The following is a 72089-nucleotide window of genomic DNA, read 5'->3' as shown; positions in this document are numbered from 1 at the left end:
CATCTAAAAACTTTCTTCCTCCGTCCAATCGTGTGGAACTATTCACCTATAGATATTAAAGAAACATCATCAGTGCCTTCCTTTCATTACATGTGTGCAGTCCAGATAATGTCTAAAACCATTTATGACCAACTTTGTGGTATATTTGTTTATAATATCTAAAACATAACTTGATGCTCGTGTGTGTGTGTGTGTGTGTGTGTGTGTGTGTTTCAATGAAAGGTTTTCAATCCTGCATGTCTGAGTGCACAATGCACCGTATAATAAATCCATACTTAGCTGTTCTTGTGATCATTATCTCACTAATTAACACCATGTCGGCTAATTCTGCGCGTCGGGTAATTCTGCGCAACGATACGTCATTTCTGTGAACATTGGATCACGTATTATTTTTGTAAAAAAAAATCCATTTTGTATCAAGAAAGAACGATCGTACTTTAACTAAGGAAAGTGATATTCATAACGTGTACAAAAATATCCCGCATTTCGACTCGAAATGATATGAAAATGTGATTTCTAAATGTCAACATGAAGAGCCACTCCATGACCTTCTTGAACCAGTAACCCAGAAAATCCTATTTACTATGTATCTTTTAGAATCATACAGATAAATACATTATATAAAAGATGGAAATGTATACCTTAAAAAATTCTGTATCTTAATCCAAGTTTCCAATTTCTCAAGAAGTTGTCCAACACGCACAATATCGTCTGCTACCCATCGTGTGAACTTGATGCTAGAACGGTTTGTGTTCAAAATTGATATTATTTTGAACAAAATGTTCTGGTGACAATTGCCTCTTTTCAAATGGCAAGCATTGACGTATTTTATTTTCGTCAATCTGTCAAATTCGATAAGCGTTTTGCTTCATTATTGGAGATGGAAACCTTAAGTGCGCAGAAATGCCCGACCGCATTGTATATATTGTTGTTTTGAAGTTGTATTTTATATATTTCCAAGTATATACGTTAGATAATCGAAGGTCATAAGGGAGATTAGATTCTGTTTTAATTGTGTCACCCTCATAAAATAAGGACTTAATTATTATTATTATTTTTATTATTATTATTATTATTGAAACTGAAATCTTATCAAGTGTATTGAAAACATCAACACCGAATTTGGTGTAGTAAGTATATGAATGTGTTAACAAATTTCATGTTTATATCTGACGGCGTTTCTCCAAGTTAATTTAGTTATCGACGAAGAAGATGGCTTCCCGACAATTTTAATTAACGTGTGGATTTATATATACTGGAACGTTTAAATAGTCAGCATGCAAATTGATCCTATCACAGTGATCAAAGATCACAAAGCGCAATTAAATGTTTTGTGCTACCACAAGATGATTTAATAATGTATTGATCTATAAAAGTAGAATGTCCAATCATTCATTTTCTTTGTTATAGGCCTACGGCGTGTGCATACAGGAATCATCGTGTCCTTCCGTGCGTCCGTCCCACAATCTTGTGCATGCAACTTGTCCCGCAGTTTCCAGTAAATGCCATTATTGTCATATTTCACATGCAACTGAGTGCAGTGTATAAACTATCCTGTGCACGCAACTTTTCATACAGGTTTGATCACTGTAAAACTTAATAATTGATCCTCTGAAAATGCGCTTATTGCAAATCAACGTGTTTCTGCTGCTTTGAGTTATTGCCTGTCATTGGCATACAAATAAATGCATTTATGACAATATTATGAACGCACTTGATCTCCCTCATTGCAATGGATCGCCATGAAATTTGGAAATATTATGGTCATCATCTGAGGATATGTATATCGATCAATCACTCTACTACCATGGGCACCCGCATATAGGGGCAAAGGGGGGGGGAGGGGAGGGATATTGCCCAATGGTGCAGATTTCATAAAACTTAATATCTGACCATGTTTGCCCTCCCCTGAAAATAATAATGCTGACGCCCCTGTCAACTGACATTTTTGTTACTGCCCGAATTCATGTTGCTACTGAATGCAACGCAATACAGTTTGCACTACATTATTTTGTGATTTGTTGTAAAAGTTACATATACTTAGACCGCCCCGGTGGCCTAATATATATATATATATATATATATATATATATATATATATATATATATATATACAGGACCGTAGAGAGCGATTATGGGCCCGGGTGTTTCTTACTAGTTCTCCTAGTTATTGTTCAAACAAAATATGTATTTTATAAAATTGAAATGTGTTGTTCGGCCGCCTTAAGGTATATATCCCCGGTTGCCCCCCCCCCCCCCGTATTTATATCTAAAAATATATATATTGTGGTCATCCTCTGACAATGCGGGTATTGAGAAATATTAGTTCTCTGGGACCTTGGCAAGAGTTATTGCCCTTTCTGACCTACATTATATGCCGGAATGAATGCGCTTTATTTCCTTGGCTTTTAATTGTTTTCTTTTGCGGGTTTATATAGGGAACTTGCTAATATACTAACAGGATTTGTCAGAATCAACAAGGAGGAGGTCTAGAATCTACTGACATTTTTGTACATTTCGATAAACGTCAACTATGGGATTCTGTTTATTTTTTTATACATTCCTTACCTGATTCAATTTTAATATGAATCAGGTATAGAATGTTAAAAATGAACAGTATGTGACTTATAATCTTCAAGCATCAGACGATACACTGAATATATTTTGTAATGAAAGCCAATGCAGGTATAGCAATTTTGACCTTTAGTTTGTATATGACGATTAATGAAATCGCATGTTATTTACACAAAGCAGTGATGTTCATTCTTTTTCAGTTTAAACTTATAAAAAATGTTGACATTTTAGAGTAAGTTGTGCTATAAGATATTTGCATCTTTACTGGCTACATCTTTACATCTATAAAAAAACATCTAGACATCGCATGTCCAAAATTAAATGGAAAATCCCGTTTGCCACGATAGTATCGACCTTGCGATATTACAGCGTTAAAGTATACGAATAGTAAAACAAAGTAGCTAAATAAAAACAATGAGTCTCAAGAATAAAAGCTAAACATGTCTGAACTATTTAAGCATGAATATAAGATAATAATTGCCATTTTAGTAAATAAATAATTAAAGTAAATGTGTCGACAATAGCCTATGTCTGTTTATATTAGGCACACAATATTATCAGCAGAAGCAAATTAATATCGCCTTTGAAACAGGGGAGGCGACTCTGGTAATATAATAGAACTACCCAGTCACTATAGATGTTACAAAGATCTTATTGAAAAGATTCTTTGTTTTTGTTAGTTTCAACAACACTTTTAACACGTTATTCGTTATATAGTGCTGAGAGCCTATTCAAAGTGATGTGTGCATTCAGTTCGTCGTATGTAATCAATAATGATCAGAATAGTTATATCAGTCTCTTAATTCCAGACTGTTGAGTAATTTGCATCTTTGTTGTCATCAAAATCATCCAGAGAAAAATATAAGTCCCTTTGAACTTTTCAACGGCAGACGAGCACTAAGTGGAATCAAGAAAAGTAGACATCTAGTGGAACCAATATCAATGCAGGGAAAATTACAATCACATTTTCAATACGTGAAGCTTTCATTGCAACAGCATAGCGAGACATTCATGTCACTTTGCACTTTTATAAACTGCACAGGAAATAATTTATCATGTATCAGACAAATGTTTATAATCGTTGTTTGCTAAGAGTGGTTATCTGTCTATCATGTAATTTTCCGTAACTGGTCATTGCGATTTGCGAGTTCATCTAGGTAGTACAAAAGACTCATGAATTATCATTCCTTTTCTGACAACATTGATTCCATGCTTTGTTATGTATGGGTCATATAGTGACAGTAGATCAGTGCTAACCTTTGGTAAAGTTTATAATCTGGCTTTGACGAGTAGAAACCGGTAAATAAGTTATCCGTTGAAAAGGTAAAGACTATTAATTACGGCGGTTAAATGCCACGACTGTAGCTGATGTGCTAAACAACCATTATTAGGAACACGCAACCATCCCCTTCGGATGAGTGATGCAAATAATATAGACTGAATAATAATAGCGGCTGTTTTTCGATCATGACTTTCACACCACTTAATCAAGTTTCCTTTTCAAAGATTTGACGGAAGCAAGCATTAATACTATCAAGGAACTGATAATTCTTAGCTGTCGAGTTGCTGTTAAATGATACTATTAACTTTTTCATGCACTCCGCACTGATTAATGGAAAATCCATCAAATGTTAATTTACCTTCGTGGGTGACTTTTTGTAGCTGTTTTGTTTGTCAATACATGCATCGAATTCATCAGTTAATTGCATTGTCGAAAAGAGTCAGGCTGTATATCGGCTAGTCTAAAAATGCCTACATATTCAACAATGATGTTGTTAGGTATATTTCCTAAGGAGGTAACATAAAGATCTCGGAAACATACTGACGGACAAGCAACGAAATAATACCCATTAAAAGTTGTTTGGAATCACGTTATAAGATAATGACACCTATAGCTAAAATAGTCGGCACCCCCGCCTCCTACTTGGCCTGTTTGACTCGTATGGTAGTTCCTATGCTTTTTGTACGATTGCCATGAAACTGTGTCAATATTAAAGTCATCAGCTGTATATTTGTATATCAACAAATCACTTTTCTCTTCTGATCTTGCATAAACTTTATTACCATTTTTTCACTTGCAGTTAAATGCAGTGTATGGCAAACTCCTCTGAATGCAGCTACTTTAATTTTTAGTTTCTTATGGATCGCCATGTAAATCTATTTTATGGCCATCATCTGAAGATTACTTACTTTGCTCCCTAACTGTTGTTGGATTTATTGTCCATTTTGTAAAATTTATTGAAATGCTTCTTCTATTTTAAAATTTTCCTTTTTTGCAGATGAAAAAGCAGAGAAGAGTCTGAAGGAGAGTATGATCTTGACATTTGTTCGCATCTAGTTCAAGCAATTCCATCAATGAATAGGAATGATAGCATTTGCGAAGACAAAGTGGGAAATTATTTCTCGAGTTTGATTCAGGTGCACATTTAATTTAAGGGTCTTCGTAGCGAAATACTAAAAGGAAATTCGTGTTGAAAAATCTGGATATTGTATTATATCTTCAGAAAACAAAAATAGACAGGACAACGGAGAAGTATGGAAGCAGAATCTCTGCATTGGTTTAGATTTGCAAGATGCTTAGTTACCGTAGGCAGTGAAGTCTTCCGTAATGTGATTAAGTTCAATATTCAGACATGCTTAAATAAATATCGTACATTATGGCTTGATAAAGCATTTGATCAGCAATATAGGGAACTAGATGCTTCAAGCCAGCAAATTCTTCAATTGCTTCTTGCCAAATGGAAAAGCAGTTGCAGGCCAGAACGTATGGAAATAATGATGCAGACTTGCGATCGAAAAGACTGGGAAGATGAAATACGAAAGTTTATGAATAACCATCCAACCCATCAGTATACATCAAAGAAATGGTCTAATGAAATACAAATCCCTCAACGATTAAATACTTCCTTTTTGACGTTAATAAAAAACTGGACTCAGGAGTTTATCACTCTTTGTCAAGCGGATCAGCTGGATCTTGTGCGTCTCACAGAACAGCATCATGAGAATACAAATAATTCGTCGGCAGTTTTCCTGAATAAACTTGAATTTTGCATCAGGACATGTCCTGGGGCACTTCACACAATATTAAAATTATTTCAAGAAGAGTTGATAAATACTGATCTTGAATTGCAAATAGAATTACAAATCTCTTCTATTCATGGGCGACCAAAGATAGAAAAACTTCTGGATCATTGGATTATACTCATTTTGAGTAGTCTATATTATGATATCTTACAAAATTTGTTGACAAATGTTAGGAACATTCTACAAAGGAAACACCAAACGTGCCAAATAGGGCTAACAAACACATGTAATACACGGCAAACAAATCTACAAAAGATGTGTGAATGGGGCAATGAGTTGCAGCAAATTGGTGCATCCAGCAGTAATACACATAATCTAGCGAAGACGAGGCAAACCGCTCTTCAGGCCTTTCTTCTTGAACCTAACCTACATATAAGAAATTGTTTTTACTCAGAGAGACATGATGTGCTAAAAATGAAGTCAGGACGAATTATTATTGACTTGCAATGGTCATCGATTTATCAAATTCATGGTTACATCGATCTAGGAATGTTTGATAAAACTCGTCTGTCTACTATGCACAAAAATGTTTTTCCAGTTGGTCCATTTGAGTTGGGTTGGAGTGGCCAAATATTGGAAACAGATCATTCAACAGGGGCATATTTGATGGAACCAAAAATACTTTGGATTAATTACTTCGGTCATATTCCAGCTCCAACTCTGACAGTCAATCAATGTGAAAAGCGTTGGACGTTTTTCGACACCAGACTACACGAACGTTCAAAAGCTCTTTGTGGAGAATACAAATTAGACGTCAACCAGAAAAGAGCTAAGTTGAACACCTGTCCGTCTGATTTTCGTGAGGATGTAAAACTTGAAAAAGTGAAAATATGTCTCAGTCATGTCCTGTCCATAGATGAGAAAATTCAAAAACTGCATCAACATGAGGTTTTCAAGAAACAGATTTATCAAATGAAAGGTATTATCACTGTTCATTTTTCAAATAATTTCGAGTGCAAAATTTTGATTAAAAAATCTGTTAATATTTTTGATAAAAAATTTATTTCGTAAAGGAAACATCAGAACAATTATCAAACATTTATGTTGAGTTCGGCAGTTTATTTGTTTTAAAAAAAAATCTGTTCGCTTTAGGTATTTACACTATTACTTGATGTACATTCGTTGTTTCAATTTATCAAAATAGATATGTATATAATAAAAAAGAAGCGGTACCAACTCACAAATACATTGATGCTATTTGGAATTTAATTTTGACTGAAACACCGTAAACCAGCTATTATAGCAAAACATATTGGAATGGTTTTTCATCCCTATTTTGGAATGGAACGAAAGAAATAAATGAAAATGAGGTATATTCAAGAACTAATATCATGCAATATATGGAAGCATACAGCCCATTGGAGGTCGTGTCCACTAAGGGGACAAGTTGTTTTGCCACAAAAAGGAGCATAAAATACATATTATGTTGCGTAATAAAACTACTTTTCTGTTATCTATTTGCATAGTTCATTATAATTACCAATCTTTGGGACAGATTTGCATTTTTTCTATATCATGATTGACTCAAACTAAATTTATATTTTCCAGGCATTGGGTTAAAAACATGGTATTCCAGTTTAAACTGTTATATGTGCCAAACGTTTGCGTATCGTTATTGATATTCTTTGATCCTGGTGCAAATACTTTGAAAAACTCTATGAATTTATTTAAGAAATTAGCAATTATGGAAAGGGTGAGCAGTTTCATGTTGGATCAGTTTTCCTTAAAAGTGTACAATACCATCATTTCCCCAACATTTTATATAATGCTGTACAGTGTTTGAACAACTAACCGGCTGTATATATTGCGACGTTTGCTAGGAAACCTTGGAGAAATGTTCCTAGGAAAAACCAAGGATGACCTCGGACATCCAAGGTTTTTTGTAACCAATACTCAGAGGTTTCCTACCTCAAAGAAGATGCTGTTGTGTTTCTGATACTATTAATAAGGGTAGATCCATTATTGACTTAATGCATTCTTAAAGATCGACTGCAGCAAATAATTACTTTATTTACAAACTCAACATGTTCCAGAAAAGCAAACATTATCTGATGCTTTGTCTTGTTTACAGATTTCCAGTATTCTGGGAGTCGCTCCACTGGCAGACGAAGTACCCAAAATATTCCCATGGACCTCAGAAGTAATGGAGTCATCTGTACTAGACCATGTCGCCAGTGGAACTGGACTTTATGCAGTACTTCACAGCTAGTGAATGAAACAGGTCTGGTAACCTTCTAACAATTCCTTACTCTCATTGAAATACCTTCCAATACTGTGCTGGCGCCATTATTACATATGATATTCGGATGTACTTTAATGTCGATTGTTGTCATCATATGCTGTTTAAGTATACCAGATAAACATAATTCTAGAATGTTCAGTTATTGTTTGACTTTAATCCTTCCACAGGGCTCAGTATCTCAGACCTGTATATCGACCAAACCTGGATTGAGTGAGTTGTACCAATCTGCTTTGAAAGAGGATCCATTCCGGCATGGTGTCATGCTCAATTGTCCCCATTCAAGCCATTGTGCAGCACTCAGCGTTTCATAGGTCACTCGGTTAGTTTAGTGTTCTGTCTGCTGCTTTGTTCTTAACAGAGCATTCTGTACTGAAGTCAAGACCATATTTCAATTCACCTGTGTTCCAAATTCATTTTGCTGTAGAGTGTGGTAGCAAAGAATTCAATTATCACTCCCTCAGAATTGATGCTGCAGCATTAGTGCGTGCACAGAGACTCACATATGTAATTTAGGTTTTGGGAAGATGGTCATCAGAGTGCTACCAATGTTACATTCACACATCTCAGACTACAAGAAATGCTCCATTTCGCTTTGGGTCAGTGACTTAGGTGTAATTTACCTTCACTGCTTAGCTGAATATTGTTCTGATTGTGTAAGTATAATTGACTTTTTCAAGATTTTGAGTCAGTAGCATAAGATGATAAGAGCACACTTCAATGACAAATCTATCTTAGAAAGTTCAGAGATATTATTGTTTTACTTGTCATTCTACTTTAGGCATACTTTGCTGTTGGGTGAGTTTCCAGTCTAGAGCTAGGTGTGAGGCTTGGCTTGGTGTCATATTGTGTTTTCGCATTGTCTGTGTTATTCCATGTATCCATCTTTTTCTTGGTCTTTGTTTTGTTTTAAAGCCTGATGGTTTATAATTTAAGCTTGAGTTGGAGATTGTTGGGGGTTACATTCTGATGATGTGTCTGAACCATTTAATTATTTGTGTCTCAGTGTAGTCTATGACGTGTGGTTCCAGCCATTTCTCTGATCATCTCGTTCCTTATCAGGTCGTTTGTGGTCCTGTGTTCTGCTTTTCTCAAACATTTTTATTTCACATGTGGTGATATTGTGGACGTGCTTCATGTCTAGTGCCCATGTCTGGCATTATTAGCAAAGAGTTGGAATGATTATAGTATTTATTGTTTGTGTTTTTGTTTCCATGGGGATGTTTGTGTGTTTTAAGATAGGGGATAATTGATAATTGACATTATTGGCTAAGTGAGATCTCGCTTTGATTTCAGTCTAACCTTTTGTCCTCTTTGAATACATTTGCGAGGTATTTGAATTCTTTTACTTGCTTTAACCTTGTGTTATGAATTAAAATGTTTATTTCCTTGTGTGATCTGCTTTTTCACTGTTTCTTTGATTTTCATGTCATACTTTGGACAGGTGTGGTTAAGGTGAGAAACATGAGTTTGAAGGTCTTGTCTAAATAAAATAAAGGGAGAATTATTTTATTTGGGCCATTAAAATTAATAACTGTCATCATCATACTTGTTGACTTTAACATGCACTATACAGTGTCTGTTAAGTTTACACAGGTTTTCAGTTTGCATTGATTTTGTTTTTGTTGGGACACTTTGGATATGGTTTCCATAAATGAGTATATACGGATGCAAGTTATGTATGTATTGGAAATAGATGTATGTTGAATTTTGTATATGTTGCATAGCTACATACTTTGTCCTTTTTTCTGTAGGAAATCATCATGTTGCACTTCAGTGCACTATGCAGCACAATAAATGACATGAATGCATAAAGTGTTAGGTTCAAGTTCCTTTGGAGTCTTTCATCTTTTACACATCTGGGCTCTTGGGCATGTTTATAATTTTGTAAACTCAATGCAGTTTAGTATGCTTAGATGTACGTTTAGTCATTAATTATTGTGTTTTCAGTATTTAAAATCTTACTCTACTAATATTCTTTGCAGATAAATGGTGGTATACAGAGTACTTTCAGAATTGTACAGCTGCAGCTTTGTTATTGGCATCTCCTTCACGTGGTAAACCTTTTCATATGTTTTATTTTCAACTGACTTCTTAATTATTAGGATTGTACACGTATTTAAGTGCTCATACTCTCCCGGATGTACATCTTCCAAGGTTTGCTAGGAAACCTTGGAGAAATGTTCCTAAGAAAAACCTCGGAGTATTGGTTGCTGACTTTCCAAGGTCATAGTCGAAGGAACCAATTCTTTATACCAATTTCCAAGGTTTTTATTCTTAAACGAAGTTGACCTCGGACTTCGAGGTTTTTTGTAACCAATACTAAGAGGTTGCCTAGGAATCCTCAGACATGTCCTTGGTTTGCAAACATTGTGAGGATTTCTCAAACATATCATCCTAGGATTCCTCGGACATATCTTGGACATATTGTAGGATTCCTCGAACACCTCCCTGGCATAAAACATCAGATCAAACATTGAAGCAAATATTACAGATTATAAGAATACATTTTAGTTTTTATTTTGTTCAACATATACAAATTTTATTATATAAGAGGACCAGATATCAATAATACATATAATTTTCCTTTAGTGCCAAATTGTCCATTAATTTTAAACAAATCTTTCCATTTATATCCTGGTTTCTTGATGGTAATAGCACTTAATTGATTTTCTTGTTTATCATCATGTCTTTGATATTCTGCCATTTCTTTTGGATTAGGTCTGTAAAAAAAACAATATTGGTTGAAAGTATAAAATGTGATGAATTAATAAAACAAATAGTACGCATATAACATCACTGTTATTGGCAGACCTCAATTTATAAATCATGTTTGGAATCCTTTAGTTGCGACAACAAAGTATTAACCCTTGAAATGCTATATTTCTACAATGGACTGCTCTTTGAATTTGGGATTATCATTTAAATTGTTGATAACAAATACAGTCAAGATTATATTCTATTCCTGGCTCAATGTCTTACAAGTTCAAACTAACGTATTCAATCAATTATAAGATTTTGATGCACCCCTTTAAAGATATTATTACAATTATTCATAAATACTATGTTAATATTTCATTGTACTGTAATCAGCCCTTAAATATATGAACAATGCATGTTGCTTATAAGTTTTTTGAAATTTTGAAATTGCTGCATCTTTATCTTACCTTGGACTTTTTTGGTGCTACCATCTTAGTCTGTTTTGGTGTTGCCATCTTGGTGGTCTATTTTTATTTTCTTAGCCATTTTTGGTGGTTTTGGTGATTGAGGATTCGCATCATTACTTGCTTCAACCCGAAATTTAAAAAAGAGCAAACTTTTTAAATAATATACAATACATTGCATGTCATTTACTAGTGATGGGAATTGATTACTTGAGGAAAAGATACATATACCCATGTTTATTGCCGAAAATATGTGGTTTGGCATGTTAGCCTTTAAAGAAAATTCATTTTAATTATGTAACCTGACATTCTTTAAAAAGTTAAGAGTCACTAATGCTTGCATTTTTGCAAATTTGTATGATGCAACAGGTAAAATAGAGCATGAGACCAGTGTCAAGGACGCCATATTTTCTTTTCCACTAGACAAACAAAGCAATCCAATTTAAGTACTATTTAATATCACCACCATATGACACGCATGAACATGAATTATTTTAATATGGTGCACAAATTTACACCCAAAATGAAGGACATATACTATCAGGGTTTGCAAGGTCTATAAAGTTGTTTAACAGTGGTCATCATGTGATGTCATGAACCACTACCTTATATCTAAAAGTAGAATGTAGCTGCAAGTTCGGACAAACACATAATAATATGGCAGGCCATTGCAGTTATTTAAATTATAACATAATGTACTTGAAGAAAGTGGGCAAAGTAATTAAGCTTTACATCAATATACTGAAGCAGTATTCAGTCTGACTGATTGCTTTGTAGATTTTCTTGCCGCCTAACAACCAATATGCATGGATGATATGTTCTGTACTTACTTGTTGTTAACACTTTTCATAAATCTATTCTTCTAATTTAATGCCGTATAATAATTATGTACACACACTGGTATTCTATGATCCATTTTTGAGTCATTAAATATTTTTTCTGATTCTTTTGTTCTTTCAACAACTTTAAAACATGATTTCATTTTCATGATTAATAATAATAATACATAACTTAAACCATTATTAATTCTTTTCTGCTAAATTCAACTAATGTTAATGGGTTAGTTTGATTTACTCTATTCAAAGTGGGCATACTTTTTATCATTAAAGTGTTCTATATTCTCGTAATTGTTTCCCAAAGATTTACAACTGAATCATACAAAGATACACATTTAAAAAAACAAGAACAATAATAAGTTCTTATTATTATTTATCATATGTCTTTGCAGGGTTAAACAATGCATAGAAGCAGGAACACTCAGTCCAATTTCCATATCATTGTTTCATGACAATTATTTAAAAAAAAATTCTCTTGGACAACAAGCTGTCAGTGAGATAAAGAGGAAAACAACAATAAGGTTTACTGAATGCTGTATATTTTTGTCCAAAAACAATACGGCTGACAGTGCAATACGGCTGACAGTGCAATACGGCTGACAGTGCAATCCCTAGTTGTTAAATGACATCATACAGTATTTATAACTTGCTAAACAACCCAAATTCCCACCGAAAAACAGACGCAATCGACTGAAAGATTGATGCAGTGCACAGCCGGCCTGTAAAATGAAAGCCAATAAATATTCTTATCTTTTTCAAATTTACTGTAATATAATAAAAGAAAATCGAACTTACCCACAATACTTCCAATAATTCCTTCTTTAATTCCAAAACTCGGAAACCTTCCTGACACCAAATCCCCAACTTTGTAGTCTTCGATTGCCTTTCTCAGCAGAACAATATTTAGGAGGCTTTTCCGGTAATATGATTATCATATAAATAATGCAAACAAGCTCATGGCGATTGATGAATCCACTCCTTATAATGCAAGTTTTCACAGACCAGTTTGTTTTCAATGGATCACTTTCGAATTTATTATTGATTGATGAATCGGCTGCTGTGATTGGATAATTCCATGCTATGCAACCAATGGAAGAATGGGAAAGAAATATTTCCTAAAACGTTCCACAACTTCTCAATATTTTCTTAATTTAAAAGCAGTTAGTAGAATAGCGCCTGCAATGAATATTACATGGGGTCCTTCACTTATCTCAAATTTTGTTTTAATACAATAAAATTATCTCTCAGATTCCGATCACCGCAGACCGGAAAGGCCATATAAGGCCAAAAAAAAAGAAAGATTCCGGTCGGACAACCTTCGTCGTTTAAGTTGCCTACTCTAGTACTTTTTCCTTGGATTAAAAATAAAAAAAAATTGTAAAAATTCCCAAAAGAACTTGAAGTGCTTAGTACATTATATATATATATATATATATATATATATATATATATATATATATATATATATATATATATATATATATATATATATATATATATATATATATATATATATATATTAATCATAGTGATATATTCATTTTACCCCACCACCAACCGAAAAAATACACCTATCTACCTACCATTATTTTAAAACCAGTACAACAGAAATACACATGGGGTGGGGTGGGAGTGTCTCATAAACAAAGGAGGCTTTAAAAAAGCACAGAAATTATCAGTGTTTTAAGGTAAGCAAGGTCAAGAAGCAGAATTTGTTTACAATTGCATATCAAGAAAAGAAATCCATTGGTGAAGTAGCTTCAGAGATACCTCCTCTACAGATAAACTTGCCATGTGTTTGCAGTTGGGAAACTATTTATGTCCTAAGGAAATATAGAGGGAATAGATCATCTTCAGGTGTTAGAATTTAGGTGTTTAAATTAAAATCTTGATCAACTACAAGTAAAATAACACAAGCTTGTATTTTTGACTTGATCCATTACCACTCACGATTTAGCTCTTGACAAACAATTTAACTATTGACATACATATTTATGTGATCACTGAATTGATAGATGTGGCTTTGCAAAGCTTAAATGAGGATTACAAATGTTGCCATTTTACTTGGAAAGTATATTTTACAGTACCTTGTTTGTCTATATTTCATGAATACTTTAATTGTATATGAAGTAATTGCAAATAAAAAATCTTACACCGGTTTAACTCAACATGAAAACATTGATCAAATTTATGTCATTGAGAACTTTGGGTGTCATTTTGCAATTTATTTAAACATCAAACGCCTACTTTCTTTGTAAAGTTTGATATTTTTTTTATATCCCCACCAAATGAATTATATGTTTTTCAGAGATAGAATCAATGTTGTACAAGCAGAGTACAACTACATTTTGTTGTAAGAAAACATAATCAAGTGTTTGGTGAATTCTTCCCAAATCATTTTAAAAGGATTAAACGTCAATGTAACTGTGCTTGTTATCAGCTGTCGTATGAAAAATGATAATTAAAATAGGGCCATGTCAATCATCCATGTAATTTTTTTCAGATTCATTTGTATATTTATAAATATTATTATTGTAACTAATGTGACAAATAAACAGAGTTCTGCAATGTTTCAGAACACAATTTTTACAATAAGACTGAAATTGTTTATTTTCCTTCTAAAATGTTACTTTAAATCATTATACCTGTAACTAACACGCAAGCACAAATTTTAAGAAAAATGTCATATGACCCTTTAAGCATTGAAGACTTTACTTTAGATTCAGTTGTTAGAAAATATATTTGTACACTTGTCCTGTGCGGTTACAGGGCATGAGAATTGGGACCACCGTGTTACACTAACATGATTGTATAAGGTATCACGGTACCAATTGTTTTTCCATATACCTCAATGCTAATGTTCTGTGAAATAAATATACTTTCTGTCCTACTTGGGCATGCATGTCACACACTGCCATATAGAACAATGCTAGATTGTCAATTTGACAATGACATAACCAGGTACTCCATTGCATTTAAGAGAGATAACTCTACTGGAACTAGACAGGGGTAAGAGTTATCTAGTCACAACAAGCACATTTTCAGCCATGTGTACCATATTTTAAAAAAATCATAAAAAATACAAAATATGATCTAGATAGAAATTAACACAAACTCACATGTTGCCAAGAGGCTCAACATTTTTTTAAGCCAAACAGAAAGTACAACTCTTACATAATGCACCAATCACAGCTAGTGTTGTTCTTTAATTCTGAATACAATGTTCCATACACCTTAAGCTCCGCCCACCTGGACTTGCGCAATTGGTACCGTTATACCATAAAGTGATTAAAAGTATATGAATACTATGAATTTTTCTAACTGGGAGATTCCATCATGTATATAGGTTTTGATTCATTATCTCATAGTTTTATCTCCATGTAAATAAGATGTGAAACCAAACTATGCGATCCTGTTTGACACCTGTATATCACATAGTAGTTTAGCAAGCGAGATAACTGTTTGTTTTCCATTAATAATAATATTAATCGAAATATTTGTTGTATTCTACTCTTTAAAATGCTACATCAAAATGTTATTGAAACTTCTTGGAACGTATTTTCAAAACCATGCTAAAAGGGATTGACCATTTTAAATAAATTATTTCAGCCAAATTTAATCTTAAATGAATTACTGCAGCAAGCTAGGGATGACTCATTCAGCAGTTTTTAAAGTTTTTCACAACTCTTGTTTAGTTCATATGTTACCAAAATGTAGAAGAAGTAAAACAACGGAGGAATAAATTTACTATATTTACACATTTTCGTTATTTATATGTTTGCTGTAAGAACATTTACTAGTATTATAAATTACATTCCCTTAGAGAGATAAGTATAACACTGATGCCCTTAATAGTGAATTATAAGGATCAACTTTGTATTTCTGCAACCATGTCTAGCATGCCTAATTAAGAAATGTTATTTTCAAAACCCAGGTCACGAAGGATAAATATATTTTCTTTTTACGTAGGAAATTGTCAATTATTCAAGAATTACATATAGACTACCGCACCTTATCAGAGCGAAATATGTGCTTTACGTTAAGTTTTGCGAAAACTGCTTACTTTAAAAAACTGTCTAATACATTCCAAACACTGAAAAAAGTAAGAACTCATAGAATTCTGTTTATCTCCGTTTACAAGAAATTCTTAAAATCTGCTTTACTAGTAACAAATACAAATACTCTGCACACAGTCGTGGCTCTAAATGATAATACTGATGAATTTGGCAGATAATATAGGAAACAATATAAGTCCATATTGCAGAAAGTCACTATAGGAACTAAGTTTACGTGCTAGAAATTAGAACTTTAATCTGTGATATATTATTGGTCTTGCAATTTTGTATATGAAGAACAGTAATTCTAATAGCTGCAACTCATATTTTAATAAAATGGCAGTAAATTGATAAAATGTGTAGTAGATGCTGGGAGTAATAGGTGGTTGATTAGGACTGATATGTGTATTGGAATGTATATGCATAAATGATGGTGTGGATTGAAAAATAGGATTTGATCTACCCTTTTTAAATAAAGGTCATTGCATACGATGGAAATTAGAAATTGTGATCCTTTAGAGTTTCTAGTTTCATGTGGATAGAACAGTCCTACTTATACTTAGAGCTGTACGGTTGCTGTCCACCACTGCTAGCCATGTCAGAAAATAAGAACGACAACAGAATTATACCACTTGCTGAAAAATTGAAATTCATTAAACAGCATTTGAGCCTCCATGGGCGAACTTTGTTGATATAATTGTTCCCGAATAGTTGCCATGGCCAAACATTGGCTATCCATTAATATTGTTAAAATATTTTGTTTGGTATTAGTGGGACAGTGTATTTTTTGTCTACCTGTTTTTTAGAATATAGATAATCAATAGATGGTATTTTAGCAGAATAAAAGGGGTATCCCAATCTGTTTGGTGTCATTATCATACTTTCCTTTCGATTAAAAAATGTTGTTGAAGAGATTGTCAGTACCCGGTTATCATGCTTAAATACAATGCAGTTAATACTATCTTTTAATACAGTCTTTTGCATTTTACTATACTTACATTGCAGCGTTATTAATGCGGTCGTTAATGTCTAATATCCTGGCCTATATTTTTTTCAGAAAGGATGGACCATATGGAGAAATTGATGAATAGAATTGCAAAATGTATATCAAGTAAGTGTACAACTTTAAATAAAGGCTTATAACTATATGTGTGCACGAGCTATTTTCCATGGAGCACTAATGTAAGGGAGTATTCTACATGCAAAGTCCATGATACATAAAACTTTGATTGGACTTAATATCACCCCTTTAGTCTCTAGGAAATAGAAAGGAGAAGGCATAATAAATTGAGTTCCTTGTGATGTTTTACCCGTGTTTGCTAGTAATAAATAGAAGAAAAGAATATGGATCTCAATACACTTATCCCTCCTGTTTATTGGCCATGTTTGTACTATATATTAGATATGGATAGTGGGTATCGTTGAATAACCAGCTTAAGGTTGTTTTTTTTTTTTTTTTTTTTTTTTTTTTTTTTTTTTTTTTTTGTCATTGTGTTAGATTATATGTAGCGCAATGCAGGTTTTTTTTAAGAATAACAACCAAATACGTTCTACCTATGTAAAAGTGAAACTGGAATCAATTAGTATTTGAAACGTTACCGGTCGTCCATTCAATGAAAGTACAATTATTACAATACATAATTAGACGATTTGCAGTTAATTCTGCCACTTTTTAAGAAATTACCTTCAAATATGCAACTTCCATAGCAAAATTCTATAGATATGGAGGTTTAAAAGAGCATACATAGTTTTTCCCTTTTAATGCGTTTTGCTGCTTACTTATGTATGTATGTATTTATGTATGCTTAAAACTATAGAAAATCAAAGATATGAACATCCTGGCTAATTTTTAGTGAAATATCACTGTCTTCAAAGTTGTCTAATGAAGATTTGCACTAAGGTAATTTTGTTTATACGTACAATTTCAAGCTAAAAGGGATTTGTTATTGCCATTACCAATGATTTTGGATTAAGAATGATTTATTTTACTTTCTTGTATCATTTCTCTTTGGCATCTTTAAAGTAATACAAAATTTAAGTAGCTTTCTTTCATTGATAATATGCCAAGTTTAAAAACCTACATAATTATTTTATCCTTTATTTATAATTAATAAACATTAGGAAAGCACATTCATATATTGCAATCCCATGCCAACATTTATTTATGATTGTCTGGAAACATCAAATCACACAGAATGCATTTCCCGGCACACTGTCTACAATATTCCACCGAATCGATTCGTGGGCATTGTTTACAAAGTACCTCATTTCGTTATACGTTATGTACTGTTTTTAGTGTAGTTGTTACTGCATTAAGTATATGCAGGTCATATAATGTTTAGTTACTACAGTTTCCTCAGAAAACTCTTCCCTGGTTTATAGTGTTTTATTATCTGTAATTGCTATTAGCATTTCAATTAAAGTCGCAATGTAACCTGGGTACCTTGAAGCTTTATAAGAAATTACTCGTCTCGGATAGAAAGAGTTCAAACTCTACTTTGTAGTGAGATTTTTTAATGTACGTAGTTTACACTTCTCCACGTGCATAGGAATATTGTCAAATCCGTCTAAAGGATTTGTAAGTAAATACGTGTAAGTTGATCAAAACACATGTGTTTGGCACTGAACTGCTGACTGAACGAAGTTGCACTATACAGCTGCATCATATTAATGTGAGATTGTAAAGATAAAGAACTGTCATAGAACACGGGTGTCTTCCAAGTTAAGATGACGTCCTCCATCTGTAATGACATGAACTATTCTCTGATAACTAATTATTCTTTAGGAATACTCAAAACAAAAAGTTTAAAGATACTGAACCATTCGTTTGGGATACATATCGTTAAGGGCCTAACTGACACTTCTCATCTTCTTACAGCTGATTTCCAAATCTATTGACTGGGAATTGTAGCAAACCGCGATTATTTTAGTAATGATTTAGTATTTGGAGCCGATACTGGCTTGGCTGTTTGAATTATATTGTATACTTTTTATATTGCATTTCTTGGGAATGCTTAATCCAGATGATGCCCAAATACCTGTCCCTTATTTGGCGATGGAATTACTAACAACAGCAACGGAAACTGCTTTTGTGTCTGAAGAAAAGAAATTCAAGTTTGATTCAAGATCAAAAAAAACATTTTTGAGAAACTGGCACTTTCTTCAAAGTCAAAACAAAAACAAAGTTATTTATTGTAGGTATCACTAATTAAATCTAAATGTAGCTGAATTAGTTTTGAAGGAACTGGAAGCTTGAAAACACAATTAGATCCGCAGCTTCCTTATTGAAACCCAAGCAGAGACACATCACAAGGATTAATGTGAATCTACCTATAGGCTCGTTTTATAATTGTTTTTAGAAAGCAAGTAACTTGTACCTTTTACTTTCGTCACTTCATTTCCCAGATAATGATATTTATCACCATCATTATTTATATAAATATTTCAAGGCAGATTTAAAATAACTCTTTCTATCATTTAATTATTTCTTGGTAACTGAGTTTAACAGTAAAAATTTGAATTGGGCGGCATATTGGGTTGTCCTTAAAAGACTGGCTATTGCCTTATAGCCAGATTCCTTATTGCGATAGCTGTCAATATTAATCAGATATTATCTTGTTCCTTTAGGGTTGTGAACAGAGTCGTTACTTTCCATAAACACCATCCATAACGTTATGGAAATCAGTAATTGAGAATTGACAAAATTCTTTATCGAAATAATCTGAGTGCAGGTACTTGAGAAAAATAATATTGATGCGGATCATAACTTGTGTTATTATATGCTCATTTTTCCCTCTTAACTTTACTTTGTCAAAATCGTTCAGTATTACCCGATACTGAGATCGCGCGACAATACACATATAGCATTCATGTGCATAAAGGAACTACTTTCTATTGTAAACAAACAATGGACGCAGACGCCAACACTTTTGATTTGTACATAAATCATGTACACTCGCGTAAGAAGCTCTTTACGTTGTGGTTGTTTAAATTTGTTTCTGAATGAACTAAAACAGACGTTTCGTGGACTGCCACATACCATCTGCTTTGGCACATTTCGCGTTGATACAATGTTTCGGATTTAGGCTAGCTACATTATATAACAGACGCAAGATAAGGTCCTTACAAATAACATACAAGAGACGAGTCATATGCTGTCTTCTTTAGCTGGTGATAAGAATGGCAAAATAAATAATGCTAAAAGTTTTAATTCCTGAATTTCCGCAAAATGCATTTTCTTAATTCTGCAAATTCGAATTACATGAGCCATGTCATAGGTTTTCAATCTGGATTACACATTTCGAAATTGTGCTGTAATTTCGATGATAAGTGCAATTGCATCCTCCTTACTGCACTCAAAATGAAATAATCATTAAATTCCATAGCGTCTTTTTGATAATTGCAGTTGAAAGACTTCATATTTTTCCCACATTATAATTTCAAACATTCAATGACAGAAACAGAAACACATTTGCAGATGTCAACACTCTTCTCCCTAGCTTATTAAATCTCCTGCATTTCATGTGGAATCGTCACATGCAAATCCAGTCAATAATCACGAAATTTCCTAGAATCGAGAAAAATACCAAAATCTATTCATTCCAGATCAAATGGAAAAGTTGTTGCAATTCACATCCATTCACAATATGACTCCAAATTTCAATTTTAACTAGACACGCCATTCTCTTTCGAAAATTATGTCGAGCGCGCGACTAAGTTCAAATTTATTTCGGCAGAGTTATGTGCGCAGTAATAATGTTGATTTGTGTAATGATGAATATGCGTTTGTGCATTTAGTTTGGAATGTGACATGCATTCATTTACGTTGTTTCTTGTAGCGTATTGTGTTTAAATAATTAAACCTATGGCAGAGTTAAAAAATGAGCATATAATAAAAAGGTTACTGCATTTGTATGGGAAAATATGAACTCATTTTGTCGGAAGGACAAACTGCACTGCCAAGGTTGTGCAGTATTCCATCCCAAAACTCATTCATATTTTCCCATACAAATGCAGTAACCTATAATTTTGCAACATGATGAATTGTATAAACCGTCTTTCGTGCAATATAATAGAATCAATGTCTTTTGAACTTGAACAGTAATTATCAACAGCGTTCAATTAGTATTAGCTAAGTGATCGCCTGAAGCTTGACATAATTTTCATCAAAATTATTTTGCAAATTTTTAATGCATTTCGTACATAGGATACTTTTGATGTGATTTCGCTGTTCAACGTTCAATAAAAAATCATTAGACCAAAATGTTTCTGGCATGTGAATGATATTTTGGGAAGAAATGTTTAGCAGTTTTGACGAGGGCAGATGAAATAATATTATTTAGTTTGTTCCTTCTCCAGCAAGTCGGGTAAATATTTGATGATTCTTATGTGATCTTTGTTTTGAGATGATCAGATGCTTAAAATCTAATTCTTTTTATTCCCTTTAAACTTTGCCTGTTTTTAATGATCGGATGTTTTAAAACAAAATTACAATTTGCCTGTAATCAGCACGCATATCTTGGATGTTCTCGACTCAGCAATGATGAGGAACGGGATGCAGAGAAGACAGAAACTAACTGACTGTCTAATTAGTAAATCAATTAAGGACTTACAATGAAGGGTCAAAAACCAGTTTGTATGGGTTTTTCAAATTGTTAGAATGTTATTTCCTGTTTACATAGTTACCAGTTCTCTTTCTGTAAATAAGCGGGTTTGAATGACAAAACGTGTCAATGTATCATATTTTTTAGCTGATGTAATATTTATTTTACATTTCTTGTACTCATACAATACTCTCTTTCTGCCTTTCAGTTTACTGTCCAACAGAACCGATTTCTTGCCTTACCTTAAAAGCAGACCCTATCATACCTTGAGAATTCTACTCTTTTCCCATCCTCGTGATTTGTTGCATGATGTTTGTCTTAATATTCCCATCTTGATTCTGGTTTATTTCTTCTTCGATGCGTATTTGTTCTAATATTCTCCCTTTCTACTCTATTTGCAATATAAACACGAACTTTGTGATACGAGCCATGGTAATTATATATTATATCTGTTCTATCTTCTCTTTCTTATGTGTTACCCATGACTGCTTACTTTTCTGCTTGAATATAAAGTTAGTTTCTTTTCTCACTGATGTTTCCTCTCTTCCATAAATCTCTCGATGAAAGGAGATGTTTTTTCTGATCCGTTGTTATCCGTTGTTATATTCTATTACTCTATTACTCATATTTTCTTATGTTTCCACACATACAGGAAGCATCTTGTTTTACTCATGCAACTATATCGGTCCTTGTTAAACTTGCAATTTGGAGGTGAAATCAGCTTTCCGATCATAACGGCTTATGTCCTCGTTCCTGTAATTTAATATGTGTAATGTGCATTTAGAATCATGTTGAGGATCTACAACTAGTTGTTATAAGCCCGGTAATATCACGATGTCGTATCATCTTTAGATTTCGCAACATTAATGGTTATCATTTCGATGTTTGTCTGCGGTTTCAGGTCTACGTCCACTAACATACTACATGCCTCAAAATATTAGCAATTACTACTTTGTTCTCATCTATCTAGACCGACCTTTTCAACATCCTTATGTGGTTGGTGTTTGTGTATCCATTCCATACTGAAAAATATTTCCGCAAAATACCCGAACTTTTGTGCAGTTTAGTTGCCGTCTGCCAGGACACATTTCTACTGCCGAGCCACCAATGTTTCAGTGTTTCAATATTGACATGTCACTCATGACCTAGACGATAAAACAGAGCTTTTAGCAGGGAGTAATGTTTTCTTTACTGTTGTTGACTTCACAGTCTCAATATAGATTGTTCCTATATACCTCTCTCCTTGGTCCAGCATTTTTGAAGACTTTTATAATTCATTGTTCATCACGTTAAAGGTAAAACTGTGGTGAAATAATCTTGAACAAAATATGTGTGAAACTCTGAAATAAAAATGATCACAATAAATATATTTCATAAATTAAAACACTTTGCAAAGCATATGGATAGGAATATATGTCAATATTATTTGTCATTATCAGTTGTTTTTTTATTAAGCTTACCCAAGTTCAATGGTACGACTCATTGCAGCTTTTCATGTATCATGAATTCACCACTATGAGGTGCCAGGCATAATTATTGCTCTTCTGTTCTAGATCAGAAGAGCAATAATTATCAACTAGTCGTAGTCCTTGTTCTGATTTGTCCTTGTACTTGGCAAGTCATGATGTTATATGGTGGTTTTACCATAACTTTATTATATTAATGGTGGTTATTATATTTTTTAACCGATACATTAGGAAGGGGAACAGTTTGATCTCTCCTAGGTAGTCTTCACGAAAGACATCATTACATCATGTCCTGTATTAATGATTGTGATTTAGCTCACTGATATAGTCACTGACGGTCTGTTCCAACACTTCCTGCCTATGCGACACTTAAGATCAGCTGGATCATTGATTTCTCATCCCATGATCAATTTATTGGAATATACGGTGTGCCGGTTTACAGATTATTGGTATACTCCTGCTAACTGAACCAATAGACTGCATTAGAAACATTTTCTTCATCTGTGAGGATTTGGAAAAGGTACCTGAACCAAGAAATAAAAGTTGATTTACTGCAGCGAGAGCGTAACTTCTTCCATTTGCGATTTAGATGTGGAAACTCAATCCACTTTGTGAATTGGCCTGTCATTTTTAGTCTCAGTTTAAAGTAAAGGGCCAAGCAAATCTAGATGAATCAACTCCATTGATGCACCTCCGTCCTCACTTCAACAACCTCTTTGACAAAGCTGATTCGATTCTAGTCTGCTCTGTAGTAATACTTACATCTGCAACAAGGAAGATGCTTCAGACGCTATGCTCATTCGTTAATTTCGGTACATATTATTGCATATAATGTTTTAAAGATTATCGGCAATGGCTTCCGTTTACCATGCTAGTATTGAACAACCATTTTGCATTGGCCTATCTCCTTAAACCACTGGGTTATTTGCTAATATGCATCCTAAATATATGGAGCCACGTTAAACTGTTATGGCCTGCGGTTACTGTAAACTGCTTCCGTAAACTGTCTGTTAAATTCAACCTTCTGGATGTGTTGTACCGCTGGTACTTTGGACCTAAAGTGAAACTTCCAAAGGCGATCAATCTTTTCCCACTCCTTGGACTTGAAGAAATCTGCTCCGGTGGCATAATCCGTGGCATGTGTGTCCAGTATAACGATATTTTTGTGGTTCTGCATATCTAAAACTGGAGCTTATTTTTGTTATACCTCCCAAGGTTTTCTTCCTAGTCACTATGAATAACGAAGCCTAGTGTTTGATGAAATGTCTATGCCAATCGAACATTCATTACAGACTTAATAAATTTTAGATGTAGACATATCTGCATTGTGGATTTATCAAAGTTCACAGGCGTCTGATAATGTAGAGCTTTTACATTTATCAAACATATGCAAATATTTTAAGATTAAAATATTGTTTTTCTGCTTTTAATTCTGCATCTACACATAACTGTTGAGGTTTTGAAACTTTCCAGCAAGCCACAGGTACTAAAGTAAATTCAAAATATGTAATAAAGGTAGCCAAAATTAACATTTCGGTATATATCCATGTGTTATATTAGACTGAAGGCCAAAGGTCATGACACTAACTATTGTGCTGGATTTATCTTATGAAAATGGTAATTCAGACATGCAAGGAGATATGTTTGTTACCAAATGGTTGTATGATGTGGCTTTCCTAGAACAGAAGAGATAGTTTCAATGCTTGGCAGCTATAAAAAATAAAATGACAGAAAAGGTCTTTAAGTGGGTTAATACATACTTTCCGGTCAATACTATGGTTGTTTCTTATAGGAAGTCTAGTTTAAAAGATTTCCCGCAATGTTTCAATTTTTGATTAAAGTTTCTGTTGTAAACTTTAAATCGGGAATTATAGCTGATTCCTGGGAGCATATAGTCCCAAACATGGACCAAAAATCAGTGAAAAAACACAAACATTGCTGGTAAGTTTTATACTCGAATAATAATTTAGAACAATACATTTGGGCAAAATGAATGTGAAAATGAAGCAGCTTGTGCTGTTTTCCAAACCAAACGAGACATAAGTTCAAAGTATTTATAATGATTTCATGATAAAAAATTAACTACGACTAAAATGTTTATGTTCAATAAAGTGGTGCCATACACCTGTAAAACATTTCTAAAGCTCGATGGGATATAATTCTACTTGCATATTAAAGTATACTAGGATAAAACATTTACTAAGAAAAGGAAAGCGTAAAAAATAAATAATATTCCCACCCTTATGACAAAGTGAAAATTTTATATTAAATTTTACGAACAGTATGCTAGACTTCAAATAGTCGTAAAGTCCTAGAACAAAGACGTTTAAATAATGGCTTATTTGCATGCTATCTATTTAACAAACTTCATAGAAATGCATTCATGTATTATCAATTTTACCAATCATTTTAAACTTGCAGCGGCTTACAGTGCTCGTGTGATAAAATTCACATATGGCATTGCTATACATATCATATATACATTACATAACGTAGACTAATGTTATATATATATATATATATATATATATATATATATATATATATATATATATATATATATATATTCTGCACAAAGACATAAATGCTCGGATGCAAGTCATAACTTACGTACGAGCGTGCAATAAACAACACTTCTTACTGAAGGTCCCATTGTTTGAAAACATGTCTCATTGAACCTAATGGTTTTACGTCTACTAAGTTGCGCAGTAGCTATTGGTATTTTTCATAAGAGTATATTTACATAAGCATAAGTATAATTTATCTTTGTAGACACCCAAGGTCCATTATGCAAATGTTTAGTGTTCATTTGTAATGCTTAAATATTTCTACTGAAAATACAGTATGTAACAAGGATAATTATTCTTGTCGTATGTTAAAAATAACCACGGAAAATGTTTTGCCAGAAATATTTTAATTTGCATTTGTTATAAGAATGTGTTATTTAGAACGTTTTATGCATGTGATTGGTAAATTACATTCATAAATAGAATTATTTATGGCCGCGTCATTTTCAGTAGCAAAAGAGAAGACCGAGGACTGTATGTCATCGTTTGCATGTTCTTACTTGTAAATATTTGTGTGAATTTCGAATATATACAAATCCTTATGCGTCTTTATAGAAAAGATGACACCTTCAGTAGTTACCCCGGACAGTCTCTTAATTACTTCGAGAATTTCAGAGTCCTCGTATCATTTAAATCTTTAAACTATAGTTTTATTGAAACTATAGCTTTATTGATTGATTTTCCGATGGACTTTGCTTCCAAGTTCCTCAAAGGTCATCTCAAGGCTCGACTCTACCCTTCATGAATGTTCATGATTTGCTAGAGCTTGGTATACAATATAAAATCGATAAAGTTTTATGACTAATATGCCAGAGTTTACTATGATTATAACCTTTGTAAGTATGTGTTGTAATCAACGTTTACTACACATCAATCATGCAACAATGAATCAGTCAGATATTTAAATGATTACTAGCTATAATTCAGCCAAACAAAGAATCGATGAACAAACCACGTATTGAAAAAAAGAATGTAAAAGCAAGATCACAACTGCATATATCATAATTTTATATTTCAAGACACCATTAACTATTTAAAAGTTTGTTTTATGCAAAAATAAAATTCAGATAAGTGAACGGGTAAAATATTTAGTTTGACATCATTAAATATATTTTGTTTATTTATTCTGCAACAAATGTAATAACAAAAATCTACTAAGATCAATTTATTCTGGTGGACAAAGAAATATTGTACAATGAGCTGTAACCAGTCTCAGCTTGCATCAAATAAATTAAGAAGTTACATGAGCTATGTGGAGAAGCTTACATGAAAAGAACTACAACAAAATAATTAGTCATACAAACGTTTAATCGGTGGTTTAATTCAAATATTATTTTTATACTGTGATATGATTTTCAGTTTCTTAATTGTATAGTTTGCATTAAAAAAAGTTAATTTACTCACTTCATGATGTTGTTATGTGTCAACATATATGATGCTGGCTAAGGTTTTGATCAATTCAAAGTTTGGTTACCGTGGTGAAATACGATGCTTGCACGTCAGTTGAGAACGTGAAATTTAAATGTTCCGTAATGTCAAGCTATCAAGAAAAGGTCCATATCAACACGTTTCAACTGATAGATAATGAACACTTTGCATCTTGTTTAACCAAACAAATTTTAACTTGCTTTTCCAGATATATATTCTCAGTCAAAATTGAAGGTTAATTTTACGACCACGATCTGCAAAGAAGCTGCTGAGATGCCAATATTCAGGCTGACACAGAAGCGACATGTAAGGGAGCGGCCAGTACTGGATTATGTTAAGCCGTATTTATGTAATACGAACCTTTCATGCGTTTTATGCCCATCTCAACTTTGCCTATATAATGGCCAGCCCATAATCTCTGTGCTCTACAAGAGCATTTCACAACCCTTACGGTTTCAAGAACTTAATCGGGATTTTGATGATTACAAACTGGACATATTAAGGGTTTCTTGTTTGTTAAAACTCTATGTTTATATTGAGACTATTTGTTCTGAGGGTGCAGTACCAAAAGGTGAGAGTTGGTCGCAGTTTACAAAGCATCAGGCATTCAAACAACCACATTATGACCTCGGTGATGGTAAGCAGTATCTATCAAGGGCTTCACATCCATGTGAGTGGTATCTGATTTATATGACCTTGGCCTGCATGAGTACATGTTCCAGTCTGTCACTTTGTACAGAGCTAAATACGCTACAATGGAGTCATGCATACATAGGTGATGGCCACCAAGACCTGTCAGGGCTTTTCTGTTGGATTGAATTGTGCAGTGAGAGTCTTGTACCACAAAGTAACTGCCGGTCATACACCCTGAATAAATATTCAAAAGAATGTTGGATCCAGTACTGTAAGAAGTTACAAAAGATAACACGATCTTGTTTTAACAAGGTTGATGGTAACCTAGAATTACCACGCACTTATGTTCTGCAAAACTTGGACTTGAATGATATGACAAAGTATGATGTGCATAAATGTCTCATACAACGTCCAAATTTAAAGGAGCCAACACCGATCTGTATCAATATATGTGATGGGAAATTGGAAATGTTTGTGACTTCCCGTCAATCAGTGGGTCAAAGTTACTCGACAAGACTTTTGGAGAGAATTCGTGGTGCTGAATGTCAATGTAACAGTTGCAATGGGTGTGCACCAGTGAAGTGGTGGAGTGATTTTTATTTTAGTTATGCAGAAGGTAAGTTCAGCATATCTTTTAACTTCCTTTTATCTGCTTTAAATCTGAAGAATGTTATAATGTTATAACCTTGCTCAACACCTATGGATATTTAGAAGTTTTTCTCATCAGATGAATGTGCAAAACATGCAGTGTATCAGCAGTAAAAACAGTCAGGAGTTATTTTAAAATGGTTGGCGCTTTTTGTACTTTTTTAAAAGAGATATACATTTATCTCCAAGGATTTGTATAATTAATATTTCAGGTTACATAATGATTATTTTTAAGAATGGTGGCCCCAGTATTATTGTATCACGTGTATAAAAAGGAAAACTCGTGAACACAAGAAATGTTAGCATGAATTGTGATCTTGATCGAGCTTACTATGCTTTCACATATTAAACTACATTATAGTCAAAGTCGATAATAAGTGCAGATTTATAGCAAACATCATATGACCCTGCGTTTAAGGTCAGTGATTGCAACGTCGACTCATTAAATTATAGCGGCTTTAAACATGATTGCATAAACAAATACATATTAATTTTAATCAAATTAAATATATGAATATGTATCAACAATATATTCTAGGACTGTTATCATCAGTCCCATGCCAAAGATCACAACTTGAGCTTTTTCTACACTACAAGGTTGGGAACACAATGATCTGAAGAAATATAAATGGACCCTCACCAAAGTTTATATGCATATGCATCTGAACCAAGTATTGTACAAGTTCGATAATAGCCTTTTTTACCTTTGTTTACAGCGTCAATGATCATAATTAGGGATTATGAACTGGAATTGGATTTGAATAAAGTGATCAGTATACGGAAACATCAGACGTCAGGTGGATTCTTACAAATTCTTAGTATTCCTAGAATACGAATGACATAGATGGACTCTAGAACACACACACACACACACACACACACATACACACACACCCTTTAATCTGCACTGTGCATCACAACTATGTATTTCGTATTTCATGTCAAATGAATAATTTTCTTTTTCGGCATGGGAAGCCATACATGGTTCTATACACCAATTTGACAAACCTTTTTTGCTACAAGCATGTGTGAATTGACAGTGGTATTTGCGTATATATCAATAAACATATTTCCATTTTAGGACCGATCAATCTCACAAAAGGGATGGCAAGTATATCATCGAAATCAGATTTGTTTTGAACATGTTTTTCTTTAGGTCTGTAAATTACTTTGAGAAGATAATCGACTTCACAAACCTTAAATGACACAGATTGTAAAAGCACAAGAATGTTGTACATGACGTTTTGGTCATAGCAGTCTTATATCTTTTACCCGTTGATACTGAAGCAGCCCTTTAAATCTATCTGTAGATCATTGAAACGTTAAACTGGACGTGCAACCCGCGCTATTTCATGGCACTTGAAAATAATCGTGGGAGTATCACACACTTATGCACATATATATTTACTTAAGTTTGATGCTGAAACTTCTCTTACACCGCTGTGTACACATGAAATTTGTGTCAAAGATAATCCTATGTATATAGACTGTACCAACACATTTGGAATTTTGATTTTGCTCCTGGAGTTGGGTTGAATGGAAGATGTAATTTTATATCATATTCAAACAACTCCTTATATGTATGTCCCATATGAGCGATCGGTGCTTGGTCGTCACAGCATTTCATATTTGGACAACATGGAATTGCTCGTAGGTTTTTCCCAACCCCGAGAATTTAGCGTCTGGATCATACCATATAGACCAATATGATCCGCATCATATCATCATCTAAACACATACTTAGCATGAAAATACACATATCTTCATGCAACTGTAATGGCACAGTGGTCCATCATGACTCTGAAGGGACTACACTAGTGGACCATGATACATACCCAACTGACATTTGCTACTTTGGAAGTCCGTACCATGGGACATTTACTCTGGAGTTCACACTTCGGGGAGGATGTCCCAACATGTAAGCATGTGAATACATGATTTGCAAACACCGAATTCTAGTGCAAAGATGACACATTATCAGCACTCCTAGACAAGAGTTCATTACATGCTGGTTTTGTGTTGTTTAACGAGATGTATAATGGATCAAACAGCAACTCCAATTTGCTCATATTTGTTGTCCAGAGGAAGCTTAGTTGACCTGAATATGATTTCTAGAATACAAAATTTCCACAATCACCTTTGATGATGGGTCTGAAAAATTTAAAGAAATACTTTGTCACTTGTGTTATGTTGTCATATTCCTCTAACAAAAATTGTATTGTAATAGAAAAGATATGAAATATAAGTTTTGGTTTCTTATAGTATGTTTTATTCTCACCATTTGGCTGACTGTTCATACGTCCATTAACAGGAACAAACCTGTTGATTTTAAGGTCATAAGATCAAAGTTAATGTCACATCCCTAAAGCAAAAATATTTTTCAGACATATCCAAGTTAAGGGATGACATGTATGCTGGAAAATAAAGGAACCAATTAATTTTGGCGCCAAAATGTGATATGTCAGGTCACTTTGGTTACAAGAATAAAATGTGTTTGTGTAGTAGCTTTAAATCTAGCAATGTACTTCGACCAAAGTATATGGAGTACTGTACGTAATAAATGGACGAGGCCTTTTAACTTTAATGTCAAAGTCAAATATCAGTTTCATTTTTTGTAAAAATGAAATGATTTTAATAAATTGATTTTGCTGTAGACTCTGTCTTGTAACCGGGAAATCAGCAACCAATAGATTCTTGGGCCAAAAGGTAAGAAGTGAAGGACATGGTAAATCAATGACAACAATAAAGTTTCTATTCAGTAATTTTAGTTCGAAACCGCATGACCTGAGGAAGAGTGATTATTAATCTCCATAGTCAATGATCACACAGTAATGTCTGCAGTAGAGGACTATTTAACACGGGATAATCGTATAATGTGCCATTCATGGTGTTCATGTTCTCAATTGTAGAAGAGGAACAGTTTGACTACGTCGGATTTGCTGATAATGGAAGGAACATACATGCTGCAAATACATACGTTCCGAACTCTAAACCTGCTAGTGTTGAGAACGAAATGGTACAGATAATAGATCATCATGTTTCAATGCACGGGGAAGGTTCAGAGTCGAATCCTTCACCGATTGATGTAAAACCACAGCTCTGGAGAGAAAAAGCTTGCTATCATGAACCAATTAGAATCATGGATGACCCCTCAGATTATATTTCTCTGACATGTGGAAAGAAACCAGGAAATATTTCCTTTAGAGTTAAAGATGACTTGTTGGAACTTTTGTCTTCTATTTCTAAGACGATAAAGGAACAATATTTAGTGAAATTAATAGAGAAAGTGAAGTTACACACTTCACTGAGAGAATCAGATATTTGTTCATTGGTCAAAGGCTTCTTCACGATTTTGGGTGAAATTCTTCATGCAAGGAGCAATGGAAGTAAAACTTCGCTCTATATCTCATCAGAACCAGATATGGAAATCATTTCTGAGAAAGAGATGTTTAAAGCTGGAAGAAATGAAAGGAATGTTAATGATATTGATTTGCAAGACAAGAAAAAGCATTATCTTCAACGACTGACCAGGATTCCATTTGAACGTCTTCCGCAACCAATACTTAATAGAGATGCAATTGTTTGTTTTGTTGAGGGACAAACTCATGATACGTTTGGTGGATCTTCTGCTTCTCCTTTTGAACATGGGGAACTTAGGGAAATGCTGAATCAGCTTGCTTCAGACAATGTACCTGAACCACAAATGACTATGAAATATGAGATGCTTCGACTTTGTACCATGAAAAGCTTTCCTGCAGGCGATCATCCATTTGCCATTAGAATAATAGCAGCTGGATTTTATTATGCTGGAAATCGTGACCAGGTCGTTTGCTACTGTTGTGGTAGTCGTAAAGACAGTTGGGTTCTTGGAGACAATCCACTATTTATTCACCAAACTATGTTTCCAAGCTGTAGTTTCCTTACGCGTAATGCTTCAGTCAATGTGCCAATTATAAAAACCATCTCTGCAAGATCACCAGCAGATGTTCATCTTACTGGAGCACAAAGATCTAATGTGTCCAATCAGTTAGATACAGCACAAGGTGAGTCATCTTTAATGCTTATACCAAGCGAAGTACAGCAGGAAAACATTTCAAGTAGGAATCACCAAATGTTGGTCACAAATAAAGGTTCACCAACAAACCAGCTGATGTCATCGGGTGGAAAGAATGTATCTGACTGCGGGCAAACTGCAGCAGCAGGCATGCACTTTATGGAAGATCCGCCACCCATGCATCCACAGTATTCCTCGAAGAATATGAGGATAAATTCATTCCAGGGATGGCCAGTACAACTGAGACATAGACCTGAGGAAATGGCTGAATGTGGTTTCTACTATGCAGGTAGGCTATGATATGCTATGTGACTAGTATTAACACGTATCGAACCATTGCGAACCAGCTGTACTGAAATTAAGCTTCCTTCTCATCTTATATTTCTGCACTGGGTTTTATCTGCTTCAAATTAAATGTAATTTACCAGCTCATACTAAATAGGCCATTGTATTGTCAAGGTTTGTAATGATATTTTTCCTGAATGTTTTTGTATTCAGAGAGAAAGGTATTGTTATACCTTCTCAGGCTAAAATGGACCTTAAAGCCTTGCAACTTAGGACATAAAATATTGTTTGTTACAAAATACAAACGTACAATAATTTTGTAATGCTGAAACAATAGCCAGTCTTCATTGTGATGTATTCACTCTGTTTGATAATATGACAACATCCAAATCAATAAAGTAATAAATAACTCATAGAAAGTCATTATGGGGCAGGTTATACAAAGATGGGCTTGTTTGTGTGTGATGTTTTATGTGTGCATGTATATGTCTTTATTCATATGTATGTGTGTGTCACAAATATATTATAATGTTACATGGCCGTTGAGTTGGTTTAGAAGTGAAGAAAACAAATAAAATCGGTATGATAATATTGGCTGTACAATTGTTGCAGGATTCGGTGACTGTGTGAGGTGTTTTTGTTGTGGAGTAGGATTACGCCAATGGATAAATGAAGATGATCCATGGATTGAACATGCACGATGGTCAACATCATGCATGTATGTTCGCAAGATGAAGGGTGAGGAGTTTGTCTCCCTGGTGAAGATGGCAGTAGAAATAGCGGAAAGGGTAAGGTAGTGGCAGGAAAGTTAGTGCAGATAATATAGAAGTATTAGTGTCTGAGTCAGAAACAAAAGGTTGGAAAAGAGCAGCAAGTGGGCAGGGTTTTAGTAGATGAGGCAACTGTCGTATACAGATCATATGTGTTTTAGTGGTTATGGCAACCTACACATAACATGAAATAGTTCTATTCATTCATAACATAATTGAAATGTCTTTTGCGGAACCTTTTCTACAAATATTTGCTGTATTTGTTTTACAGTCTATATAAATGGAACGGTTTACTTCGACTTTTATTGCAAAACTGCAAAGGTATATATAAAGACAATAAAGCATTTTCTTCAAATATTCTGCAACTTCATGATGTAAATATTTTGCATTTATCTACCTGCAGCAAAATTTGATCTCATATTTGGTTCAAGAACATTAACTGATATTATTTTTAAGAGCTTTGTTATATGTATGTATAAACACAAAACATATCTGGGTTACATAAATATTGTCTTTCGCATCATTCTTGCATCTCACTTCCAATGTACCTGACCTGAAATTATATTCGCCAATACATGCCATCATCTTGATAAATGATAGACACTCAAAAGGCTATGAATTACTTTCTACTTTAGAAAAATCTCTCATACTTCCATTTAAACAAATACAAATTACATTATTTTAATAATTGAACTTTTTTTATAATAACATCTGCTTTGATTCGCCACGTTAAAAACATTCTGCTCGTATTATATTTGTAGAAATATAAAAGAATGTTTAAAACCATAAACAAAACTTACACCCCGAGTATTAAAATACCAAGATTCTTTCAGATATTCGCCTGCGCTGACCAAATCCACAATCATGGCTGGTACACTGAGTACTGAATTTGAAAGCAGGTTTTATTTCGTCCTTCATTGTAATTGTCTTTTTGAATATGATGGCGGTTCTACCTCAACTTATAAATTAATATTGGCTTGTCATTCTCTCATCAGTGTTTGAGTCCTAGGACACTTGCATTTGTCATACGATCTCGGAAAACGAAACGTCAAGTAGTTTAAATGAACCTATATTCCTTCCTAGATAGGAAAAACCAGGGGGAAAAAAATAAAACCATTTCATTTACGCCAATACATATATTAGTGTAGTTTATGATTTTAAATCCTCAAGTATAGGACAGAGCCCTGCAATCATAGGTTCTGACACCAAGTTTCTTTAGATGCACTAAACGTTAACGTCCAATTGTAAATAAAGAAAATATCTGAAAGACTAAAAGATTCATATAATGCAATCTGAATATCAAACAGCCATGCCGTTCATCCCCATATAATGTTGCCGATCTAATGTTGATCGAATGCATATCATTCACAACCTTAAATATATAATAATAACAACTGCTTGTTTCTCTGCTTGTGGGCATTCCAGAGGTGGGGGAGAAACAGAGACAGATACAGCAAATTAAACAATGCCGACAAACTCGATGAATAAGCATGATAGGACTTGCCATGAAAGACATAACTTATATCAACAGACTTGCATCTCAGACTATATCTTTCCTCCAATTAAAAGCGAGTTGCAAACAATATATTACTTTGAAAGAATATATGTTGACAGTCAATGCTATTTCACGTTCTAATTCTAATATGACAACTAGTGGTTGTACGGTTTAACACTGAAATAGATCATATGCGTTTGAGCTTAAAACAAATTAATATTGGTCATTAATCCGAACTCATTTCTCTCTCGTACTCGTCATCTACAGAAATACTAGCTGAAGTTTTAAGTGATTTGATTATTCCGTTATAATATATATGAAAATAAAAACGATTAATAAATTCGTGTGTTCTTGGATTGTGTTGCTTAATACACCTGCCCTTCCCAGTCAGTGTAAGGTAACTTCGCGGTATCCATCATCCGGTACAAATTACATACTTAAACAAAACTGATTCATGCAAAACATTCTTTGGCGGGTTCAACCTTCAATATGATTATATATATGAAATGTCTTCACTAGTCATTTCTTTAAAAGGGTTACTTTGTGCAGAGTAAAGAACTTTGGAGTGGAACGAAATTTCATTCACCTCAAACAGGAGAGCATAAATGTCTAAGCCTAAATGATTGCACCAGAATTATATCAGGGTTTGTAAATTTGCCATTGAAACGTGTTTTATGTTTCAATTCAGTCTTCACCATCAATTTTCAAGTCATTCGTCTCTAAGATTTAAATTTTGTATAATCTAGAACACGAAACGAGAAAGATACACTGTAACAGTAGCTTTAGAAAGTAATTACACCGTCAATAGGCAAACATAATGATATCATAGTAGGCATATACTTGACATAACTCATTACAAATAATAAGACCATAGTATGACATATGTGTTATCTAACTGATCACAAATACTTATACCATAGTATGGCATATGCGTGGCAAAACTCATCACAGATAATTATACCATAGTATGGCATATACTTGACATAACTCATCCGATTTATGCAGGATCATAGGAGACCTTTAAGACAGAAACACTACATCTGTGTCTTATTCCATCAATACTTCCACAGACTTTGTCAATGATCTTTAGCAGGCATACAATGTAAGTGTGATGCATATATTATAGGAGGAGATGTCCCAGAATAATGGTGGAGTTAACCAGCCACACCAAGACAACACTGAGATGGCACTTGCGGATACAATAAAAAGAGGTATGGTGATTTAATCTGCACAGATTGTAAGATGCTTTAAATGTCAGTTTAAACATTAATTGCATATACTGATGCAGTAGTGCTTTTCGAAATACTGCGAAATCAGAATCAGATGAGAAATATTCCCTTTTAATGACATGTCACGTTTCCTTGTTCAATGAACAATTTATTGGAGACGCAGCTCTATTTGCTTTATCATCCATATGATAATAATATTAGCGAGAATTTTAGTTCGTGGTTACCTACATTACGTCTTTTCATAATACTCCAGACTTTACGGTAAACCATCAGCTTTATAGTGATCAAGCACCTTTAAGGTAGAATGTTTGTATCTTATACGAATTTTACATTATTGTTGTGTTTTAAATTCAGTTCTTTTCAAACCAGTTGCGACAGCCTTTGTTAAAAGCATGCCGAATATTTCAGAATGTTTAGATTTGTTTTAAGTTTCGGTCGATGGAAACAATTGCTCTAATTGAGAAGAAACTCTTGTGAAATAAATATTTCTTACTTAATATGTACCAGTTCAATGTCTTTGGTTCTCGACAGAGTATTCAGGAAATTGATAAACAAAATCATTGCTTCTAATGAGATGCAGTCGTCCTGAAAAACCTGTTTGATTCAAAGTAAGTCTGCGCCTCTAGTATCATTATATGCGTTAGTTTATAGAAAAGATGCCGTGCACTACAAACACTATGGAAGCAACTTATTGATGTAAGTTGATTCAAACTTCTGAGCAACCGTGATATATTGTCTCCCTAGTGTCGTCATTGTTGTTTTAACTTTAGAGATGCAATCAATTTTCGAGATCCATTTAACTCAGATACCGTTGTACATACCTTCATGAAAATTGCTGTGTAAATTGGAGGGTACTACTGACCACGACAAGTACAGGCTACTGTGACCTACTTTTAAGGCTCCAGCGATTATATTACTTTTTAAAATTTAGATCGGTTTCTCTGAAGTTATACTGCAGTGAAACTTTATGGTGTATTAATCTTCTAGGGTAATACTAAATACGTGTAAAACGAATAATATTGACATTTTTTCACTCCAGCTATTACGTTAAGGTTTTTCGTTTAGCTTATTTTCTCTGACACTGCTGTATGCATGATCATGAAAAGTTAATAAATATCTGAAGATTGGATGGTGCTGATTATCACGGGCAAAATAAGGTAACAGCCGCACATTTTTTATTTTCCATTCATTACGGTAAGTTTTGGCATTTAAATCAGATTATCTGATATTGATGTATCTAAAGTCATAAACATAATATCATCATCTTTGGGGGTACTGCACACAATGCGCAAAACAATTAATACTGACCTATTTTTGACTCGGGAATAACGTAAAACTTTTGCAGTGGGTTAATTGTATCAATTACAGCTATAAACGTAATGGATATATTCATTTTAAAAGGTTCAAATAATAATGGACAAACATATCTCACAGTGACATACTTTTCATGCTTCAGTGATTAACTACGTTAAGAAATTGTTTCTAACCCAGCTACTTGGACACTGAGTTTTGTACAATCATTGGTGTTTGACAGGCATACTTATATCTAAAAATAATGAACACAGCAGTGACCTGCTGCTACGATCACAGTGATGTTTGATTATACAACTGGATTCTCCTTCAAATTCTTGAAGCGATTACTTGCATCGGACACAATTTAAAGCGAGTGCAGAAAGAACATCCCAATCCCATCATATGGTTAAATGGTATGTGTTACATTTAGTGCAAAACTGAGATCTGTGTCGCTATGCTGGTCAGGGAGATGAGGTTGACCTTCTTGTTAATACTACAAATCTTTATCTTTAATGGTTTTGAATTTCGACATTTTGTTAAATTTATAAATAATCATAGCTGATCTTTCACGACCTGCTTATTGACTATCCTCATTTAGTAATAACGTGTTGACTAGAAGATAGTGAATTATGTAGCTACATAATAATCAAGAGGCGGTTATTTACATGAAAATTGTAATATTTTCAGTACGAATGCTTCCTTGTTTTACTGTTACGCTTTTGAAATGAAAGTCTATACATTTAACGATGAAGACTTTAAACTTTTGTTATGAGGAGTATGTAGGTGCAGATAAGTATAAACATTAATTTTGTTTATGTCATTTAAGGTATGACTGTCAGAAAGTGCTGACAGAGATATGAACAAGTATGCATAAATCTGTTTATAGCATATAAATAGCTCTCATGAGCATTGATCTGTATCTGTTTCATGTAATGGACATGATTATGATCACTTACATTTGTCAGTAGAGTAGATATTATAGACATTGTTCTAATTACACATTATAGTTACATAATGCAGATTTTATAGAAATGAAGGGTCAATTATGTTTGCATTGGAACGCCCTTTACACACTGGTACAAGGATAAGAAGCTCCATAACTTAACATCTTTCCTGCATAATTGTAGTTAAATTTCATTACCTTTTTGCATGTATGGCTATTTAGACTCTTGGACCAAGCAAACTGTGTTTCTTTTGATTTAGCATTTACTTAGGTGGGAAGTGGTCAGTTTCATATTAAATTTTCATGTTGCTTATCTGAACATCTGTAATAAATTGTATTAAACTATAAGTATTGTTGATGTAACTGTTATAATAATATGATTCCCATAGAACCTGCTTACGTATAAGGGACTATAATATAATATAATGCTTCCTGCCTTCTTTGTCCACCCTTCTCGTTTTCTGCATTATCATAGAGACGCTTCGCCTAATATGAAATTTGAATGATTTCTGCTCTAACATGTACACGAAATGTTAACAAATATCAAACAGTGAATGGGAAATTAGTTTACAAAATGTTTGACAATGTAACAAAATTATGTTTTTGTAACATGTGGTGCATGGCCAACATAACTAAGTTAATTTTATTTCAGTCTTGGACACGTGCTATTATGTCAGAGCTTTTCTTCAGTTAAAGTCTGATTTGTAAGTAGTTTAAAAGAATCAGCTGAACTGCATCTAATGAGATCAATATTAAATATGAAAGTGGATACACCTATGATAGACATGTATTCGCATACTATCAAACAAAGTAAAGCCCCATTGCATGACATATATATATATATATATATATATATATATATATATATATATGCTTTTCGAATTACAACGTCAGCTTTCGTCACATTGGAGAAGGTTGTATGTTATGTGGATAAGTTCAGCTCTCATAAGACTAGCTTTTTATTAACTTTCCTTAATTAACAGATTGCCACAACAGCAATTTAGCTAACTCTACAGCTCCTAAAGATTTTACTAGCAGCACTGGAAGCACACATGGTGGTGCAGTTGGTGGAGTAGAAACACCCATTTCATCTCCTGGCAATGCAGAGATCCAGAAATACTTGCTTACGGATGCTGCTCGGAGTGTACTGGACATGGGCTACGAACCCAAACTGGTTCTGCGAGCCATTGAGATGGTGTTGATGAAAAAAGGTCAGTCCAAAATGATTACAATACTTATCCTGTACAATATGTACCCAAATGTAGCTCAAATATGCCATTTTAAATAATGTTACAGACTGTCAGGAGTTCTAGATTGTTCACTTGAATCATTAGCAGAACAAAGTGCATAGATCCTGATCTACTAGCGCATTACATAATGTCATAAATGTGTATAACCTTTCCCCATTTACATACGTAGTATACACCAGCATATACGGAATTAGTTGTTGTTAATTTAAAAATCAGAGCACAATTCTGATCGGGTTTCTAAATTATGCCGGAAGGAAATTAATGAGAAAGGTTCATATAACCAAAACCTTACACTTTACACTTGTTTTATTTATACCAGCCATCTGCATTATTACGTCCTAGCCGATTATAAAATAAGGTATGTGTATATTCACTGCATCGCAGTTTCAGCTGTCGATGATTATAGTATAGTTTGTCTTGTTTTAATTCCAGAAATGTTTAAAGGTCATCTGCTTGCCAGGGTTGAAGTTAACCTAGAGTGATAACCCCTTTATCAGATGGGGGATAAAACCCAGAAATCCTAAGTTACAAATCCTGCTCGTGCTTTGATGCACGCTCCTTTGTGAGGCCTCGGAAATAAAAAATACCCTTACTCCTTTTCATCATTTTTGTGAATCTCTGAAAATATATCCCTTCTGGGAAGTATACTTCAGCTATGTACATATATATTTGTCATTTTGTTTTCACGGTAGATTATTAGTATGCACTTAGTTTGTTTAACTAGTATTTTCTATTTAACTCAGTATATGACTTGTTTATCAGATCTGTTAAGGTATTGATCATGTTATTACGTGTTTTATTCCGGTAATTTCCTAGCCAATTTTCTGTGATCCTTGTACCCCCTACACAGTAAATTCGATGCAACGCTTCACAGAATTCATCTGTGTTTCCCATTGTTCTTCTCTCTATGTATGTACAACTATAAATACGCTGGGAATGTTATGTGCTTTGGGAGTAAGCTGTTCAAGATGGCTAAAGACAATCAATCCACCTGTATAAATTGTATGTAGTGCAAAGCAGCCTATACATTCGAAACATGTCAATGCTAGTCTGGGTATATATGGTCAAAGAAGTTCGTGATCACAATCTTCGAACATAGAACCAATATTTCCGCCATCACCCTTGTTGCCGTAAACAGAACAGATTTAAGTACTGCCTACTAGGCCGTGCCAATATGGTAATGAGGCTCATCTGAACCTATAGTAAACATGCCATTAACAAGACAAACCCTAGTACTGGCTAAAGCGATCTTTACCTGTTTAGACAATGTTGCATTTTGGTATTAGATCCCATCCGGTTGCAGACCGCCTAAGATCTCGCGCAGAATTGACCTGTGTCTCCGACGTCTGGACCTGCACACTTCAATTATGTTCCTAGAATACCCAGTCCAAACTTCAGTACAGATATCATATCATCTGGTGAGTGCAGACATTGTACGGCGACATCTCTAAACCATTCTTGGACATTCCATCACCGAATATAGACCCTGGCAATATATTAGACATTGACATATGTTGATCATTCCCTTGAAAGCTGATACGTGACTTCGATACAATAAGTAAACAGGACCCACTCAACGCCCACTGCTTCTACACCGCCTTGACCTTCCCCATCTACCGTCTCGATTATGTACGGTGATCTATTATTATTACAGGATACAAAATCGGTAGTATCCCAAACAGAGGATTCCAATGCGCCAGGGATAAATAAACCTGTACCGAAAGGGCAGGGCGGCCCACCTGATCCAATCCGGCACATTACATGGTCACCTAATCATAAATAATCTGGTACTGGAGTTTGGTATCAGAAGTCAGTCATCATAGGGCCTCATCCCCACTACAGCCCAAACCAGCGCTAACTACCACCAGAACATAGTACGGTGAGCTGTTTCTCTGTTATAAGAGCCATAGTCCTAAAACCCGCATTGTTCGACAGCCTGCTACGCTTTCTCAAGCCCACCACAATTATGCCTCATATATTATCTACTAGTATATGCCCACCTGTTGCCCTCTTTACAAGTGAACGAGATGTGTGCCTTTTAGGAGAATTCAAGCACACCAGCACCCTTTATCGGAAGGCAATGTCCAATGCTTTTTGATCGTGGCAGTAGAAGTTTTCTGAAAAGGCTCATTCTTCCCGTAATTTAAAATGTTGCTTATTACTTCAAAAGGTAAAAGAAAACCCAATCCACAGACCTCTGCTTTCCTGCCTGGAACGTTCTCATGTGGTGTCAAGAAATTTCAAAGCAATCACATCACAGGAATGCTTAAGTACAGATTCACACTGCATGAATATTCACCCATTGTTCTTGAATCAGACATCTACTAATTGGTGTCACCATTAGCTGCCCTCATTGCTTCAAGATGGAACGCTAAACTCCGAATCCTCTTTCTCCAGCTGTTCATCCGAAAGCCTACATATCCGACAGCCTTTTACCGAATTGGAGCAGATGCGATAAACATGTCTTTGTCCTTTGATTCCTAATACCATGCAGAACTATCACAAAGCTGAATGCCGAATGATCCCCATGATTCACCCTATACAAGAATCACCATAAATCAACCACACCTCAATTTTTTCAACGGATATTCACAGGACAGTCCTGCATTATCCGTGCCTGCTAAATCAACCGAGAGTGCATTGCAAAACCTAAGACATTGAATCAAAGTTCTCTTCGAAGAGATGGTGTTAGCTCCTATAATAATCAAAGGTTATCGTTTTATAATCTCAGATACGTTATTTACTCAGAATTTAATCCAGAACAAAGATCTGAACAAGGCAACGGTCTGGTAGGGCTATATTTAAGCGGTAGTATATGTTCTCCTAACGTGTTATGATTAGACAAGTGTTATGGGAGAAATTCAGTTAGCTCGAACAATTGTTAGTTATAATTGATGAAGAAAAGTACAGAAAATCATAACACTATGCTTGGAATATTACTTACAGTGACATTCTAATAGTACATCGTCATTTAATTAGCAATAAGGATATTCATACGATAGAGGTTATCTACTATCAGGTTTAAAATAAGAGTATAGAGAATATACATAATAAACTTCTGCCTTTCTAGCAATAAATTAGACATTGTAATCGGAAAGAAATGAAATTTATTTAATACTTCTACATTTTTTATATTTTTTTCATCGCATTAAACATATCTTCTGTGTATTGTCAGCATAGAAATTTTTAATTGGTAAATTGGTTACATGAATCGAGTGTTATGAATCATGAAATTATAAGTCACACATATTTATTTAAATGGGGATATATATATATATATATATATATATATATATATATATATATATATATATATATATATATATATATATATTATGACCAGGATCAGTTGAATTGACTGGACAAATTATAATGGAAGCTGTGTTTGAAATCGAAGAGGACAAAGGAAATAGTCAACTCCCACAAACCTCTCAGTCTGAACAAGAAAATAAAAGGAATGCAAAAGGTAGTATAAAAATATACCAATGACATTCCCTTACCTTTATATGAATATTTGCACAATTACAAATGATATATACACAGCTTTACAGTCATCTCTGCCCCAACAGATGAGGTACTACACACATACGGACTAATTCTCCTAGATCTGTTCGATGCCCTCTTTCATAATTGCTTTCAACTATCTTTACAATTTAATGAAATTTGACATAATTGTTTCAGATCTGATTGATATTCCAGAATTTGTCGTGCAGGTGACTTTTATATCATATAAAGTTACAATCCAAAAACTAAAAATGGAACTTCTTCCGTCTTTTTTCTGTGCCACTGATATAAAGCCAGAACGAGATGCATGTTCATTTTCACCTTATGAGTAACAAAACCAAATAAAATGGTCAAAAGAAATCCTAGATATACATTTAGTAGCAAGTTCGTTTAGAACTGATTTTTTAAAACTCCATTCCTTCATATTGTGTTTCCAAATATTGTGACACTTCGAGAACGAATACTGGATGATTCTTTTAAATCAGGTCTGTCGTTGATAAATTGCCCTGAAACTTGTTTGGAATTATTAACATGACTAAAACCTAAGCATATTATTTTTTCTTCACTTTGAATTGAGTTCTTTTGTGTCTTTTTCACTTTTATGGCTCTTCAACAATATACGAGGAATTAGTTTGAAAGAAGCTAGACATTACTGACTTCATGCGCTTATTATGTTCTCTAATTAGTACGTTTAGAACTATATTTATTTCTTTTTTGATTTTTGTTGTTGTTTTAATGTTTTCTCGCCATGCAAATATTATTTCAGACATATTTCACATTGTTACTTGCACTACCCGGTCTAATCGGGAAGCGGATAACGGTACAGTTCAAACTGAATGATTTCCAGACAGAAGGAGAGCGCCCTAGACGCTTAGTGTTCAATTCATTCCTAAGATATATAAGCCCCCGTGTCTGTACGAACATTCTGCATGATTCAACTAAGTCCCACCTGTTTAATTATGTATGTGACATCAGTAATTAGTTATTTATTTAGAAACACTTCTACTGTATAGTCTTTTTTAAAAATATGTTTAATTGTATGTGAACTTCCTGCTATTGCTTCTCGCTCTAGTAAAGTTTAAATCAATTGAAAAGATTTGATGCAACTGGCAGGGGCTTCTGTTTGATAATCTTCTTCTCCTCCTTATTCTTTTATTTGACACATACCTGTTTTATGAACAAGGCATGGATAAAATTTCGGAATATATTTTTTAAATGTTGATTCGGCAGCAAATGGCAAATGACAATGCTACGAAAATGAGAAAGATGAAAGAAAAACAAGATATACGTGTTATCACTTTCCTAAACTGTTTATGAGAGAGAGAGAGAGAGAGAGAGAGCTTTTGAAAAATCATATCATACAGAGAATCGGATTCTTCTAAATGTTTTTCACTTTGTTCACATGCTCTTTACATATGAATACTTAATGATGCACGCAACTATTGTGCATAATCTCTATTTGTTGCTGGTTAGCATGTAAGTTATATTCTGCTTAAGCAGATACAGATATGATAAAACTTGAATTTGAGTATTTTAAAAATGCACTGTACCCTTTCGGCAAGATAGTTACATAAACATAGGCATTCAGACCAATGTTTATCAGAGGGGCATTTAGCAGTCTGAACTGAATCTGAACAAGATGTGTGCCAGGAATGTGGGCGTGGGTTCAAATCCCACTTCTGACACCATTGTCACAGAATTGTAACCGAGTGGGTTTTTGGATTAAATGAACAAGACAAACACAATGTGGGAAAGATGGAAAATTATGAATGAATTAATAATGATAAATATATGATGTAAAAATACAATCGAAAATAAACAAAACAAATATTAAATAAAATGAAGTGCAGATCCAAGAACCCTCATGGACTGCACAAACCCCTCTAACAGTATTTTGTTCAACAAGATATTCACAAAATCTATTAAGATTAAAAAATAATCTTAACACAAGATTCAAAATACTCTTTGACACCACTAAGGTTCAAAATAATCTTGATACAACTTAAGATTCAAAATAATCTTGACACACCTAAAGATTCAAAATAATCTTTGAAACAACTTAAGATTCACAATAATCTCATCACGACTAAGATTCACAATCTTATCACGACTAAGATTCACAATAATCTTATCACGACTAAGATTCACAATAATCTTATCACGACTAAGATTCACAATAATCTTATCACGACTAAGATTCACAATAATCTTACAACAGACAGCGTTGTACTGAAAGCTCCAGATGACTCCAAGAAACTTTAGACGGCTTCGTACAGCTTCGGACCGCTCTAGTCATATTCACAATAACATTTCATAGACATTCACGGCTACAAACACGGTCAGCTACCATAACAGTCAGCTACGAACACAGTCAGAATCATCTTCAAACACAGTCAGAAACAGCTACAATAAAACCAAATTGGACATAATAGTTTCTGTATAATCTCTAGATATATAATAATACTTTAAATCTGCGTTGTAATAAACACATTATTACACGATAACACAGTACAAACCGAATAAGCTTCGCCTATCAAATAAAAAGAATATAAATTTAACACTTACCCCTATGGCTGGAGAATAAAGGAGAGTGTATACTCCTTGACGTGATCCAAAAACGACCAGTCTGGTTTTTCGAGATTCGTCTTACTTAAATCCATAGGAGAGTGAGTACAAGTCGGGGTAGAATACCCGTGCATATCATGTTAGTCATGATACCTGACACAAGTAATCTGTGGCTAGGTACATGTTAATACAGTCGCTTACCTGGAAAAACACAGTCACCCTATATAACGCTGTACGCATGTACAACGAAAAATAGTCTAATTGTTTTTAAGACAAAACCAAGTTATTTCTTTGCCTAATTCTGTGACAATGTGATGTTGATGTGTGAACCGATGGGTGACATACCAGTTCACTCACTGGTTTATGGTTTTGTTACCAGTGATCTATTTTTAGAGCAACAATTTGTCTCGTATATAACTCAGACTATATCGAGTAGTGGCGTAATGTCTCTTCTGCTTTGTCCATTTTGTCACACGTTTTGTCAAACCATATTTTCATATTTTTAAAAGGGTTTTTGAGCTAGATAATATAACGTAAATTTAGAAAAATGCTTATGAATTGTTGCATTTTTTTAAAAAAAACTTCGTTTCTATTACCTTTCCATTTTATATTTCATATTTTTATTTCATGAACACATGTCTGTTTAAGTTGCAATGTTAGCTCAGCAGTTTAAAACTGTTGAAAGTTAATCGAGTGTTGTCTTTATAATATGAATGTTGAAAGTTAATTGAGTGTTGTCTTTACAATATGAAATCAAAAGATGTAAGTTACAGTACTGACCTGTGATTTCAGTGAAGACCAATGCAAATTGAAATACAGCTCAGTATGCAGCCTTGGTTAATTCCTTCTTTCTAAAATTTTCATTATTGTATCTATGCAATGGAAGTCAGTAAGTAATTATAAAAAATTTTAGCCTCGTACTTTACATTAGAATTGTTTTAGAAACAGCTCTAAAACTGTTTTAGCATCAAAGAGTTTAAATTATTTAAAATGTTATCCACATTCTCCAAGCTTATGTATTTTGTTTTATTTTGCATTATTGTTAAGCTGGAAAAGGTATTATCTTCTACACTTAGAACTCTGAGCAATAGTTAGACTTTTTGGAAAATTGTGAGTATGAAAGTACGTCAGTATTACATCAGTGTTAATCAGACCATGTCAGACGATATGCTAATGATTTGATCACATTAATGTTGTATATTTTATAGAATATATGGTTTGTGTAAGCAGATTATTCATATAATCTGGGCTTGGTTTAAACTCTTGTGCTCAGTGTCCTTATGTTGTAATGAGAAATTATAGAATGTTCTCACGTGGAGATGTAACATTGGAGAAAGGTATTTACTAACATTATTTTCTTGGGACGACTATATGTCTGTTCATCCTTACTATCCAGAAGTGTTTCTGTTAGTTCACTTTATCTATGGAGACCAAACACACACATATTTTAAACACAGGCATAATCCTCATGGTCTATATAACCGTGCCGCAAAATAGTTTATAGGTTCAAATTCAAGGACCTATTCAGCTATCAATCAATGTGTATATATATATATATATATATATATATATATATATATATATATATATATATATATATATATATATATATATATATATATATATATATGTGTGTGTGTGTGTGTGTGTGTGTGTGTGTGTGTGTGTGTATGTGTGTATCTTGCCTCTCTGTATGACATACATGCATTCATAATGTTCAAGCTTTCACCTAACAGTTTCTTTTTGTCCGTAGATAGTGTAGCAGCAGAGAAGGCCGTCACTGGAGAACTTATAACTCCAGAAAAGATTGTGAGAGAACATACAGAATTGCGAGACGCCACCCTGTGCAAGATATGCTTGGACAAAACCAGAAGTATAGTTTTTCTACCGTGCGGCCATCTAGTGACTTGCCCTGACTGCGCACCTGCAATGAGAAAATGCCCGGTCTGTAGATCGCTGATTAAAGGGACTGTGAAGACACTGTTTGGCTGAGGTTGAACTTTTCTGGATGTGGTCGGTCCAGTTTGAAAACTCCTACTTAAATTCCTGGGTGTTCAATAATAGCTTAATAATAATAATAATAATAATAATAATAATAATAATAATAATAATAATATTATTATTATTATTATTATTATTAGTAGTAGTAGTAGTAGTAGTAGTAGTAGTAGTTGTAGTAGCAGTTGTTGTAGTAGTATAATTAGGAGTAGTGGTAGTAGTAGCAGTAGTTGCAGAGTTTGTAATAGGTGAATATTTTATTCAGGTTTTTTTATGACAATATAAATAATAAATTAATTTATTTCATTTCGTTTCTACCTCTTCACTAGTGTATCCAATAGCAACATCGGACAGATTTTATTGGAGGAGGAAATATGGAGATTTTAAGCTTTGTCAGCTGTACATAGAAGCAAGGAATACATATTAACATTTTCAGCGACGCTGCAATCGAATCTACGGAGAGACCACACAATAATGCTGGTTTTCATGAAGATTTTAAACCTTTGCAGATGTCCATGGGAACCAGGAATAAACAGTAGTATTTTCAGCGGCTTTGCAATTGACCCTTTAGAAAAAAAACAGAATCAATACTGGGTTATGAGTAGGACTTTTATTTGATTTGCAGTAAACGTTACAGAAAACTTATAAAATATAAATATTATGTAATGTAAATTAGGAAGTAAACACAAAATACATTTTTTCAAGCATAAATGCGATGAAAATCAGCTTAGTAGGAGCAACCACGCGTGATAGTTTTTGTATGAACTAATTCATTTTCTTGGAGGAGTAGAGCATTGCTGACACTTTTTATGGACAACTGAATGTTTGCTGACTTAGCAATAACGCAAAAACAGTTCAGCCTAATCATAATGGAACTGCTTTTAGTTTGGGCTGGTGCAATTTGACCCGATAATCAGCCAGTCCACAAACTGGATTCATCAAATTGTGATTTGTTGAAGGAACTACTTGTACATAGACATTGCCTTGCCATGTCGTATCGCAAAGGAAAACCATAATTTAAAATGGCTTTGAAGTTTTTAATTCATATGGGCTCAATTCTGATATTTGCCACCCAAGTAAATGTTCACCTTGTTGCACCGTCAAGCAGGTATGTTCATTATATTGCTTTATGAATCATATTTATATTATAGTAGCTTGTATCTGTCAGGTAATTTTAAACTAGTCGCTTAGTCCAATTTACTTTTTTTTTACAAAAGAACTATAGTTATAGTGTGGTCCTAGACATAACCTGAGTAGATATTCTGCCTTGAAAACATCATGAATACTTAGTCTACTTGTCATAAAACCAACGTTTTAAGTACTTAAGAACCAGAAGATAATCGCAAACTCTCTAAATTGTTTAATTGCACGCCTTGTCCTTCACACTGGATACCTAAATATACATGACGCAGAGCCACCAGTAGTTAGTTCCGAGCTATCTAGTAATTATGACATCATGGTGGGAAAATGTCATAACAATTTATACATTAATAGTAACAAAACATAACATACTTTTGCATATTTCCAGACACGTTTTACATCCTGGCTCCTTAAGAATTGTTATCCAAGTGTTTACCAGACATTCTTTGGGGCACTGTTTTTGTGCGCCATTATATTGTTTGCAACAGACATAATGCCTCTTCCAATCGCAATGGACGTCAAGTCAAAGTTGTTGTAATTTGCAAACCTTTAGAGTCTAAATCGGGAAATGTGTCTGATAATCAGTGTATGCCACCTATGTATACGCAATCCCAGACTTTCATTCAGGCTTCCTGGGAAGATGAATACAGCCCAAACAATCCCATGATTGTCAACAGCTGTTGATATTTTTTCAGCATACGTCTGCTGTTAGGCTGGGACTGTTGGTACATAGGCAATATAACTTTTTGACAGAAGTCTTGGGATTGAAATGTCTTTAGGTGGGATGTCTTTGTGATTTTAGCTTGACAGGCTTATACATTTGGTTGATACATTGGCCGACAAAAATTATTTAGATTGGTGAGATAATTTCAGACTGGTCTCACTTGCATTTTAACATTTTGTCAGGACAGCTGTCTAAGCCAATAAAGAAAGAGACTAATCTCAGTTCGGCGTAATGTATATACTGGAAACGGTTTACATATCGACTGAGCTTTCCCAGATTCTTTCAGATTAAAATATTGACTTATATCTGTTCACTTTAACACCATTCACGAGTCGTATGATCTTGTTATGACTTTTAAAGAGTTTAGTTTATTCCATTTTTTGTTTGTATTACTGTAGATCCACCAGAATCCTTTAAATATAATTAGGTGATGATTTCGTGTTTTGCAATCTAGTTTATTATCTCATAAGCCTGATATGGCCTTTGTGCTTCGGACATTTCCGTTCTAACTTTTAGAGCTTTACTGTGCAAAACAACTGCTGAGGCTCATCCAAACTAGTACCAAGTTGATCTCGGAAATTAGTCCCCCATTATACGGTTTGTAAATTAGTGACATGTCTTTGAATGGAATCGTATACTGTCAAACATATCTCTTTGTACTTCATCAAAAACAGTATTGTATGAATCGTTGGAATGCACAGGAAACAACTGACATTTATTTTCTGCTTTGATTATTAATTTGAATTATCATGGGTCATTCGCACTGAGTGATCTTTCCAAGCCATTCTCTAAATCTTCATTTTCATATGAGTAACATAAAGTTTATATGTTAAGCGGATGTTGTATCCCACATGCATTACATAAGTTTCACCGTAAACTTTACGTAAAATCTTTTTCGAGGATTAGATATCACATGCTGTAAAATAAATACTTCACGTGCATCTAATTTTTTCCTGACGTCGAACTGAGGATTTTTCATTGGGACACAATTGTGTGCATGTTTACTGGATCATATATCTCATATCAGTAACAATACGTTTTGTATGGATTGTCATTTTGTATTATTATAAAAATCTACAAAATGAATGAAATTAAATCCCAAAGGAAGGTTTCTTATTCTACAGATATTTGCAAATCAATGCAGACCCAATTATTAGCGAATGATGTTTCATTGCAATCTGAAATAAGAAGAAAATATCTATGACAGTCACACTGCGTGATACTTATCCAAGAGATTCCAGTTTTGGAGAGAATACGATAACACAGCTGGCCATCAGACAGTATTTTGCATCTCAGCTACTAAAACCTAAAAGGCAACTGCAAATCAATTAGACATCAAATTTGAGTCAACAGATATATATCTTGAAACAATGTGGAATGACGGCACCTTAGAGCAATGATTATTGTTTGCTCTTTAACAGCTGGACGGTAAATCCTTACAATACTGTTATATATGATAGTCACCTTTTGTACTTTGACCTCCTTAAAATTGTAAAAATGGAAAGTGAACAATGATTGTATAAATAGACAACCAATAAAAAATAAGATTGATGAGCATATGCGACCCTTTCTAAACGTCTGCAGCTAACCAAAAACAATGCATTATTTTAACTATAATTCTATGTTCTCCTTCTGCTTTTACTGAATGATAGATAAGCCACGAGTATTCCTTATTTGTAGTTGATACAACCTATTTTTTACAATGAAAATTCAAAGGGATAGTGGCAGTATGTCTCTGGAGACAAATGTATTTTGAATTATGTGATGTGTCAATATAAGTCTCATGAATTAATTATTTTGTACATTCGATCGTGTAGCAATACACTTATTTTCCCCACAGTTTTCTGGGCTTCAGTTCGAACTGGATTTCATAAACTATAGTGGGTATTGTTCTTAAAATCATTCGCAAGTCAAAGTATGTTCTTTGAGTTCGGAAAACGTTGGTTTGTCTCCAATCATACCATATTACGTGCATTATGATCAAATGATTGTCCGAGACGTACTTTTCAAACAAGAATATGTTTTACATCCAGAACTCAAGTTGTAAATGCCATAATTGTTTGTCATATTGAAGAGAATAAAGAAGAATATTTCCTAGAATGTTTAATGCTTTATAAACGTATATAGTTAACAGTCTGTTGTAGCGACGATTTAAATGCCCTTTATAGGTGGATTTTACAACTTGAGTTCTGGATGTAAAACATATTCTTGTTTATATATATATATATATATATATATATATATATATATATATATATATATATATATATATATATATATATATATATATATAGTTTATTGTACAATAATGGCTGATTTTGAGAAAAAAATTATCTATTTATAATACCAAGTTATTGAATATTTTTATATTTAGTTTCTAACGAAGTCAAAGTTCAGCTGTACATGCTGATATATTTGACACCTGTCAAGCCTATATTTGCATGTATTGTGATGATTTGGAATGTATATCAGTATAAATTGACCAAAAATTTAACATTTCATTAAGTAAGTTACTACTGTTTTACAAATTTCTTTAGTGAATCTCACATTGCAAATTTATCTTTGATGACAACAATGTTCTATTTTTATGAACGAAGCATGATATTTCTGTACTTGCGCAGTTTGTGCTCAGATTTAAAAATTTGACATCAGTCTCAAAGATGAATGTATAATATTATTCAGGACTGAAAAGTTACATGCAACAATACACTTGCACACAGCATATGATATTTTGGTTAATATTCGGAACTAATTTACTTTAGTTTTACTGTGTATACAGGGGCTATACCATTGGCAATATGATATAATATAGTCCCCAGTGTATGTACACCAGCAAAAATGAATATGTAGAGTACACATACAAAAAACTAGAATAACGTGCACCCCAAAATGCAGTCAGTCCAATGAACGACTGTGATGACTGAAGAAACTTTAAGTGAATGCAGAGAGGTCGCATGTTTCACAACAAGAAATTTTGTTAGACTAAGTTGCTTCAAAGTATGAAAGGAATGTCTTGGTAGAGCTGTTGAAAAATTAGGTTTAGGCTGCATTCCTCAAGTACAAGTGATTAGTGAGCAACCATGATTCTTAAAAGTAACGGAATAATGGTTAGAAATGTAGATGGGTCTAAGGATATATATAAAGAGACGAAGGCAACGACATAAATCATCAGTGGGAAATACTTATGTAAAATTATGTGATGCAGAAAATAGTATAATAGTATACATGACATGCCAGATACTTCTGTCAATTTCTAAATAGTATCATAGTTGTAAATCTAGTGAGCACTATAATTTCGTTAATCAGAACACACTGGGACGTGTTAATGAGTATTGATACATGGAAAACTTCCATTAATTGTATGACAACTTAATATCTTAATATGAATGGTCTGAAATTAAGAGTTGTCTTTTGCCACTTTGCCATGAATCCATTAATTTTACTCCCATTATTGTTTATTGTCATTGGATATGTATATAATTTCAATATATATTGAACACCTTTGTATTGCTTGAAGCTTTGATGTATAGTTCCTACCACTTTGTTGCTAAAGCTTGCAAGATCCTGGTCTACATCCTATTCAGATTATTAGATTATGTTTGGAAAAGCGGACCGTATTTAAGATGGTATATGATCACTATTGATAATGATTAATTGTGATATTTTGTTTTCGTTTCTATATAAAAATCAGATAGATATATTTAAAGTAGGCCCTGATGTAGGTATACCCCTGTGCTTTTTTATAACATGCAGAGAAAAGAATTTGTATACTGCTTTTCATCTGAACTCTGAGAGTAAATCTCATATAACCAGTTAAAATGTATTAAAATGCAGCTTAAACTGACCCACATGCCAGAGTTTTAAGAGAGATTTTAAATATCATTTAGTTTCATTTTTATCTATATTTAGTGAAATGTTATTTGTATGATCATAACATGTACATACGTTTCTTTTATATAATTCAAGTGAATTGTAAATGTTATGTTTGTATTATCATAATGTATATATACGCTTCATGTACATAATTCGGGTGCAGCATAAATATTGTGTTTGTATCATCATTACATGTACATATGTTTCATGTACATATTTCGGGTGCAGCATAAATATGGTGTTTGTATCATCATTACATGTACATATGTTTCATGTACATAATTCGGGTGAAGTGTAAATATTGTGTTTGTATTATCATAAAATGTATATAATCCGACTACATTTTATGCCCCAATACACTTAAAGTTTGAAAATTCACAGAAAGCGTAACAAATGTAAATAATGGTGATAATAATAAACTTGTGATGGTATGAAAAGTTTCAAACCAGATGACATGAGTTACGAAGATAATTACCTTTTCATGGTTCAATGACTTGCGGCAAACCAGATAAATCTGTCAATAATTGAAGCTTGATACAATCCAGGAATCTGATGGATTGACGATCGAATTATGGTTTTCCATTCATTTTCGTTTACTTGCAGAAAGGCTACTTTTGCAAATAAGCTTTACTGTTTCATAATTGTTTAGCTGTAAATATTCTATTAGCACAAGTTAAACCGCCATTAATGTCATTAAATTTTCAAATGCATGCCATATTCTCATTGGTGTGCATTTTGTATCATTCTGATAGTATATTGTTCGGAAGGTTTCGGTGATGTGTCAAAATAGTGTAAGCGCGTCAGCTATGAAACTGGTAATATCCCATAACTTGAAGTTGATTTGTCCATTCAGGTTGTATAAAAGATGACAGATGGCTGAACGTACACTGTTAGTAAGTTTTATTTAATTTTAGTCTAATATGATTTCGAGTCAAAAGTTTCTGATTATCTTGATACACTTTTGAAGTTACATAAGATTCAGAAAGCTATCTTGTCACAGTGAAAAGCTCGAGATTTATATAGTTGGTTTCAATACTTTGACAACCATATAGTGTTTCTTGTCATGTTTGACAAGAAACTTAATTCAGCTTTATTCTTCATTATACAGTTTAAATAATTGACTGGAATGTAGGAAGGGCATCCTGATATATGCAGTGGTACTTTATGCTGGGATACATAATAAGCAAGGCCATGTAAATCATGGGAATGATTCATGCACATTCGCCTTATAATAGACTATACTTTATAATGTCACATGATGAGCAAAGCCATGTAATCATGGGAAATATTCCGGCAATTCGCCTTATAATAGACCATATTTCATGATATCACATAATGAGTAAGGCTATGTAAATCATGGGAATGATTCATGCAAATTCACCTTATAATAGACTATACTTTATAATGTCACATGATGAGCAAAGCCATGTAATCATGGGAATTATTCAGGCAATTCGCCTTATAATAGACTATGTTTTATGATATCACATAATGAGCAAGGCCATGTAAATCATGGGAATGATTCATGCAAATTCACCTAATAATAGACTATACTTTATAATGTCACATGATGAGCAAGGCCATGTAATCATGGGAATTATTCATGCAATTTGCCTTATAATAGTCAATATTTCATGATATCACATAATCAGCAAGGCCTTGGAATCATAGGAATGATTCATGCAAATCGCCTTATAATAGTCTATATTTCATGATATCACATAATGAGCAAGGCCATGTAAATCATGGGAATCATTAATGCAAATTCACCTTATAATAGACTATACTTTATAATGTCATATGATGGGCGAGGCCATGTAATCACGGGAATGATTCATGCAAATTCGCCTTATAATAGACTATACTTTATAATGTCACATAATGAGCAAGGCCATGCACATCATGGGAATGATTCATGCAAAATCATATCATAATAGACTATATTTTATAATGTCACATGATGGGCGAGGCCATGTAATCACGGGAATGATTCATGCAAATTCGCCTTATAATAGACTATACTTTATAATGTCACATAATGAGCAAGTCCATGTACATCATGGGAATGATTCATACAAATTCATCTTATAATGGACTATACTTTATAATGTCACACGATGAGCTAGGCCGTGTAATCATGGGAATGGTTCATGCTATTCGCCTTATATTAGTCTATATATCATGATATCACATAATGAGCAAGGCCATGTAAATCATGGGAATGATTCATACAAATTCGCCTTATAATAGACTATACTTTATAATGTCACACGATGAGCAAGGCCATGTAATCATGGGAATTATTCATGCAATTCGCCTTATAATAGACTATATGTCATGATATCACATAATGAGCAAGGCCATATAAATCATGGGAATGATTTATGCAAATTCACCTTGTACTAGACTATACCTTATAATGTCACATAATGAGCACGGCCATGTAATCACGGGAATGGTTCATTCAAATTCGCCTTATAATAGACTATTCTTTATAATGTCACATAATGAGCAAGGCTATGTATGTATGGGAATGATTGATGCAAATTTGCCTTATAATAGACTTTACTTTATGATGTCACATAATGTCGATGGGTTATAATATGTAACTAAAATGAAACAAACTAAATTATGTAGTAATTTAAAAAATATTCTAGAAAGCCTTTTTTAATATTTAGATTTCACCTTCCAGTTGAAGAACAGAATCAAGGATAAATGTTACTATAATGTATGCCCTTTTTGGATAATTGATTGTATTTAGACAGTTACATTTTAACTTCATCATGATGACAATAGTTGTTTTGCTTTTAGGATATGAGATCCCAGTTTAGTAAGGAAACGTAGAGAAGAATAATAATGACGAAATTGTCCTGCCAAAAGTGCTCGTCGTAGTGAAGAGCTTTGTTGATACGAGATAACTCATTCCTTCTAGACATATACTAAAGTGTCCAGTATCATCCTTGAAAGGCTATCCTTGACAAATGTAAAACAGAAAGTTACTTGTATGTGGATATAAGTGGTTTGCATCTAACGCAGAGACAAAGTGGCAAACATTTAATAGTTTCAGGCAGGATGAAAATGTGATATTTAATAAGTGAGAATTGCTTTGAAGGAAGAAGCAAAAACTGATGTGTGATTTTTAATAAGTATGACCGTAGTAAAACATACAACAGTATTGCATATTTGCTATGCACAGCAAATCTAATATCAGTACGATATCTTGACGCAGTCCTGACAATGCATATTTTCCATGTAATTACTATGAATTCAAAGGTATGGATTTTGATCTTTAAACATGTTTGAAGCTGAAACTTCCAGTTCGTGTTTATGATATATAATGGTTGCTTGAATGTTTTCTTTTGTGATTATTTGTATTCTTCGAAAGTTTCAGCCGTGCATATCAAAACAGAAAACAGTAGAATAATGAAATCAAGAAAAAACAATAATCAGTCAATTGGATGGATTGATGGATGTGCTATGTTTTAGAAAACTGTTGCCTGCTTGAAATTATATATATATATATATATATATATATATATATATATATATATATATATATATATATATATATATATATATATAACGGGTACAGCTTTATTGACTTTAATAAACAACAGAACTTGTATTGGAAATGTTCTGTGTACGGTCTTGTCTCAGAGAATGGCTGAGCTTGTTAGGGTCGTTCTACACTACTGAGACTACAATCCAATATTTGTAAATACTCAATCGATAACCTTTCTATCATATACGTTAAACAATTATTTTTCATATGTGGATGATCATTTACGATAACAACAAAATGGGAAATAAATAGCACCTAGTTGTTAGAATTACACAGATAAACCCTTAATGGAAAACAAACATATGGTCAACATGTGATGGTTGAATATTATTAGCAGCAAAGGCAAATTTGTTCTCTTAAAAACAGAAAATTATACTCAGAATATGGATACATGTACTAATTGGTTAGTTTATAAAGCATGTAATAACAATCTTTTTTCATGTTTGGTTACAGCGAGATCTTACCTCAATGGACATCTCTTGTCATACATATTTTATTTACAGACGAAATTACTTATGGTTTCAACTATTTGTGTAATCTTTTTAAGTTCCATATAACGAACATTTGTTCTAAATAGGGAAATTGTATAACCTAAACTCTTCTTTATACACTGGTTTCCCAGTATTCTGTCAATAAAATTTTGACTTAAGCTTTTAATGAACCAATTACATAATACCAGTCATACACACAGTTTCTACAATATGTCCTTTTTGTAAAGCTGACTTGATGAATATGCTTGAGTTATATGCCTTATCTTGTAAATATATTATTGTATTGGTATTAATACTTTTTGTACACAAAAGCTTGCTATTTATGCAAACATGTTGATGCACATTGTATTGTATTATTGATGTCATAAGTGTAGGTCACAAACACACACACACACACACACACACACACACACACACACACACATATATATATATATATATATATATATATATATATATATATATATATATATATATATATATATATATATATATATATATATATGTAAAGAGATAGAGAGGGAGATTCATACTAATGTTATGGATTCTAGTATTGGAGCATGAAGCATAACACAACATCTTATTTCTTTACCTTTAATGTGAACATTTTTCCACATAAATGCTTATAATGTTCACAAAGATTCTTGATTGTATTACTGATAATATGCACAGCCTTTATCACCACCGTATTTCTGTCTTTTAACGACAAACTAAACTTAATTTTTTAAATATATTGTCTAATGAGAGGTGGCATCAATGAAGGTGATAATTTCGATGTTATTTACATAATAAAGTTTGCAAAATCAAAAGCCATCTATTGCAAGTTGAACGTTTAAAACATTAAATTCCTTTTATTAGAACTGTAGTATATACGAGACAAATAGCAACAACACAATACAAATTAAGAGAACAAATGAAAACAAAATTAGAATTGTAATTCTGACAAGCAAAACTAGTTTAGTTCTTGTCATTTATATAAAGTATTGCATACTTATTAAAACACAGATTCAAGGTTTATAGGAGAAAGTATGTATTTCACATAATGTAATGTAATGTCTTCTGTTTAATTAGATGGTATATCATGTTTTCCATTTTAGTGGGATATTATTTCTTTACAAATTTTACTGTTATAGTTCATTTTACTTTTTAACACCATATTGTAGACAGAGCAGGAAACATAAATTTCTATGTGTTGTGTGTAGCGTGCAATTTTACAGGTATTGACACATGTATTTCATCTACAAGTTAATCATATAATCTTTCTTCTTTTGCCAGTTGAATCGAACCATTATTTCGAAGATAGGTTAAACTTGTATTTGGGGATCGAATACCCAAATTAATATTGGAATTATCTTGTAGAATTTTGCACCTCTGTTGCTACAATCTACTCTGAACCTTTGATAGAATTATACAAAAAAATACAACCATCTTATACTGAATTATTTCTAAATATGTCTCATTTAATTTTTTCTCTTTGAAAAAGAATTGGAGGATATTATCTCCATTTATTTCGAGATCCTGTTCCATTCATTAAAGACATAATTACATACTTTAAAGAGTTAATAGTTCTAAAGTCAAAGTTTAGATTCTTTTTAACGTTAAAAGTTGAATAACAACATTTATCTTGTTACCAGTATTCCACAGTAGACTGTATAAAATACAGTATACTCCTGTGAGAGACATTTAGAAATTTCTATAAACTGGTGCGAGATTAATGGTGTATCTGGATAGATTAAGGAATTGTTAAAATACAATATTTCCTTCTTCTGTATCACAACGAAATAGACATCGAATAATTTAAAATGATGTTCATATTACGTAAACCAATAAAAAGTAAACACATTTCACTCACTGTTTTAGTACACTTTCAATAATTCCTTTTTGCAATGGAAGAATTCTAATCAAGGACAATAAAAAAATTACTTATTTGCATGCCTTTTGTGTTTGAGACAGGTATAATTTACCAATTGTAACTGCTTAAGTTTGCATTTTTGCAGTGGAGGGTGCATATTATAAGTTAGATAATTTTGAGTATATTAGATTTGTTTGCCTAATGTCTATTGATACAATTTTGTTTCCTGAAAAATTTCAACAATCGCTGGTTAATGAAGGTCTTACAATTAATAATTTTGAAGTATTATTCTTGTGTGTCGGTTTCGCTCCAAAATTGTTCTTATAAATAAGCAAAGTTAATGAAAGTAAAGTGACACATTTTGGTAATTGCCATGAAAATAATGTGACACATTTTGGTAATTGCCATGAAAGTAAAGCCAAGGATTTTGATCATTCAAGACATGACTGAAGCTGAAACTTGATATTCATCCAGTTCCTGCTTATGTTATATCATGTTTGTTTGAATGGTTTGCTTTTCTTTTGCAAATATTTTGTTTCTTCAGAGGTTTCAATCGTTCAGATCAAAACCGTAGAATAATGTGATAAAAAAACAATAATTAGTAAATTCATATCATTTTGTGTTTGTGACAGCTATGATTCACTGATAACAAATGTATAAGTGTTTGTATTGTTGGCTAAATAATATACATTAGCTGATATTGAATGTCATGCCTTTTGTTTATTTGATAAGCAAGAGTTTATTTTATGTTGTAATCAACAAAGGCCACAATTGGCAATTAGCGACGACTGATTTATGATCTGAATAAAGATGCTTTTAAAGACACTAGACTTTTGAATATTGCTTTGTATGCACTATTTACAGTTCCTCTGCTGACCACACAATAGCCTTATCGACATATTACAACTCTGTCTCTCTCTCTCTGTCTATATATATATATATATATATATATATATATATATATATATATATATATATATATATATATATATATATATCATAATTTTAGGAGTTATATCAATGAAAAAGTCATAAATGATATAATGTAAGTCATATCGAAATACACGATCTGTCTTTCATTAACTTGTGCAGCATAATCTTCAAACAGTTGTATGTGGGTTTTTTAACGTACCCAAGTCTAAATCCTGAACACTCACAATATTTGTCCTGCATGGATTACAATTTAAAAGTATATACATTTGTAGAAATAATTCCCATCGTACGCCAAGTAGGTCAGTATGACCTGTCTTTGAATATGTGACTAACTCCAGTAAATGAAATCATGCCACATCCCATAATGTTATCAGTTTTATACTAATAACCTCTATTCTGGACCAATACTGTACAAAAGAAAAATATTATCACTATAACATACATTTATTTAAAAAAAATATAATGGCATGTAATTTATTCGAACCTTTGGTTATGTGATGTACAAACCTTCATTATATTGGAGATTTAAAAGAACATCAACACGAAATTCCGGTCATCATGACATATTATATCATTTATTGATATTTTTAATTGATATAACTCCTAGATCTGTATCCTGGTTTTGGCTGGCTCACATTGTTATTGTGCATGTATGCACCAGATGCAGCACACTTGGATAACATGGTAGTCACAATAACATTTTGTACATACTCTAGTAACGTGATTAGTCATAGACCTTTTGAATCTATGCTTTTTAAACCTTGTTTTTATAGTTCATTTTGTATCGCCTGTGTTTTAAGATCGGAAACAGTATCACTACTACATACAGTCATCAACAATTTATTTTTATTGAATATTTTGAAAATAATAAACAATACATATTATCACTATTTGCATGTTGGTTATGTACAGTATGCTGTCGAATGCATACTGTATTGTGACCGATATACACATTACTAATCAGTTTAGCAACTAACAAGCCATGAAGACTGATTTTCAGTTAGTCAGTATTTCTAGCGTATCATATTGTCATAATGATTTATTATGTGCTTGAGTGACCTGTGGGTGATATAACCTTTCATCCAACTTAGATTTAAGACTAGCATAGCTACATCTTAATCAGTGAATATATTTTCAATCACATTAGCTGTATATTAGTTGATATGTATATTAATATGAATCAACATCCATAAACTTCAAAATCTGAGTCTTGGTAAAGACTGAGAAATGTCGTAACATATTCTGAATAGAGTGACACCTTACAAATGGAGAGACGGCTATGTTAGAATAAAGGATATGTGTTATAGATGTCCGGTACAATGTCACTGAAAAAGGCACCTCACTAAGCAACTTACATTTAAAATAGATGGTTTATTGTATCCATGTTTTTTCAAACAGAATGAAAACTGAAACCAAATAAAATTCTTATTCGTCAGAAGTGTACATAACACCGAAAACTTAACGAGTAGTGTAAGGTTACATTAAGAGATTGCTGAAACCATGATAAAGACAGATCTGTTCGAGAAGTTGCAAAGACGTTAAACCTTCTGCTGCTTTTGCACAATACTTTCAGGGCAACACTCAAGACAATGTACTCACTTATCATTTATGTGTTGTTGTTGCCATAGTCGCAACATTGAAAGTATACATTATGATAGTGACCTTTGCATAATAGTTCTATACTTCTAAAGGTGTCTGGAAAACAATGTAAAGCTCGTTGACTATGCCAAGAATATGTGATATATGTGTCATTAATATTTGTCTATACAGGCTAAGAGAGAAAAGATTACTGCGATGTGATGTGATGCTTATGAACCTACAGAATCTAAAAGTAGTGCTTACGTAGAAAGTATCAAATATTTATCAAATAGATAGGTTACTAGGTTTTTGTACACACACACATGCACACACACACACACACACACACACACACACACACATATATATATATATATATATATATATATATATATATATATATATATATATATATATATATATATATTATAAAATAAACAACACCAGCACGTAGAATGTGGGACCGGTTTCGCTTTAATGCTTCATCAGACTGAACTCAAACTGAATTCAATATCATTGCTTAGGTCATTAAATATGTTGTTTCTAAGTGATCAATGAAATAAACAATATGACATAAACAAGATGACGTCATAGCTTACATTTTTGACTTAATTATCTTATACTTTAACGAATAATTTATATGGAGATGTGTATATACAACAAAGATTAATGATATCTTAATACATAAAATATATAAAACTGGATCTTAAAGATACATATATCTCTACTGATAACTATATATAAAATTCATTAATAAATAGAGATAAACAGTTTTAGTAATATTTGTATTATGTATAATGCACACTTATTAGAGATATAGAAAATAAATATATAGAAGAAAAGAGAAGAAAAAAATTAATAAAATAAAATTAAAATTAGAAAGATAAATATATAAAAATATATACTAATATAATCTTCACAACTATTAAATAGGTTATCAGTATATATATATATATATATATATATATATATATATATATATATATATATATATATATAGTGTGTACGCTGTATCAGTGATATACCACGAGATGTATACACTTTTCATTAAAAGGAAACGAGGCTTGCCATAGTTTCCTTTTAATGAAAAATGTATACAACGAGTGGTATATCATGGATACAGCATACATACTATACATATATTTTATTTATACCACATCAAAGTTTTCATTTTATATGGGAGATAAAACTGACCCTTCACAACCCCTCGCATATATGTACGCTCAAAAAAGAAGTTCTGTAGTGATTCATAAATACCTGTACACTTTTATTCCTATTAATTCCTATATGTTTCCTTTAGCAATATTAAATGAAATGAAAAAACAAGGCTGATAGTTAACATTCCAAATATTTTTAATAATGTGCATGCAAACATTGAATTTGCAGCGTTCTTTGTCATGAACAGTAACAGGGCGGCCATTTGCGTCTATAGCAACAGTAAGATTCGAGCCAGAATCATCAAAATAATGAAGGAACAATAGGTAATTGAACAATTTAACCGTAACCACATTTCATTAATATCGTGTATGTCCATATTTCGCTATTCCTACTGACTGTCAGTGTCACTTTCAATAATTCTCCTGCGTTTCCGCTGTGTCGGCCCTGTTTGAGAATTTGCCTGTTGAAAGAAGTTGACCCAATTAGGGATCTCGTTCATGTTTTCCGTTAGGTTCATAACAAACATATTTTGTACGGTGATGTTTGATCCGTAGAATGGGTTGCTGATAATCTGATTCTGCTGAATATTACACGTTTAGGAACTTGATATAATACTACAGTATGTTGCTGTGCAGTTGGAAATTTCTTTGATGTGGGGGTGGGGGTTGACATCATCATTACTTGGGTGGTCGGTGTTGCTCAGGTAATTGGAGTACGTCTGTTGTTCTTTTTCACTAATGTCTGAGTAGCTGTTTATAGACTGTACGTTTTTGTGGCCTGAATTTGCATGATATCAGTTGGGGGAATGTTTTTGTCTCTTAACTTCTGAATTAAGTACTTTCGACTACTTGTGTTTGTTAATTTCTTTCGTTCTGTAATATTTGTCATTTCTTTCATTTTTTTATGATGCATTCAAGTTTGTTAATTCCAACGACTTGTTTCCTAAACCATTTTGGGTTTGTCGCTGAGATTGGCATAGTGATGGGCGCAGTATACAAAGGATCTTCACGTTGACAAAAGTCTGCTGGTCTTAGCTCAGCATACCGTTTGTAGATAGCAAGTGAATCTCTCTCTTTGTTGTTTATGTTTTCATACATCTTAGGATTAATATCCCTGATGTCCTTGACATTGTCTCCGGTTCTTGTTTTTGTCTGCCTTTCATTGAGTTGAAGATACTCGAGGCTATTCACATCTCTCTTTCGTGTAACATACCCCCATTTCAGATTGTAATGTTCAGTCACGCCCCTCAAACCAAAATGTACAGAGTTGTTAAACCACAATGTGTTAACAATGGTTTCAGGTGTTTCTATCCCCATTAGTTTTTTAATATACAAGGCATTTATTTCTTCGTCTGTGATCGGTTGACTCCGATTGGGTTTATTTCCTTTTCCTTTAGATTTTAAATATGTTTGCTTAGCCCGAAGAGCTTCCCTTGTTAATGCAAAATTTGTGTCTGTTCCTCTCATGATTGTACTTCCATATTTCATGATTTTAAGGTGGCGATCAATGGAGCTGATGATGTTTCTTATTGTTCGGTTCAAACTCAGATCCATCTTTTCTCGTAACACTGAGTATAAAACCAGCCAGGTGTTGATCCAGTTCAGATGGGTGTATATTGTGTAAATTTCTGAATTCATTTTTGACTGCAAGAATTATGTCACTAGCCTTACATCAAAAAGTGTCTTTTTTAAAGTGTTTGCTTTCTGCTTACTTTCTATAAATTTAAGTATATCATCAGGCTCATGGTGTACAAATCTGTTTTCCCTAACGTAATGATCATTTTTATTTACAAATGTCTCAGCCATGTCTCTATCAAACTCCCCAATTAACTCACAGTTTAGTAGATTAAATGTTGCTTCGTCATCTTGCTCCTTATCTGATGTCATTGTTTTCTGTTCTCCACAGAGTTCCAGTGTTTGATTTTTGCCAGAGGGAGAGACTGGAAACAGCACTGTTGACAGAGATGACAGCAGACGACACAGGGTGGAGCTCAATAATATTTATTTCCTGGATTGAGTATGGTTGGGTTTTTTTTTGGGGGGGGGGGTTGTATAAAAATGTTAGTTTCTATAAAAATATTTTACAAGAAAATCATTTTCTTGTAATTTTTTTCTTTTTAAATGTAATATTACAATAAATTCATATCCATGTTTAGAGAGTATAATAGCTATAAAAACATGTTTATTATGCGTATTCATACGCCAAGGGCAAATCACAATTTGATGTACCAATTCCTAATGTCCAAATAAAACATATTATTATATGCTCATTTTTTCCCCGTTAACTTTACAGTGTCAGAATCGTTCAATATTCCCCGATACTGAACGCACGCAACAATACACATATAGCATTCACGTGAATAAAGGAACTACTTTCTATTGTAAACAAACAATAACGCAGACACCAGTACTTTTGATTTGTAAACAAATCATATACACTCGCGTAAGAGGCTCTTTACGTTGTGGTCATTTAAATTTGTTTCTGAATGAACTAAAACATGTTTCGTGCACTGCAAAAAAAAAAAAAAAAAAAAAAAAGCTGTTTTGGCACATTCTGCGTTGATACAATGTTACGGATTTATGCTAGCTACATTATATAAAAGACGGACGATTATGTCCTTACAAATAACATACAAGTGACAAGGCATATACTGTCTTCTTTATCTGGTGATAAGAATGGCAAAATAAAATATACTTACAGTTTTACATCCTGAATTTCCTTGAAATGTTTTTTCTTAATTCTGCAAATCCGAATTACATGAGCCATTTCATAGGTTTTCAATCTGGATTACACGTTTCGAAAGTGTGCTGTAATTTCGATGATAAGTGCAATTGCATCCTCCTTACTGCACTCAAAATGAAATACACATTAAATTCCATAGGTCTTTTTGAAAATTGCAATTGAGAGACTTCATATTTTTCCCGCGTTATGATTTCAAACATTCAGTGACAGAAACAGAAACACATTTGCAGACGTAAATACGCTTCTCCCGCGCCACTTCAATCCGATGTATTTCAAGTATAATTTGCACAGATGAATCAGCCCAAAATCACAAACTTTGGTCGAATTGAAACAAAATACCAAAAGATATTCACTCCAGATCAAAAAGAAAAGTCGTTGCAATGCACATTCATTCACAATATGACTGCAAATTTCAATTTTAACTAGACACGCCATTTTCTTTCGAAAGTTATGTCGACCGCGCGACTAAGTTCAAATTTATCTGGGCGGAGATATGTGCGCATTAATAATGATGTCATTTTGGAATGTCAAATCTGCGCTTGTGTATTTAGTTTGGAATACGTCATTCATTCATTTACGTTGTTTCTTGTAGTGTATTTTGTTTATATAATTAAACCTTAGGTAGAATAAAAATGAGCATATAGTATAAAAGGTTACTGCATTTGTATGGGAAAATATGAACTCGTTTTTTCGGAAGGATATACTGCACTCACAAGTTCGTGCAGTATTTCATCCGAAAACTCGTTCATATTTTCCCATACAAATGCAGTAGCCTATAAATATTGCATCCATTACCTGTAGACACATTTGTTAAAATCTAAATATAATATGATAGATTTGATCTTTGATCCAATGTTTAGTATGTTATAAGTCGAGAAAAGATTGCTTTGTTTAAAACCGTGCGAAAATAACATTTCCACTTCAAACAGAGAATTATATAGTAGCAGGACCGATATAAATTATGAAGAAACACAACAAAATGAATCTTATCATCAAATTACCATTCGTTTAGAGTTCTTATGCTTACAAATAGAAAGGTGAATACTAATAGACAAATTAAGGATTAAGGCTGATGCATCCGATATTATTTTTTGTAATTTTATGACACTGATGTTATAGCATGTCTACAGTTTCTTACTAAAATCCTTGCCACTCAAGGGTTATTCTGATTTAGATCTCTTGAAATATTCTAAATGCAGTTATGCGAACTTATGCCTTCATAACAAAGAAATAAATTATGAGAATGTGTAAAGTTACTTTAACCTAAAGCGCACTGTTTTTTTTTCATGATTGTTGTTATTATTTATTTTTACCAGAAATAAACATATTGATTATTGCAATAATTAAAATTTTATATTTAATATATTTTTTGCGCAAACAGATTACATTGCAAAATCTACTGCTTTCAGGGTGAAATATTATGTTGTTTTCATACATTTGTTGATTGATTTCAACGTTATCAAATGCAAATACTCGAATGCATGTTTTCGACTCCAAATTATTTACCTATAAGCTGGGATAATGTGACGTGTTCTATACTACTCATTGGCCACAATATACTCGGACATTCCAAAGACAATTATTTCACTTATAATTACCCCTTAGAAGAAAATCATCAATTCAGTGCCATGTGTGAAAATGAAAGAAAAAACATTGATTGATATCTGACGCATGTCTGGAGGAAACGATAATCATTGCCTCACTACGTACAGTGAAAACGAAACACACATCCTTATCTATATAGGCACAAAACATAATACAAAGTGACTTAAATGTTAACGTATTGTTCTCATTATTATTGAACAAAGCATACATATTTGCCAGCCAAGCTAACTGTAACTATAAGAATATATTGATATATATTTGGCAAATGGACTGTTCGCTATAGCTGAGGATAACACTGTATGCTGAACTGCGATCCATATATAGTAAAAGCCTGAACTGGATCCAATGAGAAACTGGATAGCAAGGACAAAGTTACAACTGAATCTAGTCCAGTGCAACTGGGTATACAATCAATGATATTACGCTCTTGGCTAGAGCTGAGGATCTGGAAAGTGTTCAGTATTGACTTGCTAGGTCAAGTGAGAATTGGTGGAACTCTGATGGAAAAGAGTGACCTTTTTAGTTGAGGATCTGATAGAACCACATGGTCCCAGAGAATGGCCAAAAAGAAGTACAAGTTTCTTCCAACAGTCTCACCAGACGAATGTACCCGGGAATAGAGCGCCCAGCAGTACTGGTTTAGATTACGGGGATGAACATAATTTAACAATGGTTATTACAAGTTCAGGGGGAATTGGATACTGGATTATCCATGAAGTCCTAATGGCATTATCGGTATTAGCAATCATTACGGTATTATTATCCGTCAAAATACTTTAGGTCGCCAACGGTCATGAATCAGTCAGCCCTTATCCAATGCTTGGCAGACAATAATAAAGTGTGACAATCTCCATTTAATATGAGAAGTGTAACAGCTGACTGCAGGATCAAGATAATCTAAGCCTGTTGTAGATTGTAAGGCTATTCAAGAAAATGGTGAGCTCAGGTGAAAGCGATTTTGATTTTAGAGAAGTAACAGATAGAAAAAACTGATTGTTGATCTTGATTAAGACCCCTCTAAAAAGGCGTCACCATTTATCACTCGAGTCCTTAGCTATAATGATTTAATGAAAATAATTTAATAATTACTTGGTGGTATTAACTCTTTTTAATAATTTCTCACAATTGGAAATATGATCTTGTATGTATGTATGTATGTCTGTCTGTCTGTCTGTCTGTCTGTATGTATGTATGTATGTAACAAAGCTTATTCCATAAGCTTTAACATAAAAGTTCTGCGGATAAAAATATAAGATACTCTTTATTAATTCTAATATTGGCAAGGAAAGAAAATGCACAACATCAAACAAAGAAGTCTAAAATACTGTGTTCTTATATTGACATAACTTTATATCGTTTTGCAATCTGACGTCTAGTCATTCACATCATATATCATTTATTTCGATAAAAAGAAATATTCAGTTTAGAGATAACACATACCTATGAGTCTTTTGTAAATTACTTAAGTTATAGTCACGATGAGCACTAAAATGCTATTCATAATATTATCATATAGGCAACATCGGTCTGAAGCTCTTTCTTTCTGTAGGTGAAAACAGTTGGTTTACCTGGGTGTTTTACCTCTGCTTTACCTAAACGTTCTTCCATTGTGTTATGATGGAATTTGTCACATTTAAGCTTTTAAAATTGAGGAATAAATGTTAGCATAGATGTTGCAATAAATATTTAGTCATAAAACAAAATTAGTAATCTGCAATGAATTTATTCACATCAAAGTCAAAGGCTTAAAGAGGTAAATACTGAATCCATCACCTCTTCAAATGAACCTAATATCGAGTTTTGATCTGTTTGATGCCAGTGATGATATAATAGCAAACTTGTAGATGTGTTTTGTTATCCATTTACTTTCACACAGCATAGAAAGACCTTTTGTAATGACTTCTAGCATGATTTCAGTTAGTAAATGATTGTTGTACAGACACAAGATTCCTATGTAAAACTTTTTTGCGTGTCATAAAAACGTTTCAGTTTACATTTAATGTTATAACAGGAACCTTCATAAGATATATATGGTATCAACGTCCAAACTGTATTTTATTTGTTTTGATATAACAGTACCAGTATGACTGTCACCATTCCCCACTAGATGCAATAAAACCTATGCCTATGTATACGTTATCAAGATTAGTGCCCAAAATACCAAACTGATGACAAACAACACCAATGGCATCAGTGCAGAAATAAGGGTAAGTGGACAGAAGCTGGAAAAAGTCACAAGTTTCAAGCACTTCGGATCAATTATCACAGATGAGGGCTCCAAACCACTACTACTTTGCAGGATTGCCCAGACTACAGCAGCAATAACAAGGTTGAGACTAATATCGAAAGATATCAACATTGCTCTTGGTTCCAAAATAAGGCTGATGCGCTCGACTGTCCTATCTTTCTTTCTGTATGCTTTTGAAACATTGACGCTCACATTAGATCTACAAAGAAGGATTCAAACCTTCGAAATGAGATGCTACCACAAGATGTTAGGCATCTGATACACTGACCATGTAACCAACGAAGAAGTCAACAACATGATGCAACGAGCCATCAGACCCTATGAAGACCTCTCGACAACTGTAAAAAAGCGCAAACTGAAGTGATTCGGTCATATCTCAAGATCATCTGGACTGGCAAAAAACAGTCTTGCAAGGCACAATGCGAGGGTGCAGAAGAAGAGGCAGACAGAAAAAGAGGGGGGAAGATAACATTAAGGAGCGGACAGGCATGGGACATGAAGATTCCCAAAGGGCAGTAGAGAACAGGGAACGATGGGGAGAATTCGTTGTAAAGTCAACTGTGGTACCCCAACGACCTCTTGGGTTAAGGGATTGATGATGATGATGATGATGTTGATGGTGATGATGATGATGATGATGATGATGATGATGATGATGATGATTGACGAGGATGTTCGACTGTACCACGGATTAGATGGATTACAGATATGTTTCTCTACATTATTGAAAACAGTCACAATATGGACCAAGTTTTATCAAAGTTAAGTGTGATCTATATCCCCTCTTTGCCTAAAACGTTTACAAATGTTTTAGTCCACGAAACACTGCAGACGCTTGTGGTTCCGAAACGTTCTTTAGTTGTGATACATGTTTAAAACCATTAAAAGGTAAATTATCGCTTCAATGAGTATTTTTATAAGGGTTCTTTTGTCGAGGAGTGTGTGTGAGGTTATTTTGAAGGCACGACGGAGGTAAGTCAAAGAGTTTGAATGCACCCATAAGCATTTTTGAATTACACGCGACGTTGAAAGGGAAGTGGATTGGTTACATATAAGACCCGTCTCCAGTATAATTGTTCCCTTGGGCTATTGACGTTGGCATATAAAAAAGTTAAATGTAATAAATCTTTTAGGAGCCTGCAGTCTGAATAAATGAAAATATATTTGATCAGGGTTAGTGTGTTAATTGCAACAACCAGGAAAATACTACTTGACCATATTCGAAGCATAACCAATGAAACGTATTATCAAGAGGGATTTGTTTTTAAAAAATTGAGGAATATCTTTATCAAACGGCTTAGTAAACAACTTAGAAAAAATTATTTATAGGTCTGATCTGAATCCAAAAACTGATGACGGTGATACATCGACGTATTATAAGATAAAAGGTTGGTTACGTAAGGAATTTAAGTTGTATTTCATATTCCAATCACAGACTATGAAATAATCTTGACAGTATTCAAGGTAGAATATATTTACCTCATGTAATGGGCGTCCTGGAAATCATCGTCACTGTGGTGTTTTGTGCGCCACAACGTTTATAGAACGTATAAAGATAACAGAAATGTGGCATAATTTGCTTCCGACTATAATTAACCCTATGTTTAGGAGCCTATTCCGCTAAACATTCGAACGCATTTTGCATTTAGTATTTATATACATTTAGCCGTGTTCATGCACTGTCTAGTTCACACTATGTGACTGAAACAATTTACATGTTATTCAGGCATGACACATGGACCCAAAAACATTTTTACGGAGTGCACTAGGCCCTTTATCAATATTTAATATAACGTGAAACAAACACTCCATTCCTCATTACCTCTGACGCTTTTTCTCCTTGGATATAATTATTGGGTTATGACAATTAATATAACAAAAATGATTTTTTATCCACCTGTCTATTTCTCTCTGATAATAATTTCTTATATATTTGGCGCACGCTCACCCTATCATCCTATAAAACATCCTAGAATAAAGAAACTATTAATCATTATTGCGCAAATTTGATTAAATACAGATAATACCTCTCTAAATTTATAGATATTACACGATTTAGTAAGCCCCAAAATTAACCGGTACGCAGTGGACGATCTTGAACCAAAAAGTTGAAAGTATTTCCTAGTGTGTATCTGCAAAAGCTTTGAACTGCACTTGACGATTCTTCTGAAATGATTAATTACAGTAAAGCATGATCATTCAATAGGTATAGAAAGGTAGTGAAAATAAAGAAACAAATATTCAGTCGGCGTTCGCAAAGTCCATATTTTAGTAGGACTGACGTCACGAATCACATGCTTGAAACCAGGCCATATTGACATGGTATGTATGTATGTACGTATGTGTGTGTGAGTGTGATTTGGATTATAAACGTAGCTTTAACAATTTTTCAGTCATATTGCTACGATGTCTTCTGAATTCTTCTTTTTTAACGCATAAATATATTGCCATTTATGCGCCAATTTTTCCATTAATCCATCCAGCCACACATACATACATA

The 72089-nt window shown here is 33.4% G+C and overlaps 1 protein-coding gene across 1 annotated transcript; it reads left to right on the top strand.

The window, feature by feature from the left end:
- The first annotated feature begins 27480 nt into the window (after positions 1-27480).
- Positions 27481-47730, top strand: LOC149797142 (baculoviral IAP repeat-containing protein 3-like). Its single transcript, XM_089960351.1, has 7 exons — positions 27481-28265; positions 31207-32640; positions 33249-33424; positions 36028-36112; positions 39350-39577; positions 42960-43082; positions 47439-47730. The coding sequence occupies exons 1-7, from the start codon at positions 27707-27709 to the stop codon at positions 47675-47677; spliced, it is 2844 nt and encodes a 947-aa protein (XP_089816477.1). The 5' UTR covers positions 27481-27706; the 3' UTR covers positions 47678-47730.
- The last annotated feature ends 24359 nt before the right edge of the window (positions 47731-72089 follow it).

Source organism: Sinohyriopsis cumingii, chromosome 6 (assembly GCF_028554795.1).
Source record: "Sinohyriopsis cumingii isolate HCF-2022 chromosome 6, ASM2855479v2, whole genome shotgun sequence".
Taxonomy (NCBI): Eukaryota; Metazoa; Mollusca; class Bivalvia; order Unionida; family Unionidae; genus Sinohyriopsis; species Sinohyriopsis cumingii.
This window is presented reverse-complemented; position numbering and strand designations above follow the sequence as displayed.

Bases quoted from the DNA above. Each gene is read 5' to 3' on its own strand.
- LOC149797142 (XM_089960351.1), top strand. From the start codon at position 27,707: ATGACCTTGGCCTGCATGAGTACATGTTCCAGTCTGTCACTTTGTACA. The intron at 28,266-31,206 runs GTAAGTTCAGCA...TCTCAATTGTAG, and splicing joins TTATTTTAGTTATGCAGAAG to AAGAGGAACAGTTTGACTAC. The intron at 43,083-47,438 runs GTAGTATAAAAA...TTTTGTCCGTAG, and splicing joins AAATAAAAGGAATGCAAAAG to ATAGTGTAGCAGCAGAGAAG.